This window comes from Phyllostomus discolor, chromosome 8, assembly GCF_004126475.2.
Source record: "Phyllostomus discolor isolate MPI-MPIP mPhyDis1 chromosome 8, mPhyDis1.pri.v3, whole genome shotgun sequence".
NCBI classification, from domain to species: Eukaryota; Metazoa; Chordata; class Mammalia; order Chiroptera; family Phyllostomidae; genus Phyllostomus; species Phyllostomus discolor.
This window is the reverse complement of record NC_040910.2, coordinates 86,950,428-87,021,925: the sequence shown is the minus strand read 5'-3', so window position 1 is coordinate 87,021,925 and position 71,498 is coordinate 86,950,428. Positions and strand designations below refer to the sequence as shown.

The 71,498-nt window shown below is 46.3% G+C and overlaps 1 protein-coding gene across 3 annotated transcripts; it reads right to left on the bottom strand.

The window, feature by feature from the left end:
• Positions 1–24,646: 24,646 nt before the first annotated feature.
• Positions 24,647–70,981, bottom strand: LOC114503807. 3 transcript variants are annotated; one of them, XM_036033448.1, is made up of 6 exons: positions 70,634–70,981; positions 38,164–38,360; positions 29,291–29,415; positions 26,680–26,826; positions 24,887–24,901; positions 24,647–24,786 (listed from the first exon to the last, which is right to left on the bottom strand). In XM_036033448.1, exons 2-6 carry the CDS (start codon positions 38,330–38,332, stop codon positions 24,703–24,705), a joined length of 540 nt encoding a protein of 179 aa, XP_035889341.1. In that variant the 5' UTR covers positions 38,333–38,360; positions 70,634–70,981; the 3' UTR covers positions 24,647–24,702. The 3 variants fall into 3 exon arrangements, with proteins under 3 accessions (XP_035889341.1, XP_035889342.1, XP_035889339.1); XM_036033449.1 differs by lacking the exon at positions 24,887–24,901; XM_036033446.1 differs by having other exon boundaries at positions 24,647–24,901; positions 70,634–70,979.
• Between the last annotated feature and the right edge of the window lie 517 nt (positions 70,982–71,498).

The following is a 71,498-nucleotide window of genomic DNA, read 5'->3' as shown; positions in this document are numbered from 1 at the left end:
TCAAAAAGAAAGGACATGGAAGGAATCTCCAAGATTGTTTCAGAGCCTTTGTTAGATATTCAAAACACAGAACACTTCCTCTTTAAACTACTAAAAGCCAGTATTTGTCGTGGGCTCAGTTTACCAGGCACCATGCCAAAAATTTTATTTGTGTTGTTTCATCCAATCCTTCTAACAACCCTGGGAATGAAACCGACCATGGTCACCACTGTCCCATTCTACAGGTCGGGAAGTCGAGGCCCCGGGGAACACGTTGCATAAGGCTAAGCAGTAGTGTCCATTGGATGTGAGCTCAGGCGGTCCAGCTCCCGGGCCTGCCCTCTTCTCTGTGCCCACCGTCTGGTTTTCCACAGCTCCTGTCACAAGGAATCCTGCTAGAGCAGTTGGGGACCTCTTTTTTAAATTTTTTTAAGACTTTATAATATTTTTACAGAAGTTTTAGGTTTAAAACAACGTTGAGGGGGAGATACAGAGGTTTCCCATGTACCCCCAGCTCCCACAAGTGCCCAGCCTCCCTCATTATCAACATCATTCACTAAACTAGTAGATTTGTTTACAGTTGAAGAACTTACGCTGACACATCACAATCACCCAAATCCACAGTTTGTCTCAGGGCTCCCTCTTGGTGTGGTCCAGTCTGTGGGTCTGGACAACTGGATCGTGACATGCTCCCATCATTATAATATCACACTGAGTATTTTCACTGCCCTAAAAATCCTCTGGGCCCAAGGTCCAGTACTTCTGCTGAGTGCTCGGGTGATGTTACCGTTCCTGCGATCCTTGGACCTCACTTTGAATAGAAAGACCAAGAACCTTCAGCTATTGCAGGAGGCACCTCTCTTGCCCTTGGCCGCATTTGTGCTGTCTCCAAGGCATCCGGCTGAGTTCAGAGTGAGCATGAACTTGGATACAAACTCATGGCAGTGAAACAGCATATTTGGCAATGCCGGGGAAGCCAATTCAGTGCACGTGTGTCCATGGGTTTCTCCCTTCCCTCCTTCGTTGGCTGAAAAGGGAAGCATCTCCAGACCCTCTCAAAGAGAAAAGCGAACAGAGACATCATGGCCGCAGAGCACAAGGCACAGCCTGTCCTTTTCAGGGAAACAGGGTTCCTAATTCACTTGGAGAGGGCTCCGTATTAGTTTTGGGCCTTGGGCTACAAACTAGTTTTTCACTTTATGTAACATTTTGGCCCTTTCCCTAAGAAGTGTTTCGAAATTGTTTGATGTCCCTGCTTTGGGATGTCTATAAAGAGAAAATTTGTCCTTGTATATGAGGTGACCTGGCAGCAAAGCGTGGCCTGTCCCTTTTGCTATCCAGAAATCTCCCAAACTTGTGGCCTGTGACCAATGCTCCCCTGCTTTGCATTCAACTGTATAAATGGTCACAGGCGTGAATCTCAGCCCAGGGGCTTGAGAGTACAAGAAAAATAACCGAGATTTTTGAAATTCAGTATAGCTTCTACTTCAAGCCCCACTTCAGCAGGGTGGTAAAAATTTCATTTCAGTTATTTTGAGGTTGCTTCCTGCTCTGGGACTGTATTTAAATGGTGGAGGAACTAGGTGTCCCCTGAGCTTATTTACTCTTTAATGTAACCTGGTTATAAGGGCATTGGCTGGGCCATGTGCCACCCAGTTTGGTCCTCTCTCATAGGCCCGAGCCTGTCACCATAGAGACTCCTTTGTTCCTGTTTGTATGGCTTTCTTCTTATTCAAGATGTTTTCCAAAAAATATTTATCTAAGTTGAGAGTCCTTTCCAGGCTGCTAACATTCTAGGCTTTTAAAACTTTAGAGCCAGGAAAATATTTCTTTTCCCCTTTGCTCCCTTCTTTACATCATGCCCTGAACCAATAACCATAAAATAGCTTTGCTGTTAAAAATAGAAGAAGGGCCAAGAAACAGAGGACATACGTAAATATTTGAAATACATTACCTTGCTACAAAATCTAACACCCAGATGAATTTCCCAGATGCAATTTGTGTAGATCTGTGTGTGTGTAGACACTTTCCCTCCCCATCAGGTTTAAAAGATGCTGTTGTTCCCCTAGAAGCTACTCCTCATATATGTTCCCTACTCAGCTTCACCCATTCTCTGCCAAACAAGGATGGAGTTGGGAGGGGTGGGAGATTCGGAGCTGGAGAGAGAAGGAGAGCAACAGAACACAGCTGAACACTTTGCTGGGTCATGGTTTTGAAAATGTGGCTCATCTGATGGCCACCCCATGTGAGTTCGTAGGGAGGTGATAACTCAATCGTTCAGATCATACTGCCAGCAAGTTCATTTCACTGTGTCCTCTAGCATCGTGGTGAAGACATCAGCTTTGGAGTGAGAAAACCTACTTTTGATTCCTGACTCTGGCACTTCCTGTACTGCTGACCTTGGGCAAGCTACTCAGCCTCATCAATGTTTCCAATGAGAAAACAGGAGTACATGGTAGGATGGTTAAAACATTTGAATGAGATACTATAATGCATGTGAAGAGAAGGAATGCCTGACCTCTAACATACTTTATTTTGAGCATGTTGATTTAGCAAACTTAAGACCCTGGTTTTAATACATAAGGCTGGAGGCATGGCCACTTGTCAGGTATTCCCGAATGATTGTTTTGGGAAGACTAGTTCAACTGTACATGTCCAATAACAACTGGACTCATCCACAAACCAAGATACATGGTTTGGAGTTGGCAAAAAAAAAAAGGGTATTTTCATGCTAAACACAGCGCTGCTGTACATCAACTGAGGATGCTCCCAAGTTGCAAAGCTCCAGGCAGGTTTTCACAAGCCTGTGGGCAGAGACTGATACCACCTGCAGGCCTCTACACCAAACCTTATCATTGGAGAGTTCATGAACATGGAGGCAACTCAGCCAGTTATCACCTAGCGTGATTCCTGGGCCTCTGTGCCAACCGTGCAGGATCCTTTTCTCCAGGAACCTAAGCTTAAGAATGGGAAGCATCTACCAGCCTCTGAGTTCCAACTGAAGATTGGCTGTCTACTGTGTCACCCAGCTAACCCCGCGGGGTGTCTCCATGGAGCCTCTCTTCCCATCTGCAGACTCTCCTTCGCCACTTACACGTTTCCCTCATTCTCTCTTCCACCTTTGCTTTGAAGTTTTATTTATAATGACGACAACAACAACAAAAGCTGGAAATAACCTAGATGTCCATTGAACTTGGACAGACTGTAATATATCCATTCAGTGGAACCCTCCTCCAGCAATAAAAAAAACCCAAACTATTGGTACATACAATGACGTGGCTGTATCACAAAAGGTTATAATGCACGAAAGAAAGCAGAGTGACTACTGTACGGTTGTATCTGTATGAAATTCTATAGCAGACGGAAAGCACTCTACGGTTCCAGAAAGCAGTCTGTTGGTTGCCTGGGGCTGCAGGTGGAGATGGACAACTTTTTGGAGTGAAGGAAATGCACTATATCTTAACTGTGGTGTTTTTCAAAACTCACTGAACTATCTATTAAAGTATGTGCATTTTACAATATCTAATTCTAACCAAAAAGAATTGATTTAAAAAGAAAAAATCAATAGCAAAAAATTAAAAAGAAAAAATCAATAGCAAAAAATTAAGAAATATACTTCTAAATAAACAATAGGAAAAAGAGGCTATAAGAATATAGCGGTAAGAATCACTTAAAAAAAACACTGCCCACATGAAATGTGCTTCCTAGTGGAATTCTAGAGTAAATTTTAATGGAAAATAAGATTGTTTCCAAATTTTCACTGTTATTGTTAAAGTTGAGCAGAAGTCAGAAGAATGTAAATTGGAGAAGAGAGGTGCTTCTAACCTTCCAAATGGTTGAACCACAGATAAACCCTAGTTCAAAATGGAAAGACTCTCTCACCCTACTCGCTTTGGCCTCTCCCTGAGGCCATAGCTCCGTCAGAACAGGCACATCATAGATCCCCATTAACTCTTTACATTTCTCTCACGGATCCTGGCTTCCAGGAAGTGAGAAGAGGGAATATTTGGTTCAGCTCCTCATAAGAAGCTATTGACCCTTGGAGAGAAGAGGGCTTGGAGGCAGGGAGGCAAAACCGCCATCCTCTGCCCAGGACAAATGTCCACTGTAATTATTCTACTTCTTTAAAATGTGCCTATTCCTACATTTATGATTGTAAAGAGCATGCAGCAATGGGGAAAACACTCATGATATCTTATTCATTAAAAAAAACAAAGCATGTTACAAAATCAGATAGACACCTCCTAGCAACTTGAACTGAAACAGATGCATGAGGAAAAAAATGGGGAAAATGCACCAAATTCCTAACTCAGTAGTGCTAGGCTCATAGGATTTGGGGTGTTATATATTTTCGTTCCCTTATTTTTTATAAAAGTAGAGAAACCACCAGCAGGCCAATTTTGTGCAAAGGCAGGACCTACTTGGCTTCCTCCATTGCAGAAGTGTGTGTGAGAGATACGAGGTGGGAGGGGAGACTGGGCTGGCCTTTGGCGGGCTGGAAGGACTGAGGCTCATCACTTGTTTTCCACCTTTGAGCACACAATCTAATAACAGGGGACACCAAGGAGTCACCCTTTTTGGCCTCGAGTCTGTGAGGAGAGGCACCCAGAGCTCTGGTTCCCGAAGTCCTGTCTCATTGACCTGCCATGACCTAGAGATTTCTGGGCTGTGTCTGGGAAGGAGGTTCCAGTTCTGGCTGGAAAAATGGGAGGAGCACTTCCTCACAAGGGAGCAAAGGAGCACGGAATGAGTGAGATTGTCTCCTTAGATAACTTCTTGCCCGGAACTGAGAAAGAAATCATCAAGATGGTATGACCTGATAATTCAGGCTGCCTGCTCTGAGTCTCCTCTCCCCACCAGCTCCATGGAAGGAATGTGGCTTTCGGATTCAAATATACCAAGGGGGAGGACTGCTTGACCTTGTACAAGTTACTGACCTTCATTGAGCCTTATTTTCCTCATTGGAAAAGGGGGCAGGGGAGAAGAACCATCTATCTGAATTACTTAGACTTCTTTTGTTACAAATATTGGAACCTCACTCAAGCCAACTCCAGCAAAACACCAGGGAATTTGTTTTTTTAAAGACTGTTGGAGCGTCTCATGTAAGTTAAGAAGAAAAGGAACCAGGAGCAGGAAAACCGTCAGAAACCCAGAAACAATGATTCTTCTTTCTCTTCTATTTTGCTTTTGCCAATTTCTTCATTTGTCCCCAACCCCACCCTCCAGGCTGTGGCTTCAGCTACTCATTGGGGAGGTTGCTAGGATAGGGAGGCTGACACATAAACTTGGCTGTGAAAGTCATTATTTGAAGATACTTGTTTGGGGACCTTACATATTGGTGACATAGGCCCCTCTCCCCCCCGCCCGCCTCCCCGCCACACACACACACATTGGTTCTCATATTGACGAAGGGCCACATGTCACACAGCTTCTGTTGGGTGTTTGGTGGCTGTAAAAAACCTGCCTCCAGCGCACCATGTTCTCCATTGCATCCAAGGGCACAGTGGGCCTGGGAAGTGATTTGTCTCATCCTCTGTGTGCTGTTTTGTCCACTTTTTCTGCAGCCACAGGCTTGTTTTGCCAGCCACAGGCTTGTTTTATTGGCTTATAAAATTTCAACAGATGGTGGAAAGTGGGGGGTGTGGAAAAGAAAGCCTATTATTGTTTTTTTTTTAAACTTGCACAACAGTGGGGGAAAATTGTTCATGACGCATACTAATGTTTTGTGAATTTCTCTTTCTCTTTGTTTATTGCATGATTACAAAGAGACTGACCAGGGACAGGGAGGGAGGAAGGGAGAGAGGGAGACGGACCAAAGTCAGAAATTGGTAACGAGTTTTGATTTGAGTTTCACCTCTACTGTTAAATTCTATCTTGTGAGTTTGGACAGGAGTCGATGGAAGACAAAATCCTATTTTTAATGACTGTAAAGAGGAAGGTCGTTGTACCATTTCAGGGTTGAAGTTTATAGCATCAGTCAATAGAGCAGCTGACCTTTTCCAGGTTCCTAGAAGAGACACTCTGATTAGATCAGCTTAGGCAAACTGCCACTTTCTAGGCCAATCAGCTGTGACCAGGGAGTGGCGTCATGGCACACAGATGGCTTCCAGAGGTCCACAGCTCTGGCTAGAGGGCACGAGGGCAGGGTCTCGGGATACTGAACCTACACTCTAACCAGGGTCCACCACTCGTCCTCAGGAGGTGAACTGAAGATTAGATTTGTGTTAAAAACCCAGCACCATGTCAGAGACTGAAAGAAAACAAGCATTTGTTTTCTTTTCTGAAACAGAGCCCTGTTTCCTGCCGGCTCAGGATGAGTTCCCTGTTCCGGTTACCCCTGGCTCTGCTGATGTGTCTATGGCAGGGATAAGTAAAGTGAGTGTTTCTAAGAACCTGAAGAAACTGTTTCCTGAAGGAAGCCATTAGCTGTCATAAGTACCTTTCAATTTTCATTCTATTGAATGAAATACTCAGTCTTGAAATACTCCAGGCGCATATGAGCTAATGCGCGACCTCTTAGGTGATGCCATTAATCCTCACGGCAGTCCTTTAGAAGGGCAGGCGTTATTAGTCTCACTTTGCAAACGTGTTAATTGGAGATCAGGGAGGTTAAATGACTTGTTCAAGGTGATGTGAATTGTGGGTGCACTTTAACTTAAGTCATCTAATTCCTAGCTTAACGTCGTTTTCCTTAGAGTGTGGGGTCACTTTAGGGACCTCACACTCTCCTGTCTAGCTGGAGCTATTTACTCCCGTGAACTTGGTGTTTGATGGAGGCTTGGGAAGGTTGGTTCACTTCATAATCACTGTCAGGCACAGGCTGGGCATGGGCTCTGCGCCCAGAGAGCTCGCAGAGCAGTGGCACAGCTACGATATTGTTAAATGAATAGTTATGAGGCTGTTTAGTTACTTTCACCCTAAATCCTATGTAGAAAATGTACGGGGTGGGGCGGGGTGGTGGTGAAATAGACCAGAGAGAAAGAGAACTTAAAAAGCTTCCTGCCCTTCACCAAGAATTCTAGTTTAAGATGTTTCTAATTTTTTTTTTTGCCATTAAAACAATTCTGAAGTGAACATTTTCTTACTCCTATCCTTGCAGTACTGGTACTGGTATTTTCTGAAGATAGCATCTTAGATGTGGAATTTCTGATTCCAAGGGTATGGACATTAATTAGTTAATTGATTACCTAGTGTTTATTGGGTACCAATCATATCAGCAGTGTATAAGAGTGCCTGATTTTGCCTTCTGGCAAATAGTGGGTATTATCCATATTTGCTAAATATTTGCTGTAATACCTTTTATCTTTTTAGAGTTTAAATGAGGATTAGCATATTTTCATATTTGCTCATGATTTGTATTTTTTCCCCCCTTGGAGTCTGGTCTTACCCTTCACCTGGTTTCATTTGTTTGTTTTCTACTGAGGTGTTTGCCCATTTCACATTGACTTGCAGTCACTCTACATTCTGGATATTATTTTTAATCTATTACACTTGCTGAAAATATTTTCTCTCAGGCCATTACGGTTTGTTTTGAACTCTGTTGCGGTGTCTTTGTGGCACAGACTTTCCACTTCTGTGTTGTCACAGCTGTCCAAGCTTTTCGTTTATGCCCTCTCCGTGGTATGCCATGCTGAGGAAGGCTTGCTTAGCCTTAAAACTGGGAAAGTATTTTCCTACATTCTTCTAATGCTTTTGTTGCTTCATGGTTCATCTTTTGATGTTTAACCCCTCTGGAATTTGTTTTGTATGTGGCATGAGGGAGGGATCTAACTTTTTTTTCAAAATAGGAAGCCTCATCACAACTTTTGAATATTGCTTCTTTTTCCCTCCACCTTGAAACTGTGCCATCATATACCATATGCCCACATATTTATTCCTCTGTGTTTGGGCTGAAAAGAATTAATTCTAATCTATAATGGTCACCAGATCAATATTACTTATCTAGATGTGCAGTTTCCCAATATGGAAATCAAACTAATTTTCTTGCAAGGAACAGTTCCTCCAGACTTGGATTATTCTTTTGCCCCTCATACCTTCCACCCTTAAGGCTGATTTTCTTTCTTCCGTTGCACGTTATTCTGTGTTATTCCGTGTTATCCCTGGAACATTTCACCATGTGAATAGACTGGATTTCCTCAACAAATGGAGGCAAGTCTGGTAGCCTTTCTTTTGCACACTCCCCAACAGCATTGGGTTGCATGTGGAGCACTGAACTCAGCCAGTTTCAGGACACGTTGCCTTTCCGTTGTGCTCTAGGGCTTGTTCTTGTTTGCTTCCAGGAGACATCTCCATCTCCTGGACTCTTAAGAGTGGGAAGAAGTCACAGGTCATCGGAATCACATACAGGGTCTCAGGTCCCACCCCTAAACTTTTTGATTTGTTGGTTTGAGAGTTAACCTTAGAATCAGCACTCTCAAAAAACCAGGCCTTTGCTCTCCCTGCAGGCTAGTCTCTGACTTGTAAATAAGATGCGAGTTGGGCAACCAGAGCTGTGAGAACAAAACATCTGGGCAGCTAATGATTCTCTGGGGCGGCTGTGTCTAGTTTCACAATAAGAGATGCTACAAAGGAGCTCTTGAGTCGGTTTACTCCAAAGGCCACTTGGACATTGACTTCAATGAAACAAGCTGGAGGTATCTTCCTAAAACTAGCCAGTAAAACAAAACAAAACAAAACAAAACAAATGAAACAAAACAAAATAAAGTTAAATAAAATAAAGTAAAATAAAATAAGGAAAATCCAAAAGCACTAGATTATAAATATCTGTTGAGGGTCTTGCGTTCTTTCAGAATAAATGGGGATTGCTCATTACACCCCTCCCCCAACTTCTCTCTTCTAAAGACATTATCAGAAGGAAGATTTCAATGCTAACATCAGTCAGTTGCTGTGGAAGCTGACCCAGAATGAACCATTGCTTCTTCCTACCATCTCTTCTGGAAATTATTGAGAGCTAGATGCCAGAGACTACAATTTGGGAGAATGCCAGGAGTTTGTTTATTCTGATCTGCTTCCTTAGAGATGCAAATGCATAAAGGAGTTATGAGCATGATGGTTAGAATCATAATATATGAGCCTGCCATTTCTACATCAAGGCCTAATGGGTCTTGCACAAAAAAAAAAGCAAAAACAAAAAAAACAGAGAGAGAGGCAAATGGGTGCTCTGTCTATCAAGAGAAGAGATTTTAAGAACTTTTACTTCTTGTAATTGAAGTCCAGACTGAACAACTAGTTCATGTATAAAGTATTCTATTTCTCAAAGCCAACACATATGCATAAAGGCACCCTGTCTCAGTATAGACAGACACACAAATGCACACACGTGAGTGTTCGTCTTCCTGGTTGAGAGACAGCTGCTATACCTAAAACTGTGTTCCTGGTGTAGGCAGGAAGACAGTGGAAGGGCAGAAGGTAGAGAGAGAGTCAAGACAGTCCAGTCTGTCCTTAAAAAGGGCTCTCCTGGAACCCCTGCCCAGCCACTTCCCCTTCCACATCAGCGGTCAACTCCAGCAGCAGGGTAGCTGGGGATATGAGCATCGCAGTTGGGCATAAGCCTACCTCTGGCAAAATTAAGACTCTACTGGTCTGTGAAAGGAAAGAATAAATACTCATACCGGCGTGCCTCACTTTTATCACACTTTGTGTTGTTGCCCTTTGCAAATATTGCTTCTTTTTTACAGGTTGAAGGTTTGTGGCAACCTTCACTGAGCAAGTCCATCGGCGCCAAAAAGATGACGACTCCCTGAAGGCCCAGAGGATGGTTAACACAGTTAAGTAATGAAGTATTGTTTCATTAATGTGTGTACATTGTTCTTTTAGACACAGTGTGATGGCACACTTTATAGACTACAGAATAGAGGAAGCATATGTCCTGAAAACCAAAGCATTTGTGTGGTTTGCTTTATTGCAGCACTTGCCTTACGGTGCTACTCACGTAACTGCGGTGGCCGGGAACCCAGTCCGGAGTATCTCCGAGGTCTGCCTGCAGTTAGGCAGCAATGCCTGTCTTGGCACGCCTCCAGAATATTTCCCGGAGCTACGCACTTTCCTGGCTCTCCAGCCCCCGCATCTGTATTATAACGCAATCCACTATCACCTGGATCCCCTTCAAATGGGTCTCCCTACACAGAAAATGCTTCTCTCTTTTAAAAGTATTTAGCTTTATGTTGCTCTGCTGCTTAAAACTTTAATGACTACCTATTTGCATTAGAATACAAGCCACTTATTTTTCTATGATCCAAAAGGCCCACATAGTTGGGTACCTCCCACTGAATTTTGTCTTTTCTTCCTCCTTGGTTAGCCCAGGCCTGTTGGCCTCCCTGTAGTAATTTAAGCAGGCCACAATCTTTTCCAGTAGCAGGGACTATATACTTGTTTTTCTTTCTGCTTGGCATTGCTGTCTCAAGTTTTTGTTCAAACTTTTTAGACTGCCCCATCCAGAACACTTTGACGTGTCCAGTTAGCTTTTGTAGGGAAACATGAACCTGGCAGCTGCTGTGGAAGAATTTTGTGAGTGTGATTAGTGCCCATGGTCAATTTAAAGACAGGAAGAATATCCGAAACAATCCAGTAAATAATGCCCAGTTCAATCATCTAACGGGTTTAAGAGCAGAACTGAGACTCCCATGAAAAGGAACCCTGGCCCTGGCCAGGTGGCTCAGCATTGTCCTGTACACCAAAATGTTGTGGGTTCGATCCCTGGTCAGGGCACACACCTAGGTTTCAGGCTGATCCCCAGTCGAGGCATATACGGGAAGCAACTGACAGATGTCTCTCTCTCTCTCTCTCACACACACACACACATACACACATCAGTAAACGTACCCTCTGGTGGTGAGGGTTAAAAAGAAAAGAAATCCGGTCTGTGGATAGCAGCCTCCACCCTTGCGCAGATGACCAGCCTGCCCTTGCTGACTGGCTGCCCTGTGGGGTTGTTGGGGAAAATAACTCACACGCGGGAGAGACGGTGGAGCACGATCCTTCATTACGTTCTCGGGCTCAGAGGACAAACCCAAATTCTGAGCCCCGAACTTTGAACTCTCAGGGTTTAAATAGCCCCGGGCTTCCTGCCTACGTGGCAAAGCAAGGTTACAGAAGCCCAAATGCGGAAGTTAGATCTAGTGACCTTATTTGGCTAGGACAAAGAACAAAGCCCAGGGGCTCCACACGGAAGCACAGGAGCTCAACAAGTGGCAGTTGCCCATCACAGGGTTGGGACTTGCCTCGCCAGGCCCCACAGTCGTGTCAGCCAATTCCCTGCAGTGAGCGTCCTGACCTGTACCTGCTCCTGGTCCCGCTTCTCTGGGCGACTCTGGCTCATGCAGCCCTCTCCCACCTCTGGGTTTCTCTTCGTCACACAACCCCATTTGTGTCCTCCAAAGCGTGGGATCCTGTCTGAAATTAGAAAATAGTACGTATTGAGATATGAATAAAGTCTCATTAACTGCCCCAGGCTCAGGCTCCTCTCCTCTGTGCTTCCAAATTTGGAATTATTTTTATTCTCCAAATTAAAAACACAATCTCTTGTATAATTAATTTATCAGTTGGTGGACTGAGTGGATAGTAAACAGCATTTAAATTATTGGTAAATGTCGATGCCTCTTTTGCTGGTAAAACAAAATGCTCACTATTCCATATCGTTATTGTTATTTTTCCCAAAACCAATCTGTTGGTTGTGGATATTGAAAATTCTATAACTGATTGTGGCCATTATTGTGCTATTATTTTAATGTTTACGGTTATTGATAATTTTAAATGCTTCTCTGTTACGTAACAATATTATCTAAACTTTTTATTATCTGCCGGTGCTAAGCTCAATACAAAGAAAAATGTGTCTTAGAAAATCCATCACTGGCATGAAGTCAGGTGCAGTGAAATGTTCCGCAGGCTGCGATATGCAGGAAACGCAACTTACAAGACCGCTCCCTGTAAACCAGGAGCGCTCGTGTTGAGAGAAACAGAACAGAGCGCGGCACTTTGCTGCGGGTACAGCTTAGGTTCACAAACAGCTCTCTCACTGGACACAGTAGTGGGGAAAATTAAAAATAAAACCGATGACTACACACCTGTAAGAACAAAATTGCTTGTAGCTTTCTGTGTTTGGAGAGCGTATCTGCCAAACTTTCTTCTACATGTTGCTATAGGACAATTGGTCCTAAGATGTAGGAACTGAAGAATCACATTCCTTGCATGAAATGGGACTGCCACTGGCTGGAAAGGCCCATCTGAGCTGGGGAGGACGAGGGGTAGGAAGACTGAGTGGGCTGGTGAAGCAGTGAAGGGTGTAGCTTGGTGGGAGCACCGAGCAGAAGACACTGAGGCTGGGAAGGATTTTAGGAGCATCCGAGGAAAGTCTCCTATTCCCAGAAAAAGCACTGATGCTTAGTTTGGGAGGCAGTAGGAGGGTAACTGCAAGGTTTTTGAGCAGGGCAGTGATACTGTACCTGACTTGGTAGGTGTGCTCCTCAAACCTGAGTATTAAGTGAATCAACCGTCTATTGGAAGTCACCAGTACCTCTACAGGGCAGACATTATGGGAGACGTATCCAGGTCTGAGATGCAGCGGAGGTGTGCTCCTGAAATCCCCCGTCTGCCGAGGTTAAGTGCGTTATTGCCCTCTCCACCCCACACCTGCTTCCACAGAGCGAGCAACGACAGGGGCTTGCTCTTGATTCCTGGGATCCCAGAATTCTGAGGAACCAGGAAAAATGTCTCTGAAATACATTTGGTCCATATAAATGAGGACTCATTTTTTTCTTCTAATAAGGGTTTGCTGCTGGCAGAGTCACACAGCTGTTTCCTAAATCAAAGAATATTTTTTAGATTATTTTTTATGGATGGCATTGGGGTAATTGCTTCTGTAAAACATCTGTTCTATAATTAGAAAACAAACTATTCTTTGCCCCAGTGGAGTATAATTACTTTTGGGTACCAGAGGGAAAGTTTTAGGGACATCATCAAAATTCAATGAGGATTGTTTGCAGTGGAGTTTTTCTATCTCTTTCTAAATTAGCTAAGAGACTGTAAAATCCGTGTTTATTAGCATTTTATAGGCTGTAATAGAATAAAGCAAAACTCCCAAATCTGTAAAAGGGTTTTTTACTACAAATGACTCCAGTGAATTAAACTCCAGCAATTCAAAGGAATTCCATTTTGAAAAGAAGAGAGGGCCTGTCAGAGTTAGTGGCCCTTCCAGGCCAGCCCCTAAATAATTATAATTCTAGGGCATCATCCACACCCTTAAGTTTAAGTTCTGCATTTGAAAAAAATGACTATTATGGATGCCCTGGGCTTGCTCTGATTTGCTCCTCATGACCCTGTACTGTGGACATTGGCAGGATCCCACACACCCTGAGAGAATGGCACCATGACATCTGGTTGTCAACCCTGTGCTCTGCTTCCCAGTGTGTCACTTCCACTGCTGGCACACACCTGCCGCTACACACCTGTGTACCCTGAATTCTCTGTTATCTATGGTTCTCCCCACATCACACCCAAGCCCTGATCTTACTCTCTTCCTCCCTTTTCCATAGAACGAGCTTCCTTGAGCTCCCCCATCCCAACCCTGCTGTGATTTCATCAGTTTCCTACTTTCATCCTTGTCACATTTCTCACTGCCACCTGGCAAGCTTCCCAAAGTCGACGCCTTCCTGGAGCTAGTCTAACAAGTGTAAGGTCATTTGTTCCCCTTTCTTCACTCGCCAAGCTCCTTGTCCTGTGCAGGCCCCTCTTCCTCTGACCAGGAAGATTGCTCCTCCCTACAGCTCCGTCCCGTGCTCTTTCCTCACTCTGCAACCCTTTCCCAGGTGACCTCATCCTAGCCCTTTGGTTACCATCTGTTTGTTGTAAACGTGCAGTCCAAACATTGGTCCAGCTCAGTCTTCGAAGCTCCAGGTCCATGGAGCCAACCACTGAATGTCTCCTCTTCCATGTTGTATTAGTTTTCCAGGGCCTCTGCAATGAGTTCCTACAGGCTGGGTGGCTGAAAACAGCAGAAATGGCTAGATATCAGGGAAATGGGAATTACTCTTATTGGTGAAGGCAATAGTGTTTTATCTAGCATGGCAACTGTTAGAAGTGAGCTCTAATTGGAGAGCTGAAAGTATTCAGGTTTTGTGTTTGGCTAAAATGTTTTGGAGACAGACACCTCTTACCTTCATGACCAGGGAATGAAAAGCTTGCGAGGTGTAGTCCGTACTCTTCGAGTGGGCCTCTGAGGCTGGGTCAGTGAGTGATCTTGTGTTCAGCCTGTGACATATCTGGTTGCCAGAATCAGACTGAGAGTAACTGAATCCTGCTTCTGGAATGTTGCTGTGTTTTTCTTGACTAAGCCTTTCCAATAAAGGTGGTGTTCATCGCTCCCAAAAGACAGAGAACTGGGAATTCATTCCTATCTACAGAACCAATTGCATGCACTGTTTGTGTCTGTTTGTCAATTAATGCTTGTTGAACAGATGTTCATGTAACAGGGAGAATTTGGTCTGAGATTTTCTTTCTTTGTAAACTGCCAGGAAAGTTAGGAGAGAATAGCTAAAACTTCCCGCTTCTAAACATTTTTTTTTAGCAGCTACCATTATCCACAAAAAGAACTCACAAGGTGCGCATGACCCTTAGGCCAGCTCACAACATAAGCTTATGTAGAAATAATAGACCAATTCATTCATCAATTTATACATTGAAAAATTAGACTTCAGATGCACAAGTACAAAGTCCTTTATCTGGACAATTTCAATTTCTTGTTCTGAAGGAAATCTTCTTTTAAGCCTCAGGAAATACCTAGGAGAAGGTGGAAGAGGAGTAATTCAAACATTCGGGTCCAAGAGAACAAGGACCCGGATGCCCACTCTGGGGAGACACCATGCAGAGACTGGCGAGATGCAGGCCCCTGGAATGCAGTGGCCAGGAGGGAAAGACTTTGGTTGGGAAAAACATGTCCCATTGCAATTATCTCTGCCCATAAGGATTTGTGCCTTATTTCCTTCTCTTAAATCAAGACCAGACCAGGCCCAAATGCCAGGGAGTTCATAACAGCAGTGACCTACCGATTAGTAAGACGGTAGAATTAAGGACAGACCCATCCGGCCTAAGGAAACAGTAGTTAAGATTCGAGTCCAGCCTGTCATTGTCTTTCCTTCAGCATTTCCTTTAGCCTGAGATGCGAGGTCAGCATCTAGGGGACCAAAAGGCAAGCAGCACAGCACCCACAGCAGGGGGGAGATTTTGTTTGGGGCTGAACATTGTCTTGACTCACCAAATATTTATCTCAGTATTTCAACCTCTGGAAGGGGTAGTGGTAAGAAAGGGAGGTGGATAAATGAAGGAAGAGTACACGTTCCTCTCACTCTTCCCCACTTTCAATTTTAAATGTTACTAAACTGATTTCACATTGACTTCCCCTTACTCCAAGGCAAACTGTTCTATTTCTTTTCCAAAATTATTTATTTATTTATTTTTAGAGAGAGGGGAAGCGAGAGAGAGCAACCTCAATCAGTTGTGTCTCATATGTGCCTTGACTGGGGACCGAACCCATAGCCCCGGCTTGTGCCCTAACCAGAAATTAATCCTGTGACCTTCTGCTTTGTGGGACGACACCCGACCAAATGAGCCACACTGGTCAGGGCCAAACTGCTCTATTTCTTACTCAGTCTTTACAACATACTGATCTGTGACACACTTTGGAGTAAGTCGTGTTAGCAATGTCGGGACCAGGGAGAGGTAAGAAATAAAAAGAGCCTGGCCAGCCCAGAACAGAAGGAGGTAGGGGCAGTGTAAATAAGTTTGATAGACCGAAACAGAACAAAATAAAGCAAACAAACACCAGCTGGCCAACCTTCCTGAAGGCTGTGACTGATCACTTTCCAGAGGCTAAATTCTCCACCTCAGCCAGAAGCCCAGAGAAGTAAGACGTGAGAGTGGGTCCAGGCTGGAGACAAAGCAGCTGGGTGATGGCGTGATTATGTGATGAATGACACACACACTGGCCCTTCTCTGCTCCCGCATCTGTGGTGGATCAGTCGACCTCTTCACGCGTGGCGTGCTGGCTCTGGAAATCTGAGCACCTTCCAAGCCTTGAAGGTATTTCCAGAGTCTGGTGATCCCAGACTAACTTAAAAGAATGAATTCCAAAAATGTTCTAAACAAACAACTAGAACAGGAACAGAATCACAGAAATGGAGATCACATGGAGTGTTATCAGTGGGGAGGGGTAAGGGGGAGAATGGGGGGAAAGGTACAGGAAATAAGAAGCATAAATGGTAGGTACAAAATAGACAGGGGGAGGTTAAGAATAGTGTGGGAAATGGGGAAGCCGAGGAACTTACATGTACAACCCATGGACATGAACTAAGGTGGGGAATGATGGTGGAAGGGGAGGTACAGGGCACAGGGGACTAAAGGGGAGGAAAAATGGGACAACTGTAATAGCATTATCAATAATATATACTTAAAAAATAAAAGAATGAATTCTAGACCCAGAGGGGACCGCAAAGGAGATTCATTGCAAGCAGCCCCCTCACTGTGCATGAGAACAAACTGAGGCCCTGCAGAGGGAACGTGACTGACCCAAGGTGACCATCCCCGAGGACACAGGCCCCGCTCACCCCTATCTCCTCAGGGAAACAGCGTAGTTTCAAGTCAAGTCCTTCCCACACTGAACACAACAGCAGTTTGCTTCTCTGAAACTTCTAGAACCGTTTTCAGTTTCCTTGCACTCAGGAGAAGGTCAGGATGATCTAGTTTCTTCTATATGTGCAGAAACTCAGGGCAACCACATTAAAATTTTTTATTGTGGTAAAATACACATACCATAAAATTCACCATAGGGACCGTTTCTAAGTGTATGGTTTGGTAGCATTAAGTACACTTACATTGTTGTGTGACTGTCACCAGCACCCGTCTCAAGAACTTCATCCTGCGAAACGGGAACTCCGTGTCCACTGCACACTAACTCCTGCTCCCTCCGCCCAGCCCCCGCCACCTCCATTTACTTTTGTCTTTCTGGTTTCTGTCTTACCGTTTGTCTTTCTGCTCCAGGGGCCTCACGGACGTGGACTCTGCCACGTTTGTTCTCTCATAACCAGTTTATTCCACTTAGCACAATTTCATCCAGGTTAATAAAGCCTATGTCAGAACTTCCTTCCTTTTGAAGCCTGAATAATATTCCATGGTGTCTGCGAACTGCATTCTCTCGTCTGTCCATCTTGGTGGACACGCGGGTTGCGTCTCCACTTTAGCTGTCGCGAATAACGCTGCTCTGTGCACACCTAAGTATCTCTTTCAGACACTGCTTTCAATTCACTGGATACATACCTAGAAGTAGAATTGCTTGATCGGACAGTAACTCTATTTTTAGTTTTGTAAGGAAATGCCTTACTACTTTCCACAGTGGCTGCACCATCTTACATTCCCACCAAGGCTGGAATTCACAAAGGTTGAAGTTTCTCTGCATTTTTGCTAATATTTGTTCTTTTCTTTTTTCTTTTCTTTCCTTTCCTTTCCTTTTCTTTTCTTTTCTTTTCTTTTCTTTTCTTTTCTTTTCTCTCTCTCTTTTTTTTTTTAAAGAGTATCCCTCCTAGTGGATATGAGATGGAGAGCAACTACGTTTTAAAGCAAATTTGTTCTCAGTTGGACAACCTTTTGATAGTATTTCACCCATGTGAATGTGAGTGAGGCTGTTTCCCTGTTAGCATTTGGTTATGATGGTGTTGTTACGTGAGGACCAGACAGGCAGGTCCAAGCAGAAGGGCTCGGTCGGGCCACGAGAAAACTGAGAAGAACCCAGCACAGTGCTTCCTGAGGGGGCGAGAGAAGCGAGGGCAAGTGGGGACAAGGCCCAGCTGAGTCGGTGAATGCCAGACTTGTCAAATTACACCTCTTGGACCAAGATCCTTATTAAGGGCCTGCACCTCGGAGACATTGTGGCCTACCGAGGTGCATCATTAGGGTAGACTGGGCATGATAATAGTAATTGAAATAAAGTTAAAAGAACGGTCTAAATTAGAACAGGTACTCCCGTTTCCACTTCTCTCGAGGAGACTCCATGGGATAAAGAAAACTCACCCGAGGACCCACGGGCAAAACAGTCTTCGGGAGGTGCACGTTATGAGCCCGTGAGCGAGCTTTGCAAACGTCTGCACATCCCCTGGTGTCAAGGGCTCTATTGTTTCCTTCCAAGTCATTTCATTACAGAACACTTTCAGCAGCAGCTTGGTCTGCCCTGTGACTCAGTCGTGTTCTGCTAGGGCTTTTCATCAGCTGCAGCTGCGTCCCTACCAGCAGGGTCATTGCTGCCCAGCTGCACGGCTTCCTGCAGCGGGGAGTTTCACAAGGAGTCTCAGGTGGAGGACGGAGCACTGTTTCTGCGCTTGTCCCTAGCTGTGCTCCTGCAGCCTTTCCCACAGTCTGTACCCAGCGGTGTGACGATGAGACAGCTTCTTGGGAGAAAAGGAGGAGGGAAGCGTCATTTCCCCGCTGTACTTTATAATCCCCAGCAGAGGAAATGCACGGCAGAGGTGTGGGAGTTTGGCTGACTCGTGGCAAAAAATAAACGTGGTTTCCTGTCTGCCTCTTATTTTCATTCCTAGGTGGTGAGGAGTTGCTGGTTCTTCCTGTCAGAACCAGCATTTTCTGCAGTCAAGGAAGGTGTCATTGAGGGGCTAACAACACCAGTTCCTGCAGCCTTCCAGAAATGCTCACCTCTCACTCATCAGTATCATTCCTTAAAGTAGTATTGAGTGTTTTAAATTGGGCTAAATCATTGTGCTACTTGAAGTGCTGGAAGGTTGACACCTTGAAGCATGATAATTTTTTTCATATGTCTGATTAGTTTAAAACAATTACAAGTTCAGAGAATACTTAGTTGTCTGTCTGTTCACCTATATACACCCATAACCATCTATCCATCTATCCACATCCACCCATATCCATCTGTCCACCATCCATCCATCCTTGAGGTGCCTCTTTACTCTCAGCTAATTTCATCCACTCTAGCAATGATCTTATATGGTCCTGTGACTTCTAATAATTCCGTATGTATATATGAGCTTTTCTAGTGTGACCGCAGCCTCCTGAGTGGAGGGACAACATCTAATACTTAAAATGTCAGGAGAGCATAGAGCAAAAAGCCAGGTATGAAGTAGATGTGCAATAGATTGCTGTTAAAAGAGAATGAGACCTGGGAAATGGTTTGCCCAGCCTGGCGAGGGAGAGAGGACCCCAAGCAAAGCCCTCCTCCGTGTCCCTGCAAGCCTGCTACAATGTGGCCATCTCAGACTGTGATTTATAAGGTGGGTGGGCCTGCCTCAATTACCCAGAGCGCACCGTGCTGCCCCAGGGAAGGGCCTGCCAATTGCAGGGCAGTCTGCCGGCATTCCTTTTTAGTTCTTGGAACTTTCAAACATCCTGTTCGCCCTCGGTCACAAGCACACTCACCTCAGAATCACCTTGTGCTCTCCTTCGCCTTTCCAGTAACATCGGTCACATTAGTGCAAAACCACACTTGATTTTCCAAAGCCTGGCTGCCATGTTTTTGTTTTTTTTTTCCATTCATCCACTTCTTTGCCAGACATTTAATGAGTAGCCATTAAGTACCAGACATCGAACTGGGCTTGGGGAACTACAGTGGTGAATAATATATAATTACTGCTCTTTAGGAAAGCAGGGCCCTCAAGACAGACAACAGACAACCACCATTCATTGTGATAAACATTATAACAGTGGAGCAAAATAGAAGGCACTAATTCTGCCTGTGAGCTGGGGGGCAGCTTCACGGAGAAGACGCCTTTCCAGGTGATTCCTGGGGGTATGCGGGAATTCCCCAGGAGCTAAGGAGAGGAAGGACAGTCACGGCAGAGGGAATATCATGGGCAAAGGTAAGAGTGTAATAATCTAGGACAGCCAATGATGAAGAGAAGCTGGTGTGAGTGCAGGGGTGTGGGTATGAGGGTGTGGAATTTGAAGACGGTGCCTGGGAGAGTCAGGAGACGAGGCTGTTCCAGAGGAAGCAAGCTAAGAATTTGAGCTTTTCTTTTGCAGGGGCAATGGGGGAGCCATTCAAAGTGTGGAGAGGCATAATCATGTTTGTGCTTAGGAAAAATCTTTCAGATGAGGAGACCGGTTGTGGGGCTATTATAAATATAGGTGAAGGCTAAAGCTAAGACAGTGGAGGAGGATGGAGAGGAGAGATGTAATTAACATGAAAGATGCTTAGAGGTAGGAGCAACAGGTGGGCCACACACACATGCACACTCTCACACACAGAAGGGAGGAGAGAGAGAGATGTGAAGACTGATCCCAAGATTTCCAGTTCCAACGGCTTGGAAATGGCAGCTTCATTACATGAGACGGGGCAGATGGGGTGGGGGTGGCGAGTTAAGACATCAGAGGAAAGGTGAAGTTGTGGGTTTGGAACACATTGCCCTCAGAGACCCCCAGGCAAATCTAGAGCTCAGGGGGAGAGCGATGCAGTTACAAACGGTGTTGTTTCAGGGCCATAGGACATCTCTGCCCTTGACTCTCAGACCAGTAACTTTAGGGTAGAATGGGGAGCTTGACCTTCCTGAACGTTAGATGGGCTTGAGTTTCAAGTTCTACCAGCATCATTTACTAACGGCCTGACCTTTCACAGGCTACCCAATAGCCTGCTTGCACATCTGAAAAATGCAGGAATGTAACACCCGTCTGCAGGGTTGCCATGTCAGTCTGTTGGGCTGTGTGCCAAGGTGCAGGAGACGCTCTGTGAACAGCAATCAGCACGGCACAAAGTTCTAACAGGACCACGCTCAGCACTCAAGGCGGCTCTGCGCAGACTGAGCTAGTCCCAAGATTTTCAACAAAAAACACAACAAACAAAACAAAATAAAAAAACAAACCCCAGAAGATCATTCTGGGAAATGCTTCCGAGCCAGGTGCAAGCTTCACTTGGCTTACTGAGGCCCTCGTCCCCCCTTCATTCCTCCTGGGGGAAGGACCCTGGAGCCCAAGACCCAGCCCGAGTGCTCCCTTTCCTGGCAGTCCAAAAAAAAAAATTGGAAGAATCCCCCAGAGCTCTCTGTCCACACAGCAGCCCTCAGCGATTACGGCAATTGCTCAATTACATGGTTATTCACAACGTGCAGATTACAGGGTTACTTAGTTGAAGGCTCAGTGCCTCCACCAGATAAAACTAAATTAAAGAAAAACATGCAAACGTTGGACATTCTCTGAGCATATGGCAGCATTTAGTTCTAGTCAGCAAGAAATAAGAACAAAGCAAACCAAAACTGGAAGTTTTTGTTTGTTTTGTTTTGCTTCTTAAGGGTATGGATGATCTGAGACCCAGACCTTGTATAAAGCACAAGCCTTGTTTGAAAATACCTGATATTAAGAAAATAATCAAAGTACAGGCTATGTGCAATTTTGATGTGAGCCCAGTTCCAGTCGTGTGTTGCTAGGTCTGTGTCTTGGGCCTTGGAGTTGTTTTGCATGCAGAGGGTAGTCTGTAGGTCTCCAGTCCAGCCAAGACAGGCCATCTTATTCCAGCAAATGGCACCACCATCTGCCCAGTTGCTCGAGCCAGAAATTGAGAAGCTATTTTGGAAACCTTTTGCTCCCAAGGCTGTGACGTCCCCTCAGACATAAGTGCTGCCAGTGTCCCCCAAACTGTGTCTCAGACCCATTGCCACCCTTCCCTCTCTTCTGCCTTGGCCAGAGCATCAGATCTCTTGCCTGGACCAGAGCATTAGTCCCCGGGCTGGTCTCTTATCTCTGATACTCTGATGCTCTTTCCATATGGCAACCAGGGTTGTCCTTTGGATAGACAAAATGGCGTGGCTCTCCGGGACTCAAAACCCTTCAGTGGGTTCCCAATGCCCTTGGGGTGACATTGAAGTCTTTGCCATGGCTTCTGAATTTGCCCCACCCCATCGCCAGGGGCTGGTGCCTTCTACCCTCCTCCGGCACCTTTCTTCCCCCTTCACTGTCTCCCGCTTCTGACACCCGGGCCCTGCTTTTTGTTTCTTGAAAGCATTGTTCAAGTCTCAGGGAAAGGTAAGGGAAAAACAGTGACAGCTACTCATTATGTTGCAGACATGACCTTGTTGTGAGAGGCTCGCCACAATGCTTTCTCCCATGGGAAAGACCAAGGGGCACTTGGGGCGGGAGCTCAGTGAGCTGGAGCAAGCTCAACTGTCAGGTGTCCGAGTGGCCGATTCCAGCAACGAGCCCAAACTGGAAGAATCCTGGCTTTGCTCTCTTACTGCCACGGTATAAGCATGGGTCTAAAACTGGAGAAAACGCTGACTCCCCTGTTCCATTTTTCCCTGTGCTACCCTGAGGGTTAGGAGGCTCAGTGCAGGCATAATCTCACTGTGGAGCGGAGCCCCCAACCAAAGGCACTGGCTCTTGAAGTATGGATCTTGAAGTTGAAGGAGAGGAGAGGGGAAAAAGCTGGGAGTGGAAGTGTTGGGTACCAAGTCAGGGTGAGGACAAATGTCTTCAAGGTTCTCTCTCATGCCCTCCCTATAAGGACACATCAGCAGAGACACCTAGGTCTCAGACCAGGACACCTAGGAAGCAAGGTGTCTGAGCTAGGAGCACAACTATGTGACTGTCACTGCCGGCCAGAGGGGCCTGAGTCCTTGACTTGGCCTCCCCTCAGAGTCTGCAGTGTGTGGTGGTCATCAGGCCTGGTGTGGGGAGCGTGGCTTTCCCATGAGACCTGCCCGAGACAGGGGAAGGACTGCATGCGGTCAGGCCTGAAAAGTCCCACAGAAGCTTTCACCAGGGGGCCGGGCTCCTCAACATCCTCCAGCACCTTCCCTGAGGTCCCACGGTCATAAGTGGCAGAACTCGAGACAGCCCCGAGCTTCTCACCGTGGTACCAGGAGCTTTTCACCCGTGCCCTGCATTGCTCCTAACCTGTTCCCCGTGGACCCTGCCCACCCCCAGGCTCCAGCCTCTCCCTTGCAGGGTTCTTGCCACTGAACCTGCCTACCCTGCTCGGCTGCCAGGAGGTCGGTGTTCTCACTTTGACAAGCAGTGACAAAGGAGTCCATTAGCATCGGTCGTACACACATGGGTGATTTTATCAGGAGAGCTAAGAAGACGGCAAAGGATGAATAAACCGTAGGGTGGAATGGGGTATGAATGTGTGTGGTGGTTCTGAACAGGGTGGGATATACTCATAGTTGTGGCTTGTCAGGCTGTTGGGCACAGGGCAAGCCTGGGAAAGCCCGTCTGGGCTGCAGAGCCGTCCAGTCAAATGCCTGCCGGAGAGAGGGTGTAGGCTTAAGACAAACGGCACTGGTATCAGCTCTTGAAACTTCAGTTTCCTCATCTGCAATAACAGTGGATTAGTACAGGGGAACCATAGTGTAGATTAATGAGGCAAATCCACAAAAGCCTTTAACACAGAGCCTGGAGCAGAGTAGCTGCCCAGGGTGTGGGGGTGCTATGATTGCTATTATTTCTCACCTGTGAGTCTTGCCTGGCTCAAGTCCTAGGGCAGAAGAAAAGCTTTGTCTTTGCAGATCTTGCTTTGTGCATTAATGGACTCCTGCCAAGATGTGTGTAAATCAGGTTTATTGCCAGTGGTGGGTTACATCTACAGTTCTTCATCAATGCCTAGGCACGTGGCCTGCGTGTCAGAAATCTCTGTGCGTCTCCAGCTTTCATCGCCTCGCACTGTGATTGTCCAGAGCTTGATCTCTGCTTGGGTCCGGGGGTGGGGGGTGGGGGCCCTATTCCTTGTTTAAAAGAAAACATGTCGAGGTGAGGTGGCACTGATGGGTGCCCTCCCTGGCACTGCTATGCAGCCTGCCCTTCTGTGTGACCCCTCTCCCTGCACCTGAGAGTAGAAGCAGGTGAGAAGGAGAGGCTCATGGTTAGAATAAAAAGAAAGAAAGAAATACAGGAATTTATCCACAAACTGCCAGGTGATGCAGAAGATGTGCAGGATGGTTTCTTAATCCAGAAGGCAAGTCTGCCTGTGGGCAGGGAGAATAGTGACAGGGATGGTATCAGGCAGCCGGCTGCCACAGGTCCTCCTAGGAAGGGAACTGAGTGAGTGCTTGACTTCTTTTGCTGGTAGATATTACTTTCCACCAGCCATTGTCCTACTTTCCTTTTCTGATGGTAGAATTTGCCTCCCAGTAAATACCCAATATTGACTTTCCCAGCTTCACTTGGGGTTATGCTATGGGTAAAGCACACCATCTTGGCCAAGGAGAATTGCTGAGAGATCAGATGAGTGGTTCTTGGGAGAGGTTCTCTTTCTGGAGTGTGTTTGTAGTGTGAGTAGAAGCCTTCTAGTGTTTAGTGTGTTCATGTGAAGGTGTGGTATTTGGTGCAGTGGCAACCATTTTGTGACCATGAGAAACTAGTCCCTGGGCTAGCATCCAACATTCTGGGGATGGTAGACCAGAAGGATAGAAAAAGCAGTGTCTTTGATTTATTCAACTATAACCAACCCCTCCCCATCTTTTTAGACTGTTGAGAAAAGTATAGTTAGTGAAGATTCAGTTCTACTTGGGTAGTACATCTTCTAATTGTTTCACCCTCCCCAAAATGTTCACATAGAGGCATGTTGGTGGAATTCCTTAACTTATCCAAATGTTAAGTCAGGTTTGAGAATGTTTCAGCATTCCTGAGTCCATGGGACTTAAGCAATTCAATGCAAAGTCTGGCAGCAAAGGGTCAGAACATAGTTTCATAATTTTTATTATTTCATGTTATTATACTTTGTTGCTTTATCTATTGGAGGAAATAAAGGCGTTTTAATAAGACTTGCTGATTTCTCTTTCTCATGGTTGTTGTCATCCTTTCCCAAGCCCAGCTCTGTGGAAGACAAGGATAAATCTTGGAGGTTCCTTTCATTGGTGCACAAAATTCCCATTTTGCGCATGTGCGGAATCATGGGCAGGACCCGGGGACATACCAGCCTTTGCATCTCCTAGGAGGCAGAGAAATAGGCAATGAAATAACACGTGGGGCTTGGGAGCATCTGTTGCAGCACAACAGGTTCATCCTGGCTCCACCACTGACTGATGATAATCTTGGGCAAGTTACTTAACCAGTCTCATCTTTTGCTTCCTCATTGATAAAATGAGGTTAATAAGGTAAGGCCATGAGGATCGGGATTGGGGAAGTCTTTAGCACTATGCCTGGCACGTAGTAAAAACTCAGTACATGGGTGTGATTGCTCCCCACACACGGCAGATCTGCTCTTCCCAAGTGGCACCACGAGTTCAGAGGGTGTTCCGAACTGCAGACTTTGTCCGTCTGCAAGACCTTGGGGAGTGGGATACGGCAGAAAGCAGCTCAGATTTGGATAGCACTCAGCTCCTTCTGGGCCTGCCAACTGATGGAGCCATTCTGATGAATGTTTCATCATATTTGTGTTTGCAGCATGGTTTGGCTCCTGTCTTGGTTTCCCTAACAGACTAGAAGCTCGTTGGGGGGATAGGATGGAGATTTCCATCCCGTTCCTGAGATTTCTGTTCCTCTGGAGTTCTCAGTTCTGGGCTGTGCATACGCCTAAGGAATGTTGGCCAGTGAATGGATAGATTGGGGCTAGTTTCCAGAAAGTTCAGAGAGCAGCCGTTCTAAACCTGGCTATGCATGAAAATCACATGTGCATAGAATGACCAACCATCTGGTTTGCACAAATTCCAAAGACTCGAGGCTTCCAGTTTTCAAACCAGAACTGGGGGGTTTCCTGGGACTCAGGACTTTTAGTGCTAAAAGATGGAAAACCCGGGAAAGTGTGAAAGTCAGTGTTGGGAAAACTGCATGGGTTAGTCATCTTATCAGGAGAGCTTTAAAACCTGCTGATGCCTGGGACCTGCCCACAAAGCCTCTGATTTCTTTGGCGTGGGGGTGAAGCCTGGGCATTCCCACGGCTAATGAGCCAGGAGGTTCTAAAGTTCAGGAGAGGATGAGAACTGCGGGGGTGTGAAAGGTGCTCCCTGGAGCTATGAATGGGCTACGGGTGGCCCAAACAACCGACCCCCTTCAGACTTAGGAGTGCTGAGGATGTGAATAGGGTTGGGGAGGCAAAGGCTGAGCCATGATGCATGAAGGTGGTGGAGAGAGAATAGGTTAAAAAGAAAACTCCAAGGCCTCGTCCAACACCCTTGGAACTGGGACCCTACATTGGAGTCAGGATTCCCCAGTGATTCCAATGGGTGCCCAGTCTGTAGAATCATGAGACTGTATAGTTAGAACATATCACGAAGACATAACAGTAACAGTTTCGAGGAAATGCATTTGGGAATACTCAGTCCCCCTTGAATTGATGTGGGCCCAGAAGGTAAGAGGTGAGATGAAGGAATGGGAACCAGAACCATCTTTAAAAATCCTCTCCTTCCCCCAGACGTTTTCTTCCCCTTGGAGTGGGCATTTCTGAACACCACAATGGTGACCCTCTGTCTGCAGATCTCCCCTAAATCTCGAGTCCCCAGCCTTCAGGTAGGCCAGAGTCAGTTTCTCATGGCCAATGAGATTACTGTTCTCAATTCTCTATTCCCTCCTCCCTAGGAGCCTACAGTAAACGAAAGGGGACTGAGGCTATTTCTCTGCAGACTAGCCAGTAAGAAACACGGATGCTTGTGATTGTAAGCCGCTGAGTTTGGATGGTTGGTTGGGCAGCGTTTGTGTGCCCAGAACTGACTTGTCACCAATCTCAGCCAAGGACCTTTGAAACCCTTTTCTGAAGAAAAGCTTGCTCACCGTGGTGGCGAGGGCCTGGAAAGGGGTGAAGACCTGCCCCAGCTGATATCGTCTGTGCACGTTGATGTCTCCATAGCGACTGCGACGCTCCTTCCGGCAGGTCAGTCTCTTCTCCGCTTTCATGTCCAGGAAGTTCCAGAAAGGGCCCTGCGGGGACAGACGGGCCATGTGTGCCTGCGGGGCCCCACCAGTTCACACAAGACAGGGGGAACTGTTTAAAACAGGCAGCTCATCTTCGTGCCTCTTGTTCACTATGGGGACTGCATTTGCCTTTCTGAATTTCCTGTGGCCTTGGGAGGCGGAGCAAAGGGCCATGCCTGCCATGAGCTGCTGGGGCTGCACAGGAGATTGAGGGTCAGGCCACCGAGTTCTAGCTGTGGCTGTGCCACACCCTCTAGGACCTCCACCCACTACCCATCTCTAAGGTGGATTAGCAGTGAAGGGCCTTTCCAGCCTTGGAATGGCATGGTCCATGGGAACCTGGTGTTGCCATCAAGAATGGCGTCAGTTGAAGGCCATCCTTGCAGAAAGCAGGATCCGATGTGTGATTGTGCCATGGAGGGACCTCTCTTGTGATTCTAATCTCACTTCTATTAGAGACAGAGGAGCAGCCCTGCTGGCTTTTCACTAAGGAGAGACATTGACATAGGGTGCCCGGTGGACTCCCCAAGGCAGAGCCTCCTTGCACAGCACTCTCCTTACTTGCCATGGAAGGCACCTCCTGCTGGGTGCCCACAGCTGCTCTGATGCTTACTCTTAGCTATGTTTCCCAGTGCCCGGGCATCCCACCCTCCCCTGCTTCCTTTCTTCTGGCCTCGCCTCTTTGCACGGACAACAGAGCCCCGCCTTCTGCCTGCGTATCAGTTTCTCCTCCAGAGCTGCTACCTCTTCTTGCTCTGCCCGTGTCTGGCCAGAGGGAGAGAGATGGCCAGCCTGGATTCTACACCACAGGGCCCACCCCAGACATGCTCGGCTCCCTGTTGCATGCAGAGGGGGCTCAGCAAATGCTGCCTCTCTCTCCAAATTGACTCTTTTACCCTTCCCCCCACCCCCCATCCTCCACCCCGAGACAGGGTTATGTTTGGCAAGGTGGTGGTGAAGGATGGATTCCAGCTGCTGATGGCCGAGTGTGCCCGCCTTTCTGGCTGAGACACCTGGGAAGTGAGAGTGTGCTGAGGAGTGGGCGGCTGGACACCCCGCAGGAACCTCATCCCAATTAGGGGGTTGGGCCATTTCCTGCCTCCCACGCGGCAGGAAATGAATGTGTGTTATTTCTTCCAGTGTTGACTGTAAGGGTGCCAGACGGGCACCACGGTAGCAGCTCTGGAGGCAGGCGGGGACAGAGGAGCTGACCAAAATCGGAGGTCACTAGGGATTTTGCAGGTCAGTATCCCACATCCCAGATGGAAAAAGTGAGACCCAGCAAGGTGAGAGGACTTTCCCGAGGCCTGTGTCACCTTCTCTTGCATCCAGTTTAAACTCACACATGTAGCTCCAGGGTGGCGACTCTGAGCCAAGGAAGGTGGCTCCCCGAGTCCACCTTGAAGGCAGACGGATACCAGTGGACCTCACTGGGGCCAGGCCAGCCCCATCCCCCAGGCTGGGCCAGAGCTGACCAGCAGCAGAGCTGGATCTGTGGTGGAAGGTGAGGGAGGCCTCCTTCCCTGGATTCTTCTGGAGCTTTTAGTCATATTTTCCCTGACTTGTCATGCTGCCTGTCTTCAGAAAGGTCATCATCACTGTCATCACCACCACCATCACACTTTTAATAGAGGAGCCAAATTTGCAAGTGCCTCCTTTTCTACCTGGACCCTGTGCCCCTTCTGTCCCCTCCTGCCTTTCCAGCACTCGGATTTGGCTCCCAAGGAAGGGTCACCTCCGACAGAGGCCTGTCTGGCCCCCGAAGTTAGCCCCTCCTCCTCTGGGTTTCCAAACCCTTTACCCCTAGGGCCTGTGTCCCCCACTTGACTTACTGAAGGTGTCTCTCCACTCAGTCATGTCCCCAGTACACCCTAGGGTCCTGGAACGCAGGGCCTGTGTTTTACCCATCTTAGATGGAGGACGTGTCCTGTACGATGTGCTCAACAGAGGATTGTCACACGAGCGGGGAACTGTTTTGAAGGCCACTTCTGGGTTTTAAGAGACTAGGGGGCACAGATTAGATTACCACCAAACATTCCGAAAATGTCTCTTTCCCACAAAACAGCATGAACCTGTTAACCGGAGGGAGAGGTGGGGTGAAGACTCACACCTCACACAGTGGAGATGAAGCAGTCGTTCAGGAGGACCTGGGTGGGAAAGGACCGTTTGGAGCATCAGAAAACTGCCTGATTTTGAGGATATTTTTCTTTTGGGAAGGGCTGATGAGAGTCACAAGGCCGTATGTACGACCTGTGTCTGGGGCTATTCCTCTCTCTGCACCGGCCTCACCTGGAGGCGGGGGCTACAGGAGTGGGAGGAGGTCAAGGGTAAAGAGAAAGCATCTACTCCTGCTCCTTCAGTCTTCGTCAGCCACAGCACCTCATTTGCTCAGCTGACCTCTGAATGGGACAGAGTCTCACTTCTCAGCCTGCAAAGGATAAGGGGAAAAGGGGGCCCTTGGAAGACTTACGTTGTGTATCCGGGAGCTCTTTGCAATGGGAGGAGACAGTTCCCAGCTTCGTCCCCCAGCTTTGGTGCTCACACTTGAGACTGGTGGTGGATAAACAGGTCCCAGGGGGGTTGGTAGCCTCCAATCTGTCCAGAGGAGACAGGGAGAGAAAGGCCACATTGTGGAATCCCATGCACAGGGCTCGCTTCTTTCTGGCTGGGCCAGGGTGGATTTCTCCGGGTTTGACCCCAGCATAACAAGGAAGAGGCTCGTGCAGAAGGAAGCAGACCCTCAACCCAGGGCCAAGAATGGAAACTCTTGTTAGGACATAAACGGAACCCATAGGATATTCTGACTTGCTCTTTCTGGAAGCTGGAATGTGATGTGCATGGTGGCCATTCTCTTTGCTAGGTGCAGTGCTGGTACATTGTTTTGCTAAGGACACGTGAGATGAGTTCATTTTCACTCTGGGGGGTTAATTGAGAGAGGATCGTTAGGGGCTCCAAATGGCCATTTAATTAGGTTAACTAAAGAATGAATTATGTGACCCTCCCATTTCCCTGCATTTGTGCAGAATTGTTGTTTTACTTTCATGCAGAGGTCAGAAAACTCTCTCTGTCAAGGGTCAGGTAGTAAATATTTCAAGCATCGTGGGTCACGAGGGCTCTGTATGCAGAAATGGGCCGGGCTAGAGCACAATAACAGCCATAGACGACATGTAAGTGAGTGGGTGTGGCTACGTTCCAACAAAACTTTATTTATGGGCACCATAAAATTTCACATAATTTTCACGTGTCACCCAATGTTATTCCTTTGATTTTCTTTTCAACCATTTAAAAAATGGTTTAAAAACCATTCCTCATTTCCAAGCCATCCAAGGACAGGTTTCAGGACACTCTTGGCCCATGGGCTGTACTTTGACCCCCACATTAGCGATGCCTTGATATGCCTCCTGTTGCAAGGATGCAGGTGCTGGTTTCCAGAATGGAAGTGAGCATTCTGAAGTTTCCTCAGCAATGGCAACATCCGTGTGCAAGCTGGACATCTGGACCATGATCAAGCCTTAACCAAAACAAGCCCAGGCTGGCTGGCCTAAATCAATTACAAAATGTAGCATTCCAACAGACTTTGAAGTCATCCAGTTCATATTCCACATTGGAGGTGTGGCCACACTTCACACCACCTAAGGATAAAAGGCTCCCTCCTATTAAACGAGAGAGAGAGAGAGAGAGAGAGAGGAGAAGAGAAGAGAAGAGAAGAGAAGGAGGGAAGGAAGGAAAAGGAAGAAAGCAAGGGAGAAAGAAAGAAGACAAACCCAACCCCTAGAGTAAATGGAGTTATCATTGTCCCTCAATCATTCGTTTTCATGCTGACTGACTTTTGGGGTGAGATGCAATTCTGCCTCAGTTCAGTGTTACCTAACTTCCCAATGTTGTCAAACAGAGTTCTGTATCTCCCCCCTATGTGTACTGAAGGAGTAAATATTGGCAAGACGAGTCTCTAGGTTTCCTTTGAGGTTTTTCTCTGTCAGCTATGACCTTGGGTGGAGCTCATTTCCTTTTCTCCAGATTTTAGCAGCTGATGTGGAGTGCCGCGTGGGAACCTGGGCGGTGTTTGCGGATGTGGTCCCCGAAAGCTCCCAGCAGCCCGAGGTGAAGCGTTGCTCTTCTAACAGAATTTAAAAATAGGGAATGGAGTGCGCTTCATGTAGCAGTTTCCCTAGGATGTCAGAGAAGGCATAAAAAAAATAACTCAGAGTGACTTTTTCTGGGGTCAGCCAAAACACTTTTTGAGATCATAATGGAATTCTGATGCTGTGAAACTTTCCCTGGTGGGAGCGGGCGCTGGCGAACCAGCACTGCCCAGCACGAGGTCTCGAACAGGGCGGACTCTCGGTGGGTGTTTATAAAGCAGGTGAAGGGGGGTGGGGGTTTCAGAGAGGATTTTGTCTGAACAGGAACTTGGGTTTCCTTCCAGCTGAACCCTCTCTTGGGTTGCATCTCAGGGCTTTGGAGGAGCATGTGACATTCTGGGGGAGAAGTTTCCCTTTAGACTCAAGGCGAACCAAGTCCAGCCGTCAGGTTCCAACACCAGACCACACGTGGCTGTCTGTCTCCAACAGCTGCCACGGGCTCAATGTTTCCTTAAAAGAGGAATCCCGCTTCCCTGGGCTTTGCCAAATCCCCCTCAGTCAATAGCGGCTGCTTAATGCTACATTTGCAATCACTCCTGCAGCAGGGAGGAGCCAGAAGGTAGAAGAGGCCAGCCCCACCCAGCTCAGGATGCGGCCCCCTGGGTCGTGGGGCCTGCATGCCCCTCGGTGGTGGGGGAAGGACCTGGGGGTTGGGAGGGGTCGGGGAAGAAGAGGCTGCTGCTTCTTGTGGCTCTTTTTTTCCTTGTGAAAGAATTATGGCATTTGGGCAATTTTCCCATTCTTATCCTTGGTAATAATTTTTCTTTGTGGGGGGGGTGGTGGTGAGGGGGAGAAGGAAGGGATGTTGAAAAGAGGCTGCTCTCTGGAAGTGATTAAACCCTGGAGATGTCTCCATAGTCATCGAAGACTGAGAAAGCTGTAAAAATGATTATTCATAACCTAAAAACCAGCTCCATGCCCTCCCTCCTGAAAGCACTTCTTCGGTGCAGGAAAAGGGCATCTTTGCATCTTGGAATTACATGCTGAGCTCTCAGGGGCGCGGTTTGTGTTCTACTGATCTTTGAAACCCCAGCACGGGGCAGGAAGCTTGGCACACAGTGGGTGCTTAATACAAGCAGGTGACAGAGTAAACATTAAACACGGAGCACCAGCAGCTTTCTGGGCTACGTGGGCATTTTAATCTTTTCTCAACACCATCCCAGCTAGTAGGTGAGCTGTCTGCTAAAACGGCAGAGTGGCTTGAAAAAGTATGACATGTGTTGAATTTCAATTTCTTTGCTGAAAGTCAGTGGGAACGTGCTTTATCGCCGCTCACGTCTCTTTGGCTTGTCAAGTCTTCAGCGGTTTCTCTTTAAGGGGAATTTAGCTTTCAGGTCACTCTTGTGTTGGCTCCAGCAGTGGCTCTCATCCCTGGCGGTGTGTTGGAGACTCCTGGAATGTGGGGTTTTAAAAAATTCCAAGGCAAGGGCACGCCCCAGGCCGAATGTATCTAAATTTTGGCAGATGGGACCTGCCCAGGCCATCCGGGGGATTCAAACGTGTGCAGCCACGGCTAAAAGCCCCGGGCGGGGGACAGTTTGACTGCACTGGTGCTGGAGCAATAGCTGCTTCTCTGACTGCGAGTCAGCAGTCATGGCAGGCGGCTGTTAAGGGTCGGAAGGATAATCCTGTGGATTACAGTATTTGATGGAAGTCAGCACTTTTTCTTTTTGACAGCGGCTTTTTCACAAGCCAAGAAATCTCCGAGTCTTTGTATCCAAAAGCCATTTAGTTGGATTAAAGCTTTATGGCCGTTTGCCAGTTTTGCACGGGGCAGGCAGGGGCGGGGGACTAGTAGTGTGTGAGAAATGCCAGGATTTCTTTCAGAGCAATGTTGGCGTGATTATCTTCCAAATTCCCGACCCCTACTATGGGGCCAGCCATGTAACAGATGCTCAAAAATGCTAAAATAATTACAGCAGCTACAGCTTGCTGGATACGTACTGTTACCATCTCGCTCAGTGTTCAAGGCAGCCACCCAGCTAGGTCCAGAATTCTGAGATGGCCCCAAGGTTCTGCCCTGATTATGCGTTGTTGCCGGTATAACCTCCCCCTCTTGTGTGTGGGCAGGGCCTATGGACATGATGGGGTTTCACTCAAGATTATGTTAACTGTGGCAAAGGGAAAGGAATTTTGCTGATGTGATTACAGTCTCTAATCAGTTGACCTTAAACCAAGGAAAAGGGAGCTTATCTCAGGTGGGCCAGACCTCATTAGGTGAGCCCTTTAAAAGGGGGTTGAGAGGTTACATCCAAGTCATGCTGGAAAAGCAAGCCACTGTCCATTCTAAAGCTGCAAGTAAAGGATTCAGTCAATGACCCTGAGCTTCAGATTAGATGCTGAGCAGAGAACCCAGCTGAGTTGTGGCCAGACCCCTAACCCCTACTTGGGTGTTGTTTTAAGCTGCTCTGTGATAATTGGTTACATGGTAATAGCAAACTGACACACCACTGAAGGAATCACGGCGCAGAGAAGCTGAAGGACTTGGCCTGGGATTCAACTGGTGCAGCCGTGGGTCAGACCCTGGCATTTCTGATCCCGTGCTGTTTAGCCTTGACACTGTCCTCTGTTTGTGAAATGAGGCTCATCTGCACTGCTGGCGGGTTTGCTGGGAGCCATACACTGGGACAGAACCAGGGTTGGCTCCAAAGCCTGCTGCTCTGTGAAGTGAAGTGGATTAGAGGCAGGAGGTGGCAGCATACCTCACGCATGGTTTCCACACGCACAGAGAAGATCAGAGCCAGAGGCGGGGGAAGGGTATGTCTTTAGATCCACACTCCCAGCTGCCCCTCAAGTTGACACCTACGTAAGCTGTGCCCAGGGCTGAGGAGACCCTTTAGTAATCAGGACTTGGAGCACACAGGCCTGTCTTCTGAACATCAAAGAAAGCTTGAGAAAGAAACATGGTCTTGGTCACACGGTGACACCTGTCTCCTTTGTTCCCACTGAGAGGATATTGGCCTATTTTCTGACCACATCCAGAGTTTAGACCATCATGATGACTAGAGGCATCCTTCCTTAAAGAAAAACTAGCGTTTCCTTCTAGTAGTAAGATACATTTTAATTCAGCTTTCCCATTGTGGGTATGTGTGAATGTTTATTGGAGGGTAAGGGGGTCTCGGGAAGTTATTGCTTTCTGGTGCACCTGGGGTGTGGGTGTGATGCACAGAGGTGAGCAGCCATCCTGAAAACATGAGGCTTAGGGGAAGTAGAAAGCCATATGACTGGCTTGGGTCCCTGCTGCCATCATGGAGCCACCTACCAGCTCTGCACCGCCTTCCTCTGGACACCGTGTCATGTGAGGGAAATACACTTCTCTTTCTGTTGGTGATTTTTTTTCTTTCTATTCCTTCAGGTCCAATGCAGTTCTGTCTGGTGTAAAAATCTATATCATAAGGTATTTGAAAACACTTGGTAAACTGTCCAGTGTTAACATGTGCAAGGAAGAACTCAGCATCTTTGCTACAAGTTAAGAATCCCTTTCTAGAGTTGTAATCAGTGTGAGGGGGAGGACGGGGATGCCTCCCTTCAGTACCGACTCATGGGAAGTCTGGGTGGTGGTGTAGGCTCGGATGCAGGGTGGCCGAAACAGAATTTAACCAGAGTGGCAAATCACATTTGGGTCTAATGTGTTTCCTTTTGTCTGAGGCAGAGAAGACCTGGTAAGGATCCGCTTTCTGTCTCTGAGCACCCCTCACCGGAGCACCTGTCTGAGATCTGAAACAGTACACCCAGGTTTGGGGTGCGCTGAGCCAGTGCGTGCGCCAGGGTGGCCGTCTTCGGCGACAACAGACACAGGATCTGGAACACCAAGGGGGCAGACCCACGCTCTTTCTTTCTGGCCCAATCCCAGCTGAATCCCTGAACTCAGCTCAGGGCATGTGGACAAGGTGCCGCTTGTTCATAGCAAGAGAAAAATGATGAGAATGTTTAGTTTTAGAAAACTAACCCCCCAAAACTCTGTCATTTGGAGCGTGACTAAAGGAGGTGGGAATAGGTAGGCTGAAGAGGAATGAACCCTATGGGGGACGTGGCAGTCACTCCCGAGTATCTGAAGGGCTGCATTGTAGAAGAGGGTGGAACCGGAACTCGTGATGGAAGCTTCTGGGTGGGGGCCAGATCCGTATCTGTGCTTGCACACAACCCTGACAGCCGCAGCTACCAAGGACAGAGTGGCCCATCTCAGCAGGTGGGCCAGTTGCAGGTGGTATTTAAGTATGGATCGAACTACCATTTGCAGGGGGATCCCAGCATGCATTCACATGTGGGTTCCTTCTCTCAAAGGCTTCACAGATGAATTAAAGAGGTACTTAGCGCCTACTCTGTGTAGTGATCAAACTACGGCCTCTAAGTGCTCTCCCAGCTTGGTGGTTCTTTGATCTCTGGGTAGGATGAGCTCCATTTTGCAAAAAGAGAAAAACCAAGGCTGAGATCTGGGACGAGATGCACAGAGCCACACAGCATTTAAGGGGCGGAGCCTTCATTCTTCCTGAGCCTTTGCTCTATCTACTCTCCTTCCTTTTTCAATCATTTGTCCTTTGCAGGAAACAACAACAACAACAACAACAACACAAAATCATACTCTGCTCAACCATCTAGTTGTGGTGAGCATGTGCAGTCATGATGCTCAGTTGTTCAATATTGGTCTCAACAAGGTGTTTTCTGCCTCTGACCGATGGGAGCGAGCCCTCCCTTTGATGTGCAACCGCCCGCGTCTCCCCAGATACCCCCGAGCAGAAGTGGGTTATAGGCAAGGGCTGTTGTTCACATTTCATGCAACATATGGCTTTCTGATTGGGGAGTGGCTGCAGCTTCTGAAGATACAGTCACCCTGCTACTCCCTGTGCTGAGATTCCAAAAATTGCTGTGGAAACCACACATTTCTAAGCAAGCCCATTTCTTCTCAAACATTTCTGAATCTCTCTCTCTCTCTCTCACACACACACACACACACACACACACACACTCTACCACTCCACTGCCAACCTCTACATCTTACATGTCTGGATCTTTCCTGCCAGGATCTCCTGCCCAGCACAATCTCTGTGGGTTTAGGGTTGTTTCATTGGGCAATGAGGGCCAACTTCACTTGTGCAGCTGGGCATTCCACGCACAAGCAGGCCCCTCCAGCTCAGGCTGCCTTTTGACTTTGTAACGCGCCAGGCTTACAAGATGCAACGAGAGCAAATTGGCAGCTGTGTAGGACTGTCTGACGCTGTTGGAAAACTTGCTTTGTAATTTCCTGAGCCTTTCAGGGTCAGAAGTGGGTAGAAACCCCCAAATGGAAGAAAATCCTAATCACTTTCAAGTGGAAGGAAAATAAGAAACAGATGAGCTCACATGGGTGCAGACTAGAGATTCTGAGGCTCCCAGGATAAATGTTCCCAAAACCTCCAAAGCCCCACCTTCGCAGGAAGCCAGCGCTGACATTCTGAGATGATTTACTGGGCCCGGACCGGGCCATCTGTGGCTGGGAGCGGTGCTCCAGTCCACACTCCCCCAACTGTGCTCTCTAAGGCTGTAGATAAGTTGGAGAATGGAACAGGCCCCTGAAACACATTCACTGTGCGTCTTTGATCATCTTCACCCATTTGCTCAGCCCAGGTACTCTCAGCACCTGGAGCAGTGCCTGATGCAGAGTGGCTGCTCCACAAATTCACAATGAACAAATGATTCCATTTTTTTTGTATCCTGTGCACTGCTGAAGTTCTTGTCACTTAGCTGACTTTGCATAAATGGTTACTGCAGGAGACTAAGGTAACAAAGCCTTTGACCTCTAAACAGAACTGAGAGGAATATAAATTGGGAAGGCTGGAAGAGTCAGGAAGAATCAATATAGCTGTGCGGTGTCTGCGAAAGCCATAGGTCCTGTGTGGACCCTCAGAAGTGTCTGAGCTGGGGGGGCAGCATGAGCCGGAAGTTTCTCCCATGAGCATTTGAAGTGTGTGGCTCATTCTGAACTCCATCTGCAAGGCAGACTCCCCTCTCTCCCCTATTTTTGCTGCATCTTTTCTTACCCTACAATTCTCCTTAATTTACTAGTTTTAGTCCTGGGGAGTAAGACCAGGCTTTGCAAATGACCCGTTTTCCAAGCTCTGTCTTATCCAGGTGACATCATCACAGCTTTCATTGGTCTGAATGCTACTCAAACCAAGAAGACTTTTAGGGAATTGAAGCTGTTGATGATCAAAAAGTGAGCAGTGTCTATGTAATTAGACACCCTTTCTGATTCTGTGAATAGGGCTCTCAAGGTAATTAGGAGAACTGATGTGTCCCCTTTGGCAACTGCAATTTGTTACTCTGTTTCACATTTGGAGTAAGCGAAAGCTCTATGTTAATGGCCAGAAAGGGTTGCATCTGCCAGTTAGGAAATGAGGCTTAAAGATAACTTTTCACCCAAGAAATACCCCCTTACTTTTCCCTCCTCTATCAATGACACCCACTTAGCAGAAACATCATGTAGATATGTTTGCAAAAGATTCACTTTCTTTAGCTAGAGAAGCCGATGGAAATGCAAAGGCGTCTTGCCTCTATGCCTTCCCCAGCTCTCCGGGCACAAACAGGACAAGCCAGTACATACGGTTAACTCCAGGTCAGTAAACTGGAGCCTTGGGAGCCACCAGCAGGGCTATGATTTGTTCCTCGTACCTGGGATACCTCATTGGCTGGTGGCTGTTCCCTGTGTTAATGGGATGGGCCCGGGGCTCAGGTGTGTGCTTTGCTGGGCTTAGAAACCGAGCTCAACGTGGAAGCGCCCAACTCTACAGAAGTAAAGGCAGTGAATGGGGCCAGGGGTTGTGGGCCCCTGGCCAAAACCAAGCCACCCCCTGGAGATGGTGTTCTCCATGGTTCCTCCCAGAGTCAGTTGCTCTCATGGAAAAGTCAAGGTTGACCCCCGGGGACCCAGGACACAGGATGTGGCTACTGAGCTCATTGACATGCACAGCCTTCAGTTTCACTGGAAGCAGTTCTTGTTGGCCCAACACCAGATAATATTAAATATGGAAATAAGAGCTTTTGAGCCAGAAGTTGTCCTAAGTAGCAGCAGCTCTGCAGAACTGCTGCTTACAACCTTCACTGTTTCCTGTCCCACAGGATCTGCCCTTGGCCCAGGGGGTTCCAGCTCCGGGACCCCATTTCATAAACCAAAGCGTTCCTGCAGCTGCACCAGGACTGGGTCTGTAGCCCCGGCTGGCCCTACCCTTGGTGTCTGTTCGAGGTTCTGTTTCTCTGAGAGGAGGGCCTTCTTCAGTAGACTCCTCCCCTCCTGCCTCCTTTGTGTTGTCCTCCGTGCTCTGGGCACCTTCCCCCTTCTGCAGCACCTGACCACGAGGCCGGGCCTGGCCTTCCGGCAGCTCCTCAGGCCTCATGTTCTCCTTCTTCCTCTCCCAGGGAGCTCTAGACATAAAACAATAAAATTAAAACAAAAAACATACCATCAGGTGTGACATTTTGAGTGATTTGATAGCCTCGGAGGAGTGGCCCAGCAAGTGGTCAGAAGAGGAAGGAACTGAAGGGGCCCCCCCAACTTCATGAATGTGTATTTAATCTGGGAGGAAAATAAATGGATGCTTTCCACTTATTTTTGCACATCTGCAGATAGTCGTAATGACAGAAGGGTGGGAACAGCTCCCAAGGAGCAGGACAAGTGGAGAACAGGTGTTCCACATATAATAGTTCCAGTGATGACCCCAAAGAATTAAACACATTCACACACACACCAATGCACACACAGACACACACAGAGACAGAAAGAAAGCCATTCTTACAGGGATGAAACACAAGAGGTCAAGAAGCATCTAAGAGCTAGTATTTCATTTTTATGGCGTAGGATCAATATACTTCATATTAAATTGTGGTTTCTGTTTCTTTTTTCCCATTTGCCATCATATCAATTATTTGTTTATATTTTGGGGGAGTTTAAACACAGTTCTTCCGTGACTCTCAAACATTCAAGTCACAAGGTCCTTCCCGATCAGACCCTGCTCACCCCTCCGCCCTCCCCTCCACGCCTCCCCTAGCGCTGTTCCACCAACAGACCCAGCCCTGTGCTCAGGACATGCTGCAGGCTCTCAGGCCTCCGTGCCTTGGCTTGGGTTTGTCCCTCTGCCTGGAGTGTAGCGCTTCCCTCCTTCCCTCCTCTGCTCCCCTTGCCTTCTCGCGATCTCCTATGTATTACTTTACGGTGCTTGTCCATGATGTCCCCCAAATCTCACCCTTAGACCTAGATCTGCCCCTCTCTAGTCCCCATAACCTTTAGGATATCTCCATTTTAGTAATGACAAATTGTGCAATAAATGGTCCATTTTCATGCCTATATCCACTATTAGATTTTATCTTCCATGAGGTCACAGGCTCGATCTTGTTCACCAGTGTCTCCCTAGCAGGCAGGACTGTGTCTGGTTTGATCCCTATTGGATGACTAGATGGCTAGGTGGATGTGCAGATGGATAGACACGTGGGTGGATGTGTGAATGGATGGAAGGATAGATGACAAAGTATTTGGTGAAGGTAGAAGGGAACAAAAGACAGCAGATTCAAAATATTAACCATGTAGAAGGGAGAGTCGGAGTTGGGGGGCAGCTTGAATCAGCCCCAGATCCACAGTGATGACCAGACTCAGGAGCAGATAGTCAAGGGGGTGCTTCTGTACCCATGAAAGTTGCATCTGGGGTTTCTCAAAACTCTTCTGCTGCAATAAAGACTCAGAGAGCAAGACAGGATTTTGTTTTGGCATTTTGTGATCAGCCCATCTGAGAAGCGCTAAGTGATAACATCGTTGGTGGGTTTCATTTTTTCCCCTGAACAGCAAAGAAACTGAATCTGAAAACCAGCATCCTAGAGGTGATAATTAAGAAAGATCTGTTAAGGATTTAGAAATAACAGCATCACTCAGTGATGGAGCTGTCCTCTCTGGTAAGTTGGACAGAAACCTGAGATTTTTCCCTATGCATACAAATAAAAACTAGTGCATCATTTTTCTCTTATGAGTTTATACTGGATTTCTGAAGTCTCTGTTCAACCCCAATGTTTCTCTCAGTCTTCTCAAAAGATCCATCTTAAGCAGTCTGTGTGCCAAGCAAATTTTTAGAAAACAAAACTCTTCAGCTTAGAACATCTGCTCCGCGTGTGATCACGGATACCTCCAACTTATCCAGCAAGCTGTCTGTCACATTCAAACTGACAACCCTAAGGTATATTTTGGCACATTAAGGAAATCTACACTCAATAAACGTTATGATACATGTCTCTAGTGCCCTATTCAAGGATCTTAAAGTGCTCTGCTCACTTTGAGATACTCATTTATAAAGTTGTAGCTAAGCGTTACCATCTACTGGACTTAGGCCGGTATGCAAATGAGCGTGGGCCCAGGGGACTCACTTGCCTGGTCAAGATGAATAGGGCCATCAAGTGACTGCTGGGGAGCCGTGGGTGACTGCCACCAGAGCACATTCTGGGATATAAAAATTATACTCAGATAATGTTGAAGAGCAGAGAACACTTTTTTAAAGGGCCCAAGTCAACCAACCAGTGGGGAGCTGACCAAATTTCCACCTGTTTCAAATTAAATGTGTTTATTATCTTTACTTCCCAGCTCAGCATAATCAGTTAGAAAATATCTCCTGTGATTTTAGCTGAAAGCATATTTTTGTAAGTGTAGTGGGCTGTTGGCTTTCACAGCAAGGCAGTGACGTCTCTCCCCTCACTTTGACTCTGAGGTGGGCTTCCCCGGAGCTGCAGGGTGGTGTTGGTGGGCTCTCCTCCTTCAACCCTCGTCGTCTGCCCCATTGGGTCTCAGGCTCTACGCTAGGTGTTGGGAGTAGAGTGGGAGCAGAGAGTCGGTCGGTATATATATGAGAGAAGTAATTGCAGATCTGAAGGGAAATAAGGGAGACAGAGTGAGTAACTGTCAGGGACCCCCTTTTGGATTGGGGGGTCAGAAAAGGCTATTTGGGCAAATGAATCAAGAGCTAAGACCTAATGGCTTAGAACAAGCCATTCAAATAGAAACTGGGAGATAAGTGTTCCAAGAAGAAGAAATAGCCATTGCAAAGGCTTTGAGACAGTCAAGGGCTTGTAATATTTGAGCACAGAGAAAACAAGCCAGTGTGGTGAGGGCGTGGGGATAGGGAGAGAGAGAGAAGAGAAACATGGGATGAAGCTGGAGAGAGGCCAGATTCACGTCAGGCAGGGCCTCATAAGAAATGCTCAGGATTTTAGGTTTTATTCTTGAATGGAAAGCAATGGAAAGCCAGGAGAAAATGCCATAGGTAGATTTGCATTTTATGAGGATTAATTAGGCTGGATAATCTATGATGAACAGATTGGAGAGTGTGGAGGGGGCAGCCGGGAGGCCAGGTGGAGGTGGTTGCATCCAACCAGGAGAGAGGCGATGGCGGCTTGCCCTGGGATAGCATCACTGGAGACGGAGAGAGGAGGGTGGGAACGAGGGCTAGTGGAGTTGGAGGTGGGCTTGGCAAGACTTGCTGATGCATTGGCTAGAGGCGATAAGGGAAAGGAAGACTCAGGGGACCTGCTAGTGTTTTGACCTGAGCAAGAGGGTGGATGATGGTGCTGCTTGCAGAGATGGGGGCTCTTGGGGGAGGAAGAGCTGTTGTGTGGGAAGGTGGGGTATGAGAGTCCTTTTGGACTTGTTCATTGGGGACACCCACTACTAAGCCCTATGTAGAAACAGAGAAGTCTCTTGAAAGGTGCATTTTAATGTATTGTTTTCACTTTAGACGTCATGATAGAAACCTTTGGAAGACGTGAGATGGAGGCTGAGACAAGTTGGGAATTAGAGATGATTCAGGGGTTGGCGGTAAGTCTGGTCAATGACATAGCACATGGAAATACATAACCATGGATTTCCTCCTCTGCAACGTCTCCTCCGACCAGACTTTATTCCTGCATGGGGATAAAACTGCTCAGCCAGATACGGGTGCAGGGAGTCTGAGAACTGCTTGTGCTGAGAGGGATGGCAGAAACTTCTGGAAAGGAGGACAAGAATTACAATACAAAGAGGGAAGGAAGTACTTGGGACTTGCAAGGCATGCTTGGAGGATGATACAATCTGTTTATTTACTATTTTCCTTTTGAGTTTTAGCAAATGGAATCCATTTTTTAAAAGGCACTCTCAAAATGACATTTCTCTGTAAATCAGATATGAAAAAAATGAACTGAGGCACCGCTTAGCATTTCCTCAGCCGAGTATCTGCCTGCCTATTAATTTTCAGCAGATTCTGTTGGTTTTTCCACCAGCCTGCCTCTCCGAGCACACACTGCCCCACTCTCTGCTTTGCTTATCTCCTCTTCTGTTTGATGTTCTAAAGGTGTCCAGGGTGCTTTTAGGAAGCATAACATTTGGGTACCTGGTGAACAGCCTGCAATGCAAAATGCATTATCTCAAGGTTATCACTGGTAACTGACTAGGAAGGATAGATTGTCCCGTGGGTTTCTGGTTGGCGTGCCTAGAATCTCAGGGTTGTACAAAAAAAAAAAAGTCACCTACTTTGGATAGAAAAAGCTTAAGTGTTGCAGTCAGAGAAGGCTGGGTTGAGCCCTGAGCTCTGCTGTTTTCTATTTGTGACTCCAGGCTTTGGACTAAGGTCTTCGAACCCAGTGATTTCATCTGAAAGTGTGGGTAATGATATATATGTAAATTGCAGGGTTGTTGTGGAGATTAAATGATATGACACGTGAAGTTCTTAGCATGATACTTAATTCATGCTGGGATCCACAATAGTCCATCGTGTTATTACTCTAAACGAGTGCACACAATGGTTGTTAGTTGGACAGGAAACACACACTCATGGGTGGAGGCGTGTTGGGGCCTGGGGTGCTGGGGTGGAGTTTCTCTGTTACTGTCTAGCAAAGGTTGCAGACTGGAAGCTCCTGGTGTGTTAACTGTAACTCAACCATTTTTTTAAATTGAAAGAAAATTTTAAAATGAACAATTAAATTAAAAAATAGTGACCTTCCTTATGCAGACTCTCTTGTAGCACAGGGCTCCTTCCAAGCCGGATAGCCACTGTCAGCTGTGACTGAGACCCAGGGCCCAGTCTCAAGAAGACCTTGAATCCACAGCAAGGTACAAATGAGGCTTTGTGAAGAGAGGAAGGGTTTTCTAAAGTCCTTAGAGGTTTCTTTTAGCATATAAAGAAACAGGCTAGATTAAATAGGATCAAAGCCATAGTACAGAGGCCCTGGCTGGGTAGCTCAGTTGGTAAGAGGGTTGTCCTGTTACACCAAGGCTGAGGGTTCCATCCCTGGTCAGGCACATGCAAAAATCAACCAATAATGCATAAACAAGTGGAGCAACAAACTAATGTCTCTCTCTCCCCCTTCCTCTCTTTCTAGAATCAATAAATTAAAAAAAGCTATAGAGAGGGCGGAGGAAAGACTTACTGGCGATCTCTACCAGACAGAAAGAGGAAGCAGAAAGCATTGCCATAGGATGATGGAGGGCATCTCTGTGGGGGTGGAGCCAGCATGAGTGTCTCAGTGTTGTCACTGGGAAGTGACCACCTCTTCACTCCAGCTTCCCTTTCTGCCACCCCACCAGGCTTAAGAAAGATTGGGGTCGGGGTGCTGAGGCATTAGAACCCCCCACAGAAAGCCCAGCAGGTCTGGGGCGAGTCAGCACATCCTGGCTCACCCTCTGCTTCCACACTGTGGACCACGGTTTGGAGGTGGGGGAACAGCCAGGGCAGAGGGTCTCTCATGGCCCAGAGTTCCTGTCTGCCCTGGTCAGGGGACGCCAAGGTGTGGAGAGCAGCAGTATTCTGGCACAGGCCTGTGGTCAGGAAGAAGGCAGGAGGCCACAAAGGCTTAGGGACCTGATGATTTCAGGGACCACAGAGACCTGAGTTTTCAGCAGCAGCAGATACCAGCAGGATGAGAATTCACAAAGGACAGTGAGGTCAGCCACCCTCCAGTAAACACCAGCCCAGGACATTTAAGGACAAGACTGGTTTGCTGCCAAGTCCTCCAGGGACCCCTGCTGCAAGGGTGTGCCAGCTTCCTCGCAGCCAGATACCACGTTGCGAAGGAGGAGGGGACCAGTGACCCCCTGGAAGAGGGAAGAAACAGCCTTGGGTTGACTGGGTATTTACCCAGACAAGGCTGAATTAATCTCAAAGTGAAATGTTTCTAACAGGAGCAGAGTGAGTTACGCTGGATGGGCAATTTTTATTTCTCTCCGCCAGCAGGAGGAGTGGGAGCTCCAGGATAAGAGAGGAGTGAGACACGAGTTTTGTTTTGTCGACACCTCCGCGGGTTCTGTGCAGATTGTGATGCTCTCCCCTCCCTCGACTTCCCCGCGAGGTGGGCTCTTTCCACTGGGCTTTCACCTTCGAGCCACTAGTCAGATTAGGGGGTGGTGAATGAATCCCATCTAATACAGTCATTACTTGTACTCATTAAATTATTTTTAATATAATACCATAAAAGGAAATAAGTGCAGAAAGAAAAATATCCATATCCCCTCTCCCCTATGGCAAGGACATGTACCTTTGTTTTTGGTAATAATTTCCTTATCGATGTTATTAAAATAGTGGCTGACAGTTTGGTCCAACCCTCTGCCTAAGAAAGACCGTGCTGCTGACACGCAGACCTTGTCCCAGTCACATAAAGGAAAAGAGAGGCGAGCCGATTACCTGACGTTGTCCCACGGCATCAGGGTTTTTCTTACTTGGCAGAACTTCCAATTAGTGAAATGGGACATTCTTGGATGGCATTCAGACTCAACAGCCTTGACCGGATTTCACTCTTTGTGTCCTACGACTTGGCCTTTGCCCTTACACAAAATCCCAAGATTCGTGGGCCCTTCCCTTCATCCCTTGTCTGGGATCCCAGACCCCGATCTGGGGCTCCAGACTCCTTTGGGGTGTTGACATTATGATGTGCCTGGAAGAATGTTGCAGATGGAATTCCTAGGTCTTTCTAACTGAAGTCTTGAAGAAGGGGTTTTGGCTTTGCTTACTTCTGCACGTTTTCCCTTTGTGCGTCTAACACACGTGGCATTTTAAGGACGTGTTTGACTTGGACTGGGAGTGAGCAGTGAAGCAACCCACATTCCCCTGCTCAAATGTGTACGGCTCTTGCCTGAGAGCAGACGCTGTTCTGAACAGTTGCTCGTCCCATTTCCTCGGAACTCTAAAGGGACACCATCAGGTCGGCCCCTCTTCGTGGGTGGGGAGATGCCTAGTTCATCAGGACTGCCTACCAGGGTCAGCCTAGATGTGAGATTACAGGTTGGGGAACCTCCTGTGGGAAATGAAGGCAGCTGATATTTTGAGATGACATTCGGCCACCTCTCCAAATATTCCCAGGGGTGTGCCCTCAGCACTCTGGAGTGTGTAGATGGGTGATGGTGGCCTTCGGGCCACAGGGGAAGTTTGTCAGCCCTGGGGGTCAAGCGCCTATGGGTTTTCAATGGTGAAGAGGAGCCCTGGGGAGTAAAATGGAGGAAACACTGAATGAAATCCAGGCACAAAAATCTGTGGACAAATAGGTGAAGCGAGTCATTAAGACTGCAGTTTTTCCTCCACTAAATGCTAGGCTTTTTTGGGGTTCCTGATGTCCATGATATCAGCTTTACTGGCATTACCAGATGTTAAACCACACCGGCTGAATAATATGGGAAAAATCAGATCATGATAAACCATCTATGTCAAGATGTCATATATGTCAATATAATGTCATATTTCTCATTTCTATCATGACTTCCTCTTTGACTGATGAATGCTTTGGAACCATTTTTAGTTTCCAAATACACAAAAATATTTTGGGCTTTTTTTGGGCAGGGGGTTGAGTTTTTATTTTCTTGTATTGTGGTCAAAGAATATAGTGTGCGTGTTTTACCAATTGTTCAATATGTATTGAGATGTCCTTTGTCGCCTAGTCTGTGCTCAGGTTTTGAAATGTTTCCTGAGAAGAGCGTGGATTATCGAAGAGCCGAGATAAGAATTCCAAATATGTGGGTTTTGTGAAGTGTCTTAATCATGGTGTTCATAATAGCAAAACACATTCCCCAACATAATTATTAATTATTTGATCACTTGATTCATCAGTTTGTAGCAGATGAATGTTAAAACCACACTCTAAGAAGTTTAAGTTTTCGTAAATCTATTGACTTTTACTCTGCATGAAATGACCGTATTTGTAGGTCAGTCAAGTGTTGACAACTTCACGCAGCCCAACCCACTGTTTTGAAGCTCCGTTGCTGGTATTTATTGTCTCTGGTTTGTTACGCTTTTCTAGTTTATTATGGGGTAACCTTTCTTGAGCCTAAATAATATTTTTTCCTTTAAAGCCTATTTTATTTGACATTTATATGATTATAACATCTTTATTTTGATCAGTATTTTCTAGTATATTGGCTATACATCTTTACCCTAAGAGCTATTTGGACCCATGTCTGACATATTACTTTTTCTATTTATTATACATTTTTCTTTGCCCCATCCCTTATTCCTAACTTCCTTTAGTGAAGTAAATTTTCTTTAATGTTCTTATTCTCTCTCTCTGCACTTTTGGGAGTTATATATTCTATTTCTGTGATAATCCTACCAAAACACTCAACTCTGGTGACTTCCTTTTTTTCCCCAGGTAAACTCGCCCAAGCTCCAAGGCATGTTCTAGTTGAAAATATCCCACACATGGATAAACCCACCGGTTTCTCCAGAGTCCAGGGTGCTGTTTATTGGTCACTGGGCAGCCCAAACACAGATACAGGTGGTGGAGAGGAACATAAAATGCCCCGAGTACAGTGAGAACCAGGAGAAGCATTTGGTTAAGTTACAATGCGCAGTTCTCACAGCTGTCCAATCTTTTGTCTTACTCAGACCGTGGTTCTCAAACTGGGGTGCACCCGATCTCCAGGAGGGCTTGTTACATATAGATCTTGGGCCCACCGCACCTTGCTCCTGGGATATAACTGGGAGTCTGCCTTTCAAAGAGGTTCCTAGCTGATGTTAATGCTACTGCACTTTAAAAACCACCACCAAGATTAAATTAAAGGGACCTTCTATACCAAGTACCGATACCCACCCCTATGTAAGTACAATTCGCCTGGCCATCAAATAAAGACTATAGATTCCCCCCTGAGGGGCTTTTAACTCTCATTATTTTGGTTCTTTGCTTAATAATTCAATCCAATTCCCAAGGCTGATGAGATTTAAATACATCGTTCCTGAATGATTACTGAGCGAGCAGCGAGGAACATCTCTGGTGATGGAATTTAATAAATCGAGCCCCATGAGTTTACCGGTGTTCGACTGCTTTTGACTCACAAAAATGGAATTTCATGGAGCTCAATCCAGTGTTTTACTTCTCCACAATGTCAGTTATTTTTTCTACATTGCCTCTTTACACCCTTTCTCTGTTTTCCATCATGGGTCTCCTCTCTCTCTCTTCTCCCTGGCTCACCTTGTCTCTCTGTCCCTTTCTCTAAAACTGTACAGGAGGAAAGACTGGGACTCAGAAAAGAGGGTGCGTGTGCCGTCACTGTAGCGCAGTGGTCGCCAGCGCGGCTCTGTTGCTGGACCGCGTGGTGCTAACACTTTCCATCTGAGTGACTCTGGGTAAGTTACATAACCTTTTTGCGCCTTGGTTTCTTCAGGTACAAAATAGGGGTTATAGTCGTACCTGCCTCATGGGGTTATTGTGAAGGTTAAACAAACTAATTGAGCTAAAGGATGTAGAAAAACAAAAATTAGGTATTTGATAAATATTAGCTAATATCCCTGTATCAAAATTTCCTTGTCTTTGGTTTGAAAGGATGGCAAGTAGAAAGATGCTCATCATGTGTTACTGAGTGAAAAAAGGGCTCAGAACAATAAATGCAAGATTATTTCATGTTGTGTAAGTATTATCTACAGGCAAAGGAGATACATAGAATTTCCTGGACTGTGGGTTATTTATATCTTCCTTATACAAGATCCCTTGTACTGTTTGAATTTTCTAGATTCTCTAAAATAAACATGTGTTACTTCTGTGTAATAAACTACACTTTAAAAACACATCGACTACGCCTATTTTTATGCTATATGCAGCAGAACCTAAATTAATGCATTGTCACGTAGAGACTGAGTATGTATGTGAGAAACCCTCCCATCCAGAATCTCAGTCTTTCGGCCAGAAGTCCGGTCAGGACGGGCCCCTCCGACGCAGAGCCCGGGGCTGCCAACTGCGACAGGACAGCGAGGGCAGGCCTGGCTTACTTCATCTTGAACCATCTGCGTCAGACTATTACAACAAAAGCCTTTCTCCCGAGGAGCCTTAATTGCTCTAGGAAGTGGTGATTCCCTCTGAGTCAGAATGGATGACATTTGAGGTCCTTTAAAACCCTGAGTTTGACAAATCTTTTTTTTTTTCTTTTTTTAAATACAGAGAAGGAAGACTTTAGTTAATAATAGAATGGGACCTAGAATTTTGGTTTCTTGATTACAAATTCACTATTCCAACATTGGAGACCACCCTCAGGGGGTCCCCCTGTTCTCCGCCCCCACAGTTCACTCTCGTGCCTTGGGGCCATGCTTGTCTTGAATGACGTCTTGCCATACTCCTTTCTCTTCCGAAGACAGTGCCTCAGTGGAGGGACCCTGGTGGGAGCTTTGTCACACTGCAGCCTTCCTTCACACTTCAGGAGGAATGGACAGAAGAATGCTGGAAGGGTGACCTATGGGGCGCTGCAAACTACAATAGACTGAAGGCGGACACTCGAGAAGAGGCTCTAGGAGCAGTACTTGCTCTGGGAGAGAAGCAGCTGAGCTGCATCTGTTTGGGCTCGTGAATTCGGCAAGGCGGCGCTCCCCGCCACGGTGCTGGTGCTGCCTGTGCAAGCTCGTGACCGCTTGGTCCTCCTGTCTCAGTATGGGGATGGATTCCAACTTCAGCACAACATGTTAAATTAGACACCAGATGACTTCATTTAATTTCCCAACTCAGACGTTGTAAGTATATAGGTGGAGAAAGGCTGATGTTTGCCTTCGTACTCTTTATGTATAAAGAGAGAAGGTGTGTGAGAGAGACACAGGAACTTAAACTAAAATAGCATGTTTTTCTTGTACTTAGAAATATCTATTTGTATAAGATGATTAATATGCCCATTAAATATTATTACTTCCTGTTCATTAAAACAAGTTTCCAAATGATTACTACTTGAAAACAACTATGAGCTCTAATTGACATTACTTCACATATGTATGGGAAAGAACCACAGCGATTTTCTTGAAAGAGTAGTAATTCATGGCCTTCATTACGTGCTCAGATGATGTCATTCATTCATCGAGGGCTTCCACAACAACACAGCGCGTGCCAGCCTGCACTGGGCCGGGCGCCATCCAGGGCAAAGCAGGGAAGTTTCGTTATGGAATGGAAAAAGTAAAAAGAACTGCTTTTCTGGAATGTCTTCTTTAAAAGTCACTTGATGATTTTACTGATTCAGGAGAGTTTAAGTGCAAAAATGAAGAAGGAAATATGGAGGAGATAACGTTTCCTGTCTCCAAAGACAAAATGTCCCTTCACGGTTAGAGTGTGATAAACTTGAACTAAAAACACTATGGAAAGCAGTATGGAACTTCCTCAGAAAACTAAAAATGGATCTGCCTTTTGACCCAGCAATTCCATTGCTGGGACTCTATCCTAAAAATACTAAAACACCAATTCAAAAGAACCTATGCATCCCAATGTTCATAGCAGCACAATTTACAATAGCTAGATGCTGGAAGCAACCAAGATGCCCATCAGTCAATGAATGGATCAAAAAACTATGGTATATTTACACAATGGAATTCTATGCAGCAGAAAGAAAGAAGGAGCTCCTACCCTTTGAGACAGCATGGATGGAGCTGGAAAGCATTATGCTTAGCGAAACAAGCCAGGCAGTGAAAGACAAATACCATATGATCTCACCTTTAACAGGAACCTAAATAACAAAACAAAGAAACAAGCAAAATATAACCAAAGACACTGAAATAGAGGACAGGCTGACGGTGACCGGAGGGGAGAGAAGGGGGAATTTAAGGGGACAGTGGGAAGGGTTCACAGGAACAAACTTAAAGGACACATGTCATAAACTAAGGGGAGAGTGGTAATGGGAGGGAAGTGGGGAGGGTGGGAGGGGAGACTGGATTGGGAGTAAAAAGGAGAAAACTGTATTTGAACAATGATTAAAATTAAAAAAAATAAATAAATAAAAAAAACAACAAAAAAAACCCCCAAAACAAATCATCTGTGAAGTTCTTAACAAGCTCTATCGATAATCATGGCAGGAGAATACGAAGCCCTGAGTGTGTTTATTTGACTTAGAAAAGGCCCACTGGGGGGGCACATGTTGTGGGGTGTCCTCTTCTTCAGTGATCACAGGCAAATGATTCTTCTCACACAATCTCTAGACACAATCTCTCCCGTGGCCTTCAGGAGGAAACAGAGTGCAAATGACATCGTGGAGATTTCAGTCAGATCGTCCAAAGAGGGCGAGAATGTCACTGACAAAACTGGGGCCTACTCAGTGTGATGGGGCAACTGCGCCCCCAGAGATGTGAGAAATTTGGGGAAGGATAACTTGATGCTGAAAAGGTTTGGAAGGTTTTCTTCAGATTGATCCCCTCTAGAAGGGGAGACAGGGATGTGATGTCTCATGAGCATCTGCCATGCGACTGTCATGGTATGTATTGACCACACACATGTGCACATACACACACACATGCATAGGCATGTTTATCACAGGCACATGTGTTAGATTACACACATTATGTAAATGTATATTTATACTTAATATTTTACAGAGTAGATCACAGTAATTTAAAATGTAATCATTGTCATAAACCTGTGGTGTAAGTATTGTCCATTTTAATGACGAGGAGTTGAAGGAGCAGAGTTACCTGAATAAGATCGTACGTGAGAAGAATGACATTTGTGCTGAGGCCTATTGAATTCCAGAACCCACTATTTTTTCTCCTCCATATTAATGTCTGGAGAATAAGTTCATTGAAAACTTTAAAAATCAAAGTGTTTTTGGTAGACTCGTTCACCTACTAGGAGTGTGACTGGGGTAAGTTCCCTAAGCTCCCTGGGCTTCATGTGACCATTTTGAGAAATGGGGATCACAGCAGTCTTACTGCCTGTCTCAAAAGGTTCCTGAAAAGTTCAATGAAATAACGAAGTCAAAGTAACATACAAAATATCGTCGTAAAAGCACTGCACAAAAGTAAGGACCCGTGTCTTGTTTTTATGACTGTGCAAGGCAACCAGAGGAAATTACCTAAATTTAGCCCATGACTTAAACAAGATCAAAAAGAACAACAAAGTATGTTTTATTGCAATTTAAGGAAAATACAAATTAAAAACTTCTTTGTTTAGAACAATGGAATGTTGATGCTTATTTAAGCTGAGTGCTGGATAGAAGGGATTCTCACTACTTTGGTGCGTTTGAAAATTTCCATCAAAACAAAGTGCACACAAATACTTTCTTGTTTGACTATGAAGATTAGATAGGATGAGGGCTAAGAACAAGAACTTAGTGGCCATAATGCCTGGGTTCAAATCGTACTTCTGCCACTCGGTAGCTGTGTGACCTTGAGTAGTTTACTTGACCTCTCTGTTTGATGGCCTCATTTATAAAATGAAGATAATCATAGTACCTACATCAAGGGCTTGTTAGAATTAAATAAGTTGATATTTGTTAAGCACTTAGTAAATTATGCATAAGTATTTGATAAATGATATAAAAATCTTTGGTTTCTGAATAGCTACTATTATTTACAAGGAACATGAAGCTCAGAAAGGTCAAGCAACTTACCCAGTGTCACAAAGTTGTGCCTGGGTTCGATTCTGGGTCTGTCTGATTCCGAAAGCTCGGCTCTGTGTGCTGTGCTGTCTCCCACGGGGAACCTAGTGTAGATAGGCCCTAATCTGGCAAATGATAGCTACTGTGTCTGCCATGATAGCTGCTGCATTTACCCTAGGATCAAAGGGTATCTTGGAGACCAGGAGAGTTCCTGGGGTAGCTCTATGTGTGGGAGGCCCAAGAACTAAGTCCTTCATAAGGGCCACCAGGAGGCACTGTTTGAGGACCCCCAGCCCTTTCCGGAAGGGCTTTGCAGGGAGTCAGAGTTCCCCGGGGGGTGGAGCCGAGCCCTGAAAATTGTTTGGTGGGATGGTTATTGGGCCCCCACTTTACCCAAGGTGACCAAGGGGTCAAGAGCTTTGGTAAGAAACATATGACAGGCTAGTATGCCCTGACTCTACATAAACCCCAGAAAAACGACCACACACATGATGCTTCCTATGTTTCAGACCATGTTCTAAGTGTGTCACACACTCAGCAGTGCATCCGGAGAGCAGAGAGTAATGGACCTGGGTTCTCTTAGACGGCTCATGCAAGCTCTGGAAGCCTCAGTGCTTCTGCAGACTTACTGCCATTATTTGGAACTATCTTTGGCTAATAGAATTGCCGTTGAGCTGGTTTTATTAGCTCCAGAGTGAAATAAAAGAAGTAGACAGATCACGCAGGCTGCCTCAGTCATATGGAAGGGGGAGAATATTATAGGTTTGCTGTCATCTAGTCAGATGTAATGAATGTTCTTATTCTTTCTGAATCAGGCCGATCTGAGCCCATTCCGCATGTAAGAAAAAGTGCTAACCTCACATGATGTCAGGAGGAAAAATGAACATGCAGGTGGGTTGAAACTCACCCTATTCCTTAAGGAAGAATGAAGAAAATGTTAGTTACTTTGACACAGGGGGACATACTTATCACTAAGAACATTCGTAGCATATAGATCACCCAGGAATCTTTCAGTCCTTTTCAGTTTGACCGAAGTACATTCCTGAGGCTCAAAGCTAAATAGTCAAATGCTGCACTATGGAAACTTGGTGTAAGCAGTGGGATTCTGCTGATGCCTAGATTTAGATTTTAATGACCTCTCAGACCTGGTGGCCAGTCCCTGCAATCACGATGAGCAGTACTGTAATTAACATCAGTACACCTCCTTCGCAGAAGACATTATGGGCGTTTTCCCGTGTGACCTCTCCAACAGCTCTGTAGGAAGAACTGCACTTACCTCTGTTCTAGAAGTGGGAGACACTGAAGTCCAGAGACATAATAAGGCTTGGGTACCATGGTGTACCTGGTTACTGGTGGTCCAGGTTACGAGCCCAGGGATTTACCTAACCATCGGGGATGCTTTCATTCTATCCCATTGTTTCTCACCAAAAAGTAACAAATGTATGGTAGGAGAGATTGCTTGTCTCAGGCCTTTTGTGCTTCTATGACAGGATAGCCTAGACTGGATGGCTTATAAACACTATTTCTCAGAGTTACGGAGGCTGGGAAGTCCCAGATCAAGGTGCTGGCAGATTTGGTATCTGGTGAAGACCTGTCTCTTGGATCGTAGGCTGCCCTCTTTTTGCCATGTCCCCGCATGGCTGTGGGGACAAGGGAGCCCTCCGGGATCTCTTTCATAAGAGCACTAGTCCCACTCATGAGGGCTCTATCCTCTCGGCCTGATCATCTCCCAAAGGCCCCACCTCCAAGCACCATCCCATTGGAGGTTAAGATATGAATCTTGGGGGAACACAAACATTTAGTCTATAGTGTGATATTCATAAAAACAGATGTAGCACAATACAGAAATTATGAGTTTGTAAGTAAATACCAAAAAGATAATTAGCTCATGAAATTATTTAATAAATAACAACCTTAGCTCTTTGGGGGATAATATGCAGCCCTACTTTTCTACCAGCCCCTTAATTTTTTCCCTGGGCAGGTAGGCAACTATTTGCAAAGCTGCTCAATGAAATGGCTTCATTCTTTAAGAACAGGTTTTCCAGTTTTTGCCCAGATGCATCATCTGACAACTCTTAGGACAGTCAGACAGAGGAGGGGAAGCCTCCTGATTTCCCAGTCCGTTAGGTGACATTGCAGCAAGGAGGTGGTAAGAATTGTATGACATGATCTTTCCTGAGATTTGTGTGAAAATAGTGAGTATGAATGGTTACGGGGAAGACAGCCTAGTAGCAGAAAAGTTCCTTTTTCACCTAATCACCACTTAACGTAACTTGGAGGGAGGCCGGCACGGTCTCTCCTAAGCTTCCGTTGTCGTCGCGCATCTCTCTCTGAGAGGGACCTGCAGCGGCATTCTGAAGTGGCATTCTGAAGCGGCAACAGCCCAGCTGAGCCCCCCCTCCCCATTCTGCGGAATGGTTTCTCCACCGAGGTGGGAGCAAGGAGATCAAGGGGTGGACGGCCATCCATAGCTAAAACATACCCCATGTAGAGCTGTCTTCCCTTCCACGAACAGTAGGTAACCACACAAACACTCTGCAGAGAGCCACGGAGGAAGAGACAAGTCCGTGTCCCCAGAGAGGGTAGGTCACCTTGCATAGCGGGCTGGGTGGATACCGACAGCCCCACACTCCAAAGTGAGCTCTCAGGAATCAAGAGCAGGGCCCTCGGGTCCCCTAACAGTGGACTCTGTGCACGTTGAGGCCCATCCGACTGCTTTCTGGGTTTTCTTTTCTGGCTACTAATGACTGGGTCAGCCAGAGACATAACAAGCAGTCTGTTCTCTCACCAGTGATCTTGTGGTTCGTTTCTCCCACCTTACCCACTCATTCTTCCCCCTCAACATACTCTGGGAATTACTGTCTTTTTCTCTTTGTGTTTATGCTGATTACATATTTGTCAGTCTTGTCTCCCATACACCCTCTTTGAAGGCTGGGGCTGGGCCTCTTCTCCACTATTATCTAAGAGCATCTACTTACAGGCCTTCATGCCCCCGGGGGGTGCAGTAGCTGCTGGCTTACCAAGTCCCCAATTTCTCCGCATGCCCTCTCTGCTACTATGGGAGCTAGTCTGGCCAAACCTTCCATCGAGTCTGGCCTAGGCAGTCCAGGTCAATGCCACTTATAGGTAACAAGTTCCTCCCATGCCTGGAGCACCAACTGAGGCCCTTTAAATAAATAAGACATAGCTCGTGCCTTCCGGAGCCTTTCAAGCCAGGGGATGCATTAATACGGCACTTCTCAGACTTGCTGTTAACACCCTCTCATGGGTCCAATTAGCTGTGAAATGTGTCATCAGTAATTTCTTACTAGTAATAAGGTACTGAAGGGGATGACTTGTTTTTTTAAAAGTAAATTTGAGTGACTTTAGGGTGATTTTTATAATAACACTTCATAATTTATGTAACATTATTTATGAGTATGAAACTTGGTAGTTTTCAACTTTTTTCTTCTGGTGCCCATACCCTGCTCCCCCCATGCCACATGGGTGTGTATATGTAAGAAGTTGCCACTTCATTTCAGCTGAAACATAGGTAGTGGTTGGTATGTATGAGGTCTGTCCAGAAGGTGTCCAGCCATGTAAAATGAAAAATAGAGACATTTATTAAAGATACAAGATACAAGAAGCATTGTGCATAAGACAATGACACCTCAGTCCCCTTCAAAGTAGGCACCTTGGGACCTCACACAGTTCTCCCAGTTGCCATCAGCTGCCCCACCATATTTTCCTGAATCACATAGATGTTCTGAAATCTCTTCCCTTTCAAAGGTAATTTCAGTTTTGGGAAAAGCCAGAAGTTGCAGGGCGCCAAATCTGGGCTGTAGTGGGGCCGAGTCACCTGGGTCATTTGATGTTTTGCCAAACCCCCCTGCAGAGATGTGATACATGAGCGGGTGTGTTGTCATGACAAAGCTGCCAATCACCAGTTGCCCATAGCTGAGGCCTTCTGAATCATCTGAATCGTTTCCATGGAGGAGTTCAAGCTTAACGCAAAATTTGATACAGATTCTTTGCTCTACTCGCTCAGTCATTTTGAATGCGACAGCCACACAGTACACATGCTCACTCAGTGGCATATACCACCCCCACTGACTAGTACAGTGAAGTTGTCATTGTTCACCCATGCACATTCCTGGCCACTCTCCTTGGCTGCCAGGTTACGACAATGTCATGCAAACCATTCTTGCTATATTAACAATGGCTGGACTTTTTCTGTACAGACCTCATATGTGAACCAGCTTACCAGCCCTAACCCCATGCCTTTCTCTTCAATGCTAGAGAGCTTATCTGATTGCCAGCCATCAGTGGCAACATTATTATGTCTCTTGTGGGGAGAGGGGGATAGATTCTGGTTAGGAAGGAAAGAGAGCGGGTAAAGTTCTTGGATAGGGCAGATCAAAGTTGGGTCTGGAAAGGTGAGCACACCTTGGACAGACAGTTCCGGAGCAGAGGAGCCGCCCTGCAGTAGGAGGGTTTGGACAAGTTTCAAAACCTGGGAAGTGTGGAAAGTGTTCGGGGTTTCATGAATTGTCCAGTGTAGAAAGAAAGACGGTGAGGAGGGCTCTAGACTAGGTTGGGAAAAATCTTAAGGCCTACAAACAGATAATGGAGATGTTAATCCTGTGTGTTATGCAGCAGAGGTCCATCCAAGTTATTCACACTGGGCACATTACATTGTATATTTCCGTGGGCCAGGCACACAGAATAATTATTAAATAGTTCCTGAATGGGTTTAAACACATCTGTTCAATTTTTAGGGCTTTAAAAACGTTATTTTTGCACATATAGCAGTTCTGAGTCCTAGATCTCGAGCCAGTTAATTTGGGTTCAAAAATTGTCTCTGTCACTTACTGGCTGTAGAACTAGGAGTCATCGTGCCTTGGTTTCTTCATCTGTAAAACGGGGATAATGAAAGTGTTTATTTCATAAATCTGTTACCAAGTATTAAATGGGTTCAAGCATAACTTAGCATGGAAGAATAATCACTCAGTAACTATTAGCTGTTAATACGATTATGGTTATTATTATTTTAGCTGAGTGACCAGGTAGAGGCTCCCTGGCCTTTCCCTGTGGGTGAAATATGACAGACACACCATGAATCAACTCCTATTTGTTGAGTGATCATTTCAGTCACTGCATCATCTCAGAGGGACATGGAGAAGTAAGTCATGTATACAACCCTTAAGGATGTTCCCATCCAAGAAAAACAGATATACAAGGGTGGAAAAGCTAATCAGCGGCAAAATAAAGTTTATCAGACAGCCCAGCCCAGCGCCAGATGAAATTTAAGACATTTCTCCAAGGGTTTGGAGAAGGACGTGATGGCCTGTGGGTTGGAGTGCTTCGGGAAATCTTTAAGCATTGAGGAGGAATTTGATGTGGGAATTTATGGTTGAGAGGAACGAGGGGCCTAGAGAAGAGGATGTGGTCCCCCTGACGTCTTCCTGGGAGTTTACCAGTCTCGTGGTCCTTGGCACTCTCTGCACCATTTGTTATTCACTGCTTGGCAGCTTAAGGTATTCTCCAAATTTTCTCATGCTCCATCGTGTCTGTGTTTCTGTGCCTTCTTTAGCTTTAAAGTGCCTTCCTGGCCACCACTGCGGGGCTCTGTATAACAGGGCACTCAAGAAATGATCCTTCTCCAGGCCCATAACTTGTAAATATGGCTGTCATGCATATGTCTTACACATTTATGTCTTAGAGATCGAATGATTTGCACACACCAATCCTTGCACGTTTCTAGTTTTGAGAAGCATTTTTTCCTCTGCTCAGATCCTTTTTTTTCTGTTCATTGGTCAGTAGGCAACAGATGACATAGAGCTAATATCCATTTACTCCACATTTTTTTTAAATGCCTGAAAAGCTTTTCAAAATCAACTCCACTGACTTGGCTAAAAAGGGGAGAATCAGGGCAACAGGAACCTGGACGAGACGCCCTTTGTTCTGTTTTTTGTTTTTTGTTTTTTGTTTTTTGTTTTTTGTTTTTAATAACAAAGACCAGGAAGCCAATTATAAGAGAAACAAAACTCAGAAATATTTGAAGTGGGTGATTGGCAAGAAAACATTAAATTCAGTCTTTGCTCTTTCTCGGGATAAAGGCCATGGAGGGAGAGACAGGGGGTCTCGAGCATGAGCAGATGTGGGCTGAATGCCGAGACCAGCAGAGGCAGGGCGCGGGGCTGCAGGGAGCGACAGGCACTGCCGGGAGAGCAGCGGAGAGCTACGGGAGACACGTGCGGAGGTTCCACGAGCACGCCTTCTGGGACGGGATCTTCACTCGGCAGGGCACAGTCTTCCCATGACAGAGGGCCGGGGCGCAGCAAAAGGAAAAGACAGTTGTGAGAAGCAGCTGTTAATGGTTTAAGAGTCAGGGACATGAGGGGGAGGAAATTATGTTTATTAGATCGCGAGTGTGTGTTGGTGGTTGTGATGGTTAATTTTATGTATCAGCTTGGCTGGGCCATGCTGCCAAGGTATTTGGTCAATCACTGCTCTGGATGTTCCTGGGAGAGTGTTTTGGGGTGAAATGTAAATTTAAATTGGTGGAAAAGTGAAGCAGATTGTCCTCCATCATGTGGGTGGGCCTCAGCCAATCATATGAAGGCCTGAGTAGAACAAAAGGCTGACCTTCTTGGAGCAGGAGAAGATTCTCCCAGCAGACTGCTTCTGGACTTCATGCGTAACGTTGCCTTCTTCTGGTCCACCAGCAGGTGGCCTCTGGGCCGGAACTGCAACCCTTTCCCGAGTCTCCAGTCTGCCGCCCTCCCCCACCAGATTTTCGATTTGTCAAGTCAACAGGAGTGCGTGAACTAATTCCTTCAAATAAACCAATCTCTTTCCCTTTACGTGGGTGTGCGCGCATGCATCCTGTGGGTGCCCTTTCTCGGGAGAAGCCTGACTAACACAGTGGTGCGGTAGATACTGTATGCCTACCTCACTTCGTTCTTAAGAGCACTATTCAAGGTCACACAGAGTAACTACTCTTGAAACAATTCTTAAATCCAAGTCTGCCAACTTCAAATCCCATATTCTGCTCATCAAATTACACATCTTAGGGCTCAGGAAAGGGGTTTTGAAAAACTAAAACTTGAATCACGGACTTCACGTTGGAGCGAAGATTCTAAGGGAACTTACTGGGGGACTGAGTGGAGAGTCCAGTCACTGGGCTCGCTGCCTCCCTGGGCTGTGCTGTCCACCATGGGGCTGGCCTTCGAGGCTGAGAACACGCAGCCTCAGGTCCTTGCCAGCACAGGCTGGCTGGACTCAGGGTGACCCGACCCTCCTGAGCCGTCCGGCTCCAGTGGAAGGAGAGGTGATGCTTCTTTCCACCCCAGGTGCCCGGCAGTTCAGCTGGGGAGTCCATTATCCCAGATGCCCCGCGTTCCATCCCTTCTCAGTCTTTCCTGGCAGCCGCTCGCCCTTTACCCCGGCCCCTCTCCGTCTAAATACGGGACTGAGGAGGCACAGGGAGGAAGGAAGTGAATTCGGGGCCCGTGATACAGGACAAGGACAGGTGACACGGCTCTCCCTCTTCATCTCCTCCATTTAGGACCAAGAAGCAGAAGGCGTGCAATAAGCAGGTAATTTTCTCTGCCTTTGGCGGCTCAAGCTGCAGGAGTGCAAAAGCAGAGCAGCTTTTTCCACCGGCTCTGGGCAGCCGAGCGGGTCCCCAGTGTCACATGCTCCAGCTCTCACTTCGAAGAGGGCCAGCTGCTTGACAGCCAGCAGCTGAGGAATGTGGGGGTGCCAGGTGGCGTGTGGGAAGCGTAAACACCCTCCGCCCTAACTGGCTTTGTGTTCTTTCAGACACTGGGGGGGGGGGGGGGGGAGGAGGGGTAGAGTAACTGTTTTTCCCCCTTTAATGGTTTTAGTTCAAAGGAATCTATGATGTAACTATAAATAAATGAGAACGATCTTTGAAATGTTCAGAATACCAAAAGTTATATATCCCAGTGGTATGAAGCATATTAAACCCTACTGATGTAGTCATCTTGATCAGACGCTTATTTCAAACCCCTGCTGGGATGCGACTCCTCTGTAGCTGGTTCTGTGCCCCAGAAGACACGTGTTAAAGCGCAGACGCTCATCACAGAGGGAACAAACGGAGATCAGTCATATCTAGCATGCCAATAATTATAAGTGGCCTAAATATCAGAATTTTAAAGCAAAATCCAATGTAAGCTGAGACAAGAGACATATTTACAACAAAGCAACTGGGCCCTGGCTGGTGTGGCTCAGTGGACTGAGTGCCAGACTGCGAAGCAAAGGGTCACCAGTTTGATTCCCAGTCAGGGCACATGCCTGGGTTGCAGGCCAGGTCCCCAGTTGGGGGTGCACAAGAGGCAACTACACATTGATTGTTTCTCCCCTTTTCTTCTTCCCTCCCTCCCCCTCTCTCTAAAAATAAATAAATAAAATGTAAAAAATAAAAATAAAAAACAAAGAGACAGGAGCTCTTGAACATAAGAAATGGTGAAGGCATGCCAGGCAAATGTAAGTTCAAAGGAAGTATGATCCTCATTTTAGTGCCCAGCAAAGTTAAAGCCAAGGTGAAGAGCATGAAATGAAAAAAGAAGGGTATTTTACAATTGTAAAGAGAACCACATTCAAGAGCTAACAAATACATCCCACGGTCTGTGGTGCCTGGAAGATAATTTTTTCTTTTTGTTTTCATTTTTATCCAGTGCTGTAGTGAAAAAAAGTAGAATTTATGGACAGACTTAAAAATCACGCGATTTCAAATTTTAAAAATTTCCTATTTCCAGTTTCTCTGGTGCCACCAGCCTGAAGTTTTATGTGGCATCACAGTCATCCAGGCAGTGGCCTGTGGGCCACACCCAGCCCACCCCCTAGAGAAATCCACACCAAAGAAACCTATGCCAGGATGGATAGGCATCAAACTCCAGAAAAGTAAAGACAGGAAAAATCTTGAAAGCAGCAAAGAAGGATATAACACCTTAACTACAATTTCTTATTGGAAACCACAGAGGCCAAAAGGAAAAAACGTAATTGTTTCCGTGTGCTGGAAGAGAAGAGCTGGGAACCCGCAGTCCTACACCAGGTGGAAATATCCTCCAGGAAAGAAAGGAGAAGCAGGACACATTCAGATGAACGAAACGAGAGAGTTTGTCTCCAGCAGACCTTCCCTAAGGGGATTGGCTTAATAAGGCATGATCCAAAAATAGGTAAAAATAAAACAAAAATCAAGTTCTTTGGAAAGACCAATAAAATGGACAAATCTTTATCCAGACGTACAGGAAAAAAACAAGTGATTTAAAAACCATGAATTATCAATACCAGAAGTTAAACAGGAGAGATCACTGCAGACGGCAGACATCAAAAGGATAGTAAGAGGACATTACAAACAACTTTACCTGGCTAAATTTGACAACTTACATGAAATGGACTAGTTCCTCAGAAGACACAAGCTACCACAAAATATAAAGTAGGTCATTTGAATAGCCCTATAACTATTAAAGGAGTTTAATTTGTATTTTTAAAACTCCATAAAAAGAAATTTTCAATTCTAGCTTATTTTGCTGAAGATTAGTACCAATGTCTAAAGAAGAATTAACACCAATTCTATACAAATCTCCTCCTGAAAAATACAGGAGGAAACACTTTAGATTTTAAGAAGTCTGAGATGATTCGTCAGCTTTCATTTTATGAAGCCATGATACTTAAACTTGACTAAGACAAGAGGGGAAAATTACAGCCAATCTTTCCTGCAAACAGATGTAAAAAATTTACAGCACGTATCAGTAAATCAAATCTAGTGATGCATAAGGATAGCACGCCACACGCATTTGCATTGAGGGATGCAAATCTGTTTCGACATTTGGTAATTAAATCATGGAAATCATGATAACAGAATAAAGAGCAAAAGCATACGGTCATCTGAACCAATGCAGAGTAAACATCTGATAAAAGTCAATCCTTAGTCCGTAAGAACTCCCCACAAACTAGGAAACAGCAGAAACTGACCTGATAAGGTTTATCTACAAAGAGCCTAGAGCATCCTCTTCAATGGTGAATGAATGAGTGTTTCCGCCCGAGATTGAAAATGAGACCAAGATGCTTACAGTTACCACTTCTACTGAAGGTCAGTGCAGTAAAGCAGGTATAAAAGAACCTCTAAAAATTGGAAAAGAATAAATAAAACCATTATTATTTGAAGAAGCCACATGCCCATACAATTTATGAGTAGGTAGAAAATTCAAAACAATCTGTAAGTAAACAATTTTAATTGATAAGTAAATTTAGCAAGGTTGTTGGCTATAAGGTTGGTTTGGAAAATCAAGTGTTATTTCCATGTTGTACTGACAGACAATGAGAAAATAAAATTTTAAAAGTGAAAGATTTTATGCTAGCCTCAAAACATAACAAGAGGAATATTATCTAATTAATGTTTTAATATCTTTAGATGAAAAAAACTAGGAAAACACCACTGGATTAGTTTCCTAGGTCTGCCATAACAAATTGCCCCCCAACTGGGTGGCTTAAAACAAGCTATTCTTGCTAAGAAACAAAATCTAGCCTCCTATGGGCAGACTTTTTTCAACCTGGGTTCCCTGAAAGCATTAATCCCTACAGAAAATGATCTGAGTGACTGTGTTCTCCATTATTCCAAGGGTAGGACAGTATAGAGTTAGGACCACTCTAGCTGCAAAAGAAAGGAGTTAATTCATTCCATACAATAGGTGTTTTAGGGCATTGGGTTTAATTCCCTGCAGGATCCCTAGCTGAAAAGGGCTGTAAGATTAGAGTCCCTCCTAGAAGTGTGGTAGGAGGTGGAGAGGGAAAACTCAGGATGGATATCCTACCCAGATCCCAGGCTGCCCTCTGACCCTTTCAGCACGAAAGTAATTTATTCTGACTGAGTTTTCAACACTCAAGAAGTAATTGTGTTATAAAACATAATTGTGCACTTAAGAGCTTCTTTTTTCCTTCTTTCCCAGAATGGACTCTTTGAGACATTTTTGTATTGGTTGTATTGACTTTGGATTTCTTTTTCTCCACCCGATGGTACTCACCCCTGCCCGGGGTATCTTCTATTTAGGCATTGCAATGGAAGAATGGGTCCCGTCTGCTACCAGGATCTGCTGTTTGAGCTCTTTAGTGAGGGCAAAGCTCAGGAGGTAATCACTACGGTCTTAGTGTTTTGCAGAGCAGATAAAACCCTACTGCCAACTGCCTGTGTCTGGGCACTTGTGGACTCATCCGAGGATGGTATTTCCTTCTCTCTCACCTCACATGTCTTTAGTTCCACTGCTTAGGTCAGAAATGGCCACAGTGACTGGGGAGCAGGCTAGAGACCAAATCTGCCCTTGCCATAGCCTTTGCATGTTACATCAGCATGGCCCTAAAACCCTAAGACCTTTCAGTCACAGCGTCTAACATGGTTGTAACTGTAGTGGTACAAGACTCACTCAGAGGGGTCTTGGTGCAGGTTGGCTCTTTGAGGAGCCTGAGCAGACCGACACAGTACAGAGGACCAGAGGAGGGGGACAGATGGCCATACACATGGAAATGGGGCATTTCCCTGCTCCGGAGGGAGGCCCAGGGAGATGTAAGACTCCTTCTGCACAGTGGTCTGCAGAAAGAAGAAAAGCCATCATTTCTACAGGGCTCTGGACAGTGATGATGTCAGAGCATTGCACACATGTCAGTCAGTGTTACACAGATCAGGACTCTCGTTCAGCACCCTGTGCCAAGGGCTCCTGCACTTAAATTCTTATATCTGAAGATCCTACCTCGCTTCTATGAGGCTGTGTAACCACAATGCCCTGAACATTAAATATATAGTAGTGGGTTAACTGTGATTCATTCTGATGACAGTACTTTTAATTTGATGGCCAAGATATATGTGTGAGACGGGGATAATGGCTTTGGAACCAGCCTCATGCTGGGGGTGGGGAGGTGCCGTTCTCTCTGCTAAGGGAGCACAGCCAGAAGAAAACATCCTACTCTGTCTCCACTGTGGGAGGAACACCAGGCACGTTCCATGGATAGCAAGGGCCAAGGAAGACAAAGCCCATGTATTGCAGCCTTGGAATAGCTGGAGAGTCTGCACGTGAGCTTCATAGATGGCGATCCCAAGAGTGTCTGTGCAGGATCCCTGGAGAAGGGCTGTTGAGGGACCGATGGTGTAGAGACTCCACAGCTGCCCAGGGGAGCTCAGGGATTTGCAATAGTCAAAGCACGTGACCCCTGGGAGAGTAAACACCACCACCACACGGATATGTGCAGGGATATGTGGATGAAAACATGGACCAGAAGAGTCTCATACTTTCCAATTAGTCTTTTATTTTATTATTATTTTTAAAGGTTTATTTTTTTATTCTCATTAGAGAGAGAGAGAGAGAGAGATGTGAAAGAGAAACATCAACTGGTTGCCTCCTGCATGTGCCCCAACTGGGGTTTGATCCCACAACCCAAGCATGTGCCCTGACTGGGAATAGAACCAGTGACCTTTCAGTGCATGGGATGATGCTCCAACCAACTGAGCCACCCCAGCCAAGGGTCTCCCACTGGCCTTTTAAACATATTTGGGATAGATCTCAATCTCATTCTTTTAACACTCCTTTTGCAGTTTTTCTCCTTCGGCCAAGCATTCCAATGTCATGATTACTCTGAACGGCTGGAGGCTGGCTGAGAATGGAACCATCTGGTTCTCTGAAATGGACTGGGCTGGGAAATGGTTTCATGTGGACACTGGGGATGCAGAGATAGCTTAGGATGTGGCTACGCTTTTTCATGTCCTGGGATGGGGAAAAAGAAATGAATAGTAAGCGCTACTTTCTATTGAGAGCTCACTGTCTGTTAGGTCTTGCACAAAGTGCTTTGGATGCATTGTCTCCTTTAACCTTCACGACAAGTTTGAGATAAGGGCTGTAATTATCTCCATTCTGTGGATGTGGAAAACAAACTTCAAGAGGTTAAATCACTTGCTTGCAGTCACGCAACTAGTCCATAGTAGAACTGGGTCTTGAAAGAGAACCTCTGATGCTGGAGGCTGTGCTCTGAGCCACTAAGCTAAAAAGTTGTGACTTTTAACCCGACTTAGAGAAATATTGGGCCAAGCACGCTTTTGCAAGAGCGGCACCTACATCTTTGATGGGCATCCTTGGCTCTGACTAACCTACCGTAGCACAGGGCTCGCACCCCATGGAATTTAGTCTCCCTGCAGCACGGGGGTTGGCCCAGTCGATAACCAATGAATGTGTGTCTGTTGAACTGACTGAACGGATGAGTTCTGTGGGATGGTTTCTGAAAGGTAGATTCACCCAGTAAGAGGTGTCGCCGCCTGACATTCTCGTGCAAACCTGTCCGCAGGAGCCACACAGTGAAGACAAGTCTTAATGATGGTCTCACCATGGGATCGTCACCCTTGCCCAGCAACTTTATTTCTTCTAAGTCAATATGTTTTTCTGAGATGACTCAGGAAACTTCTACAGAGTTTTAAAATGAACACATGCAGTTACATTCAACCACATGTCACTGTCATGTAGGGTCATTTCTATGGGGTCTTTGGCCCCCGAAAGACTTCAGACTAAGTACGTGACGCCTGCTAGCTCCCGTGGGTATGCAAGACCCCCAGGGCGGCACAGAAACTTCAGCTGTGGTGCAGAGCTGCCCACTCTTTGGGACAAATGAAAGGACTGAGGGGTGGATTGCTGGGAGGGATTTTACCATTATATATACATGAATTTAACATTATATATAGATGAATGACTGCCCCAGGCTATGGCTTTTGTTTGGAGAACTGAGCAGTTTTTAGGAACACCCCAGTAATCAGGTTGACTTTCAATTTGTCTTCCCAAGGACTGGAGGTGGCTGGAGAACACGTCCAAGGGACTGGGAGTGGGAGGTCCCCCGATGCCACAGATGGGACAGCGGGAGGGGTCCCGGGTGGCCTTGGGTGGAGCCGCCTGTGTGATGTGGGAGGGATGGAGTGGGCCCGTCAGAGGGGGGAGAAGCTACTATTTCATCTACTCTCTGTGCCGTGATCTCAGGCTTGGGAAGCTGCCACAAGACTTGGCTTTTGCCAACCTTCGGGATGCCCTGGGAGACCACAAAAATCTGACTAACTCTAAGACTAACTCTGTAAACTCCGGAATTTCTCAGCACAGCAAGCGGGGGTCGCTGCCTACGCACCCAACCCCACCCCACAAAGGGATGATAGTGTTATCCAGCATTTCCAAATGATATTCCAGGGGCTCCCGTGGGGAAAAGTCAAGTACATTCAAGCAAGTTTGAAAAATATGTGGTTAAATAGAAGTAAGCTGTTTTCGACAGGATTTCTCAGGGCTTCTCATCTGCTGTCCTGAAGTGCATATCTCGAAGAAGGAAACTGTGTGTATATTCTAACAGTCAGGTTGTAATGTAAAAGGTAGGCGATGCTTCTTCTTACTTTAGGTTACACCAGCCACACAACATCGTGGGCACATGGCTAAAGCGACCGAAACACGACATGGATTTGTGTCCTTATGTGAATGTGCATACTCTTTAAAAGAGCCAAACAAATGCTTATGTTCAAGGAAAGGATGATGGTTGTGGTGGCGGGAGGAGGGGGGGCGAGGTGCAGGGGGAGAGGGAGAGCTTTTGTGGCAGAGATTCAGAAGAGCCGCCCCCCTGACTGAAGGCCAAGTGCCCCTGATTTTGACTCTGAATCGCTGGGTGACCTTCGCAGGGTCACTCAGCATAGCTGGCTCTGCTTCCTATGAACAAAGTAGAAATTTAAAAAGTAAAATCTTCTCCAATTTTCTTACAAAATATTACAAGGACTCAACAAGCCCATGCCGTTCAAATGTTTTGGGCTTGTGGTTGGGTACACCGCCTAATGACAGGGTCGGGTCTTGACCACGGGCAGGATTAACAGAGGGGTTTGCAGAATAGGCACAGAGAGAGAGTCTGTTCTGCCAGGACTGTGGGCAGCTGCCACCCCGGGGTCCGGGTGAGTCAGGCCCTGTGTGCGCCCCTCCCTAAGCCAGCCAACCCTGGAGACTTGAAAAGAAAGAAAACCTAGAACAATGGACAGGTGATCTCTTTTAGGTCGCAGACAGAAACACGACACATTGGCCAACCTTCAAGCACAATGGTACCCCTTTTTCTATTAGCCCAGGGGTGTTCCTATTTATTGGGGGCTTTTTGAGACTGCTCAAGTGACTAATTTGGTCAGAGCATGCTAAATCCTACCAAAGACACGGGACTTCCAAGAAAGGATGCCTCAAAAAGTGATTTTTGTGATGGCAAGCTTGTGTGCATGCGGCATGTAGGCAGTATCCTTTGTCCAAATTTTACGCTTCCTCCTTGGCACTGCTGAGTCACTGCGTTGTCTGGAAGTCCGAGTTAAAAAGCCAGTGAGGCGGGGCCTGCATCAAGGGAAGCCTCTTTTGAGTAGAGCACGAGCGCCACCTGGAGTTCAGTGTGAGTGCTGCAGGCCCCACTTGGCTGATTTGCAGCTCTGAGATGGAATGAGTGGGGCTGGTTTCCTTTTGCAAGAAGCAATACAGTAAGGCCCAGAATACCTCTGTGACATCCTGAGTTGCTTTTAGCAAAAGGTAGTGCATCGGTCAGGGTTCTCCAGAGAAACAGAACCAACAGGGTATATATGCATACCATCAAGAGATTCATTTTAAGGAATTGGCTTGTGAGGTTGTGGCATCTGACCAGTCCCAAATGGGTAGGCTGCAAGTTCAGGCAGGAGTTAAAGTGACCATCTGGAAGCAACATTTCTGCATCTCCAGGAAACCTCGGTTTTTGCTCTTAAGGCCTTGAACCGACTGGGTGAGGCACATTAGCCCATTAGTTGGTTGTGTCCCGGTTGCATTCCTACATTGAAGTCCAAACCCAGAGGCCACCACACAACCGTACCCGGAGATAAGATCTTGTAAGAGGTGATTAAGTTAAAATGAGGTCATCAGGGTGGGTCCTAATTTAACTGGACTGGTGTCCTTCTAAAAAGAGAAGGAGGGGAAAGGCCTCTTGAAGAGAACTCTATGTCCCGGAAACAGGTCTGAGAGTAAACTCTCACCCATACCTTGGTCTTGGATTCCTAGCATTGGGAATTGTGAGCAAATAACCTTCTGTTGCACCACCCAGCCTGTGGAGCTTTGTTCTGGCAGGCCAGCAAGTCAATACACTAGGTATTTCAGTCTTTCCTAAACTTAACTGTGCATTACTTTTTTCACGTGCGTAGGATTGTCATCTAGTTGATGAGAATTTTGATGATCTGCTACTTAAAATTCTCTCAGGTTTCCAGGATGATGACATATAATGCCATTTAATAGGTTTCCATGTGCATGGCCTTCATAGCTTTCTGGACTGCCCGTAGTAATGACTGTGTTTAAATTATTACTAATGCGCACACACCCACAGATGCCGTGGAAATCAAAGTTTCCTGAAACTATGTCTTCCTGGATGAAGGACTAGCCAGGATGGCGATTGGAAAGAGTGTGCGTATGGTTAATGTGCCTGTAATTTGAACTGCTGCTGCTGTGCAGACAGCTCTGTCCTGAACCACTGAGTTTGCTATCACAGTCCACCACAGACCGGGAGGCTTATAAACACCAGAAGTTTATTTCTCACTGTCTGGAGGCTGGGAAATCCAAGACCAAGGCATCAGACCATTCAGCATCTGGCAAGGCCCCTCCTCCCAATTCACAGATCATCATCTTCTTGCTGTGTGTCCTCACAAAGCAGAAGGGGCAAGGGCGCTGGCTGGGGTCTCCCTCAGAAGGGCACCAATCCCACCCATGCCGGCTCCACCCTGGTGACATAATCACCTCTGGAAGCTCCCATCTCCTACTGCCATCCTGTCGGGCATTAGGAGTTAATAGATAAATTTTAGGAGGACACCCACATTCAGTACAGAAGAGATCCTTACGTGGGGCACGGACTTGTGTGTCTGCGTCTCGTTTTGAACCTGAGAATTCCATGCACCTTTGCTTTCAATTTCCTTCATTTGCTCCATTTTGGACTTTTCTCTATTTGTCAGACCTTGTTTAAATTTTTTTCTTGACATCCTCTCTCCTTTTATACTTGACAATAAATGTGTGCAGAAGTGATTCTAGTCACCAAGCTTGTCACTAGCTGTATTAAGCTTAAGTGAAAGAAGAATGAATAATCTATTTAAAAAAAAATGTTGTGCTTGTTAATGGTTGCCTATAAAAGCCCAAGACTGATGTGTCCTGTGGAGGGCACTGTTTCTCCTTGCTGAAAATGCTTTTACTATTTCAAACACGTCGATAAGGCAAAATAGCTAAATCCAAGGAGGGCAGAAATTAAGAAAAACTTCTGGGCTCTGTAATCATCACAGATATCTAACTGAAAGAAGGATTCATTGATATCACACTTGGCTATTGCTAGAATTAGCTTCCTCGGGGCCTGAGCTGAGAGTTCACATTAGGAAAGAATGAGATGAATGAAGATGGGGAGAAAAGGCAGAGAGGCCTATAAGACGTAGGGGGTTTTCATAGGGAGAGTTGTGAATTCCAGTTCTCCAAAGGCCAAGCGACTACCACACTCTCCATTTCCAGCTACGTATTGCCCGCCCCATCCCTGGACAAGAGTTTTCCTCTTTTAGGATGCCTGCCTCGTACTCACTGCCAGCAAAGGGTTACATGCACATTCGAAGGAGAATACCTCGATGAAAAGGAACTACGCATGTTTCTGTGCTTAGAGCCCAGGGGGTGAGACAGAGCCTTCTGGAACTCATGGAGAACTGAAATTCTAGGGAGAACGACGTGGCCAATTCACCTTGGGAGACCTGTCCCAGAGGCCCTCTCAGCATTCCAATGCTGGGGTGTCTTCAGGATTCTAGAGAGGAAAACAAACTTTGCCTCCACGCACAGCAAGCGACTCAGGTCTGACTCCTTGGAGGCTTTTCTCCTCACCACAATCGCAGGGAGGAACTAGAAGACGATGAGTAATGGCCAGAATGGCAGGGGTATGGTCAGGTGAACCAGCACATCCACCCTTTAGAGTATCTGTGGTTGTACTTGTCCCTGGAGGTAGGTGGGGCCTCCATCAGATCGGCGGGGACACCTTCGGAAATGTGCACAAGGGCCTTGAATACAGAATCTTACAAGACTCACAGAGTTATAGATGCTAATGCGTGTTCTTGATAGGGGGTCCAAGGTAACATCTTTGAACTTGGCCTTTTTATCCCCCCTTGCTCCCTAGCTGCATATGACAAGTCTCCACCCATGGGCCACTGATGGCTTTCAGAGCGATTGCAAGTGTTTGAGAAACCCAGACCCAGGACAGCACATTTTCAGGGCATGGTGCTTAATACCTTTTCCCCTGGAACTTCGGTCATTATCACGGACAAAACTTCCTGAAGGGAACCGAGTCGTCGCAGAGAAATTCTCTGTGGGAGACAAAGGTCAGGTGGAAGGGGAAATGTGGGCTGTCTGTGATTTATTACCCTTGGGAAGCAAAGCAAATCACATTTCTCCAGGGAGGTTTGCTTAATGCTCAGCAAGCTGCAGCCAGAGAAAGCCATCTGCGAATCCCCAGACAATTATGGCACATGCTTCCTCCTCCCCCTCCCCCCAAACCACAATGCACAGTGCCCTGTGACAGTAACCCAGAAATAAAGGGTAGTTATGTTTGGTATGACAAACATACAAAGAGGTTCCTTGCAAATTTAAAATGCTAGAGAGGCATCCGAAAGGGGGGACGTGATGGATTTCCTTTTTGCTGTTTGGGAGCGTTAGGAACTCTTAGAGCTGGAGGGGCCTTTACACGTGACCCCAGTCCTTGCAGTCTCTTTTTACAGAGAGTAAACAGAGGTCTAATCATTTTTGCAAGAGTGAGACATGGAGCAAGAATTCCACGAGATTTGGCGGAGGCAGAATATTCCAGTACTCACGTTAGAAGCCAGCTCCTCAGAGAACACTGGGTGGATTCGCTGCCTAAGTGGTTTATGGGGAAGATGGTTTTGTTGTTGCTGTTGTCATAACAACAAGCCACGCTGTCATTTCCTGGAAGTCGGATCCTTATTACCCTCCAGGCTTAACGAGATGATATAGATGGGCCCCTGGCAGCTCAAGGCCCTATTGGTTCAGTCTCTCCTCTCTGTGCTCCAGCCGCAGTGTTGTTTGCCCAGTCACTTAGCAACTGTGCACCGCCCGGCTATTGAGGCCCGTCTGTCTCTCCTGGTTCCGGGAAATCAACAATAACAGAAATCTCGCACACCCGTTTGTGGATGGGCCAAGTTTCCTGCGACCTGTTCCTTAGGGCGCTGGTCCCTGGAGATCCAGTTAGATGTTCCTGTATATGAGTACTCCTCGGCCAAGGCAGTGTGAAAATGGATGGAAGTACATTCAGTTTGTTAAAAAATGTTCCTTCGTTTCAATCGAATGTCTCAGATTCTTTTTTTTAAAAGATTTTATTTATTTCTTTTTAGAGAGAGGCGAAGGGAAGGAGAAAGAGAGGGAGAGAAACATCCATGTGTGGTTGCTTCTTGCATGCCCCCCACTGGGGACCTGGCCTGCAACCCATGCATACGCCCTGACTGGGAACCCAACCCGTGATGCTTCTGTTTGCAGGCCCGCACTCAATCCACTGAGCCACACCAGCCAGGGCGAATGTCTCAGAGTCTTCATAAATTCATGTACCTTGTGAATCTCCTCGAAGCCAGATGTAACAGTGTTTCACCTACTTGTTTGAGTTCAGACGTCTATTTTTTCCTAAGCATCAGGAGGGAAACTTTCTTGGGGAAATGTAGTATTATT

Excerpts from the sequence above, each read along its gene's own strand:
- LOC114503807 (XM_036033446.1), bottom strand. The coding sequence starts at position 38,332 with ATGAGGCCTGAGGAGCTGCCGGAAGGCCAGGCCCGGCCTCGTGGTCAG. Across the intron at positions 26,827-29,290 it reads AGAGCTCCCGGATACACAAC|GGCCCTTTCTGGAACTTCCT; the intron begins GTAAGTCTTCCA and ends CTGTCCCCGCAG. Across the intron at positions 24,902-26,679 it reads TCCAGGCCCTCGCCACCACG|GAGATGCAAAGGCTGGTATG; the intron begins GTGAGCAAGCTT and ends TCTGCCTCCTAG.